The 71853-nt window shown below is 38.2% G+C and overlaps 7 protein-coding genes and 1 pseudogene across 8 annotated transcripts; 5 read left to right on the top strand and 3 right to left on the bottom strand.

Annotated features, from left to right (window-relative positions):
* Positions 1 to 1999: 1999 nt before the first annotated feature.
* Positions 2000 to 3016, bottom strand: LOC121759163 (putative F-box protein At1g33530). Its single transcript, XM_042154668.1, has one exon. The coding sequence runs from the start codon at positions 3014 to 3016 to the stop codon at positions 2000 to 2002; it is 1017 nt and encodes a 338-aa protein (XP_042010602.1).
* A 1255-nt stretch (positions 3017 to 4271) lies between these two features.
* Positions 4272 to 5739, bottom strand: LOC121759162 (F-box protein At3g07870-like). The gene is made up of 2 exons (XM_042154667.1): positions 4945 to 5739; positions 4272 to 4298 (listed from the first exon to the last, which is right to left on the bottom strand). The coding sequence occupies exons 1-2, from the start codon at positions 5737 to 5739 to the stop codon at positions 4272 to 4274; spliced, it is 822 nt and encodes a 273-aa protein (XP_042010601.1).
* Positions 5740 to 30783: 25044 nt separating this feature from the next.
* LOC121759159 (F-box/kelch-repeat protein At3g06240-like) lies at positions 30784 to 31890 on the top strand. The gene has a single exon (XM_042154664.1). The coding sequence runs from the start codon at positions 30784 to 30786 to the stop codon at positions 31888 to 31890; it is 1107 nt and encodes a 368-aa protein (XP_042010598.1).
* Positions 31891 to 34341: 2451 nt separating this feature from the next.
* On the top strand, positions 34342 to 35448 carry LOC121759157 (putative F-box protein At1g33530). Its single transcript, XM_042154662.1, has one exon. The coding sequence runs from the start codon at positions 34342 to 34344 to the stop codon at positions 35446 to 35448; it is 1107 nt and encodes a 368-aa protein (XP_042010596.1).
* Positions 35449 to 37273: 1825 nt separating this feature from the next.
* On the top strand, positions 37274 to 38580 carry LOC121758234 (chlorophyll a-b binding protein 8, chloroplastic-like). The gene is made up of 3 exons (XM_042153656.1): positions 37274 to 37471; positions 37564 to 37625; positions 37912 to 38580. The coding sequence occupies exons 1-3, from the start codon at positions 37331 to 37333 to the stop codon at positions 38525 to 38527; spliced, it is 819 nt and encodes a 272-aa protein (XP_042009590.1). The 5' UTR covers positions 37274 to 37330; the 3' UTR covers positions 38528 to 38580.
* A 13971-nt stretch (positions 38581 to 52551) lies between these two features.
* On the top strand, positions 52552 to 56981 carry LOC121759109 (ATPase family AAA domain-containing protein 3C-like). The gene is made up of 8 exons (XM_042154608.1): positions 52552 to 52982; positions 53073 to 53168; positions 53748 to 53858; positions 54084 to 54393; positions 54977 to 55067; positions 55432 to 55771; positions 56004 to 56152; positions 56326 to 56981. The coding sequence occupies exons 1-8, from the start codon at positions 52698 to 52700 to the stop codon at positions 56822 to 56824; spliced, it is 1881 nt and encodes a 626-aa protein (XP_042010542.1). The 5' UTR covers positions 52552 to 52697; the 3' UTR covers positions 56825 to 56981.
* A 3915-nt stretch (positions 56982 to 60896) lies between these two features.
* Positions 60897 to 63251, top strand: LOC121757950 (neurofilament medium polypeptide-like). Of its 2 annotated transcripts, XM_042153395.1 has the most exons (4): positions 60897 to 61103; positions 61615 to 62612; positions 62698 to 62764; positions 62955 to 63251. In XM_042153395.1, exons 2-4 carry the CDS (start codon positions 61660 to 61662, stop codon positions 63096 to 63098), a joined length of 1164 nt encoding a protein of 387 aa, XP_042009329.1. In that variant the 5' UTR covers positions 60897 to 61103; positions 61615 to 61659; the 3' UTR covers positions 63099 to 63251. The 2 variants fall into 2 exon arrangements, with proteins under 2 accessions (XP_042009329.1, XP_042009330.1); XM_042153396.1 differs by lacking the exon at positions 60897 to 61103 and having other exon boundaries at positions 61131 to 62612.
* A 770-nt stretch (positions 63252 to 64021) lies between these two features.
* Positions 64022 to 67704, bottom strand: LOC121759538 (annotated as a pseudogene).
* Positions 67705 to 71853: the final 4149 nt, after the last annotated feature.

The raw sequence follows: 71853 nt of genomic DNA, 5'->3' as shown, positions 1-71853 counted from the left end.
TTTACCAAATTTTCTCTTCCAGATTATGATGGCGGCAAATATGACCATCTCTGTGTTATGGAGGGTCGGCTACGTTTTTGCGATATTATAGGGAATGATAATACTCTTGTTGTTATTTGGTGGATGGACGACTATGGAGATGATTATACACGGGGTAATGCGTACACCTTCGAAGGACGAACTAGGTATGGACTTGTTTATCCGCTCAAAGTTTTGGCAAATGATGACTTGTTGTTTGCATCGGATTGCACTGCTACGGTATTTATCTACTTCAAAAGCAATGAAGCTCCTTTAGATTCTTCTAAGACTAAATAATTTTCTTGAACGGCCTACATATTATTATTCTAACATTGTTATTTATACACAAGTTTTTTGTCGCTCAAAACTATAGGGATTCATAATGTTCAGACGTTATATTTTTATTAGGCAAAACATATCTATTGTTTCTATTGTTATTTACATACACATTTTTTAAAGCGCAAAGAATGGTTATTGTAAACGACTTAAATCAATCAATTAATTGTTATGACTTGACTTATGCTAACTAAGAATAACAAGATTTACTCACTCCAAATCCGAATATATGTGTGTGCATGGGCAAATCATAAAGCTTGATATATTATGAGTCATTGAATTGACTATGCAAAGAATAAATTCTTCATAATTCCTTCACTAAAAGCAAACCATTAACCGAATCAATCACAGCACAACTAGAATTGTGAGTAAAACCTGATTGAGCTAAGCGGATTCGGAAAAGTGGCTGGCACGCATCGTCGCAGACAGCATATCCCGTGTCTTCATGTCCGAAAGCCAGGCATGGTTTTGGAATATACGATGCCGAAAAGTCACCCCCTTCGATCAGATCGCCCCATGATTTGCAAACAAACTTGCACCTCATAACGCTTTTAATCGTAAGCCTTCCGAGGATGTTGATCCATAATTCTTGCGGTAGAAATTGTCAATAAATCTTTCTTCATTGTTACAAAAAACAGCAGACTAGAGAGAATGAGATGAAGAAAAAACCAATCCTCTGTGATTTGGAAGATGAAATAAATAACAGCATATTTAAACAAAATGAATTCTATAATATCTCAACTAATTGAAACCAATAAAATGCCACTCAATTTGCAAGATAGACCTAAATAAAAGAAACAAACTTTGACTACTTCAATTTACAGTAAATTTCACTATTTTTTAACATAATTCGTAATTGAATAGGGAAAGATGTTAATCTTGTTAAGTAAAATCACTACTTGCTTTCATTTATTAATCTTATTTTATATATCTTATTTATTCTAACCTGCTTTAAATTTATGCGTTCACGGTAATTATGTAAAGGATCCAATTACTTCAAAAGAATTAAAGACCCTTTAGATTATTCTGAGACTAAATACTACTTATTCCATCCATCAAATGTTGTCCACGTTTAACTCGACTCAGGTTTTAAAAAATGTAAACAAAAAGGAGTTGAAAATATTAGTTGAAAGTGAGGTCCACTTACCAGAAACGGAAAAAACAAAGTGGACAATATTTTCTGGACTGACCAAAATGGCAAATGCGGACAACATTAATCTTTAGGACTTGACTACATAGGCCTACATAATAGTACTATTATTCTAAATTTCCGTTTAGATCTTAATCAATCCATTAATCATTAGGACTTGACTTATGCTAACTAATAATCACAAGATTCTGTAATCAAAATTTGAAATTCCTTGAGATACAAAACTTCAAATTTAGCAGATTCCCAACGGAATCAATTATATTTTAACCAAAATCTCATAATCATCGCCTTAGTTAATGGTTACTAATTGTAATGAATTAGGACACAATAAAATGCATGATCCATGACGTGGAAAATGTATAAATAACAAATGATTAAAGAAAGATTAATAATTCTAATAAATATCGAATGAAATACAAAAATTAAAATATAGAAGATTCCTTGAAAAAACAAACTACTTCAAAAATCTATTGAAGTACAATGAATATGTTTTGCCTAATAAAAATTTGATAACCCTGCATTGTCAATACCCATGCTTTTTAGAGAAAGAAAGGTTGGGGTATAAATGGTGATATTGGGAAAATAACAATATAGAGATCGTTGAAGACGACCAAATGTCTCAACACCATCCGTACGTTTGTCGTAGATAAAAAGTCGTTTATCAGTATTTACTGCGAACAACAAGTCACCATTTTCCAAAACTTTGAGAGGCAAAACATAATTCGTGATATTTGGTCGTGCACTTTCACTCATATATGGTTGTTGGTCAAAGGTATATTCCTTTACCCAAGAGTTCGCATCTCCATAGTTGATCATCTTCCAAATAAGAACATGCAAATTATCTGAAATGTCGCATAAACATAGCGAATCCTCCAAAATGAATAGCCTACATCCACCATATCTGCGGTGGCCACCATGATGATCTTTAGGAGGACGAGAAAAACTGATGAAAACCTCGGTTTCAAGATCAAAGCAACACACCACGTCAGGAAAAGATGCCAACCAGTGAAGATTTCCGTTAAAAAACTTAGCATCACCATCAGCAGACTGTCTAGGTGGTTCTACTTTTTCTGCAATGCTTCTTAACAACCCTTCTCCTCCTACCGTGTATATATGACGTGGCCTCCATCGATCGCCTAATAAAATCTTATACTGCCCACTTAATTTACTCACTCCAAATCCGAATACACTGTTGTGTAAGTGCAAATGAGAAAGCTCGATATATTCACGAGTCAATGGATTAACCAGGCAAAGAATAAATTCATCATAACGGCCTTTATCCCACACTAAAATCAAACCATTGACTGAATCAATTGCAACGCAATTAAGATTGTGAGTAAAACCTGGTTGAGCCAAGCGGAATTGGAAAAGTGGCTCACATGCATCGTCACAGACCGCGTATCCCGTGTCTTGATGTCCAAAAGCAAGGCATGTTTTCGGAATGTACGACGTCGAAAAGTCACCCCCTTCTATCAGATCGCTCCATGATTTGCAAACAAACTTGCAACTCATAACGCTTCTAATCGGAAGTCTTCCAAGTATGTTAATCCATATTTCTTGCGGTAGAATTGTCGATAAATCTTTCTTCATTCTTACTACAAAATAGCTGATCAGAATCGATAATATTTCCCGTTTAGACCGTCTCTAATAGTACTATAAAATTTAAAAGGCAATGTTACTGCAAAACCAATCAATATTATAGGAGTAAAACAATCCCAATTATGATTTATTGCATCATAATAGGAGAATGGAGAAAAGAGAAGAGAAATAAAAATACAGAAATAAAAAGCATGGAAAAAACTTACACAGACGCAGACGGCGGTTGAAGAAAAGAAGATGAAATAAATAACCTAATTAATTCTATTAATATTAGGTTAGTTATTGATTATTGATTAGTGGGCTAGCCCATACTACAAGTTTTTTTATTTAAGTAACGTACTATCAAGTTTGAACATAATAAAATAGGTATGATCGGAAAGTTTAAAAGGTAGTTGAGTGAAGAATAATCTTTTGGGTTTGAGTTTAATGTAAATAGTTGGAGTAAAATTACTATTTACCAGTATTATATTTATAATAAAAATAAATTAATTTGAATTTAGTATAAATGGTGAGAGATAAGTGCACAAGATTTACTATATGTTTGGAATTGGACTTTTGTGATTGAATGTATTAGGTGTTGAATAGGTATCAAACCAAGAGCACATCTACGTAAGATGATGATTTTCGAGAATTAAACTTCTCTAATAAAGAGGACGAATATTGGCATGAAAAAGAAAATGAAAATAGCTTTTTAACAATTTATCATCAAAATATATCTTTTAAAATGGGACCTATATATTCCACAACTTTCTTTCACATTTCTAAAACCGTAACGAGTCAAAGTAGGACTATAAATTGTGGACGGAGAGAGTACTAACACAATAGGTCAATGATTCGATCATAATTAAAAATACTCCCTCCGACCCATAAAAATATGGGCAATGGATATGACACGGAAATTAAGACAAAATTGGTAAAGTAAGAGAGATGAGGAGAATGATATGGTAAAGTAAGAGAAATGAAGAGAATGATAGTTAAAGTAGTTTTAGTGGATAGTTGAACCTACATTATTAAATTGATATAGCTTTCCAAAAATGAAATGCACATATTTTTGTGGGACGGACTACAATGAAAAGTGCACATATTTTTATGAGATGGAGGGAGTGTGCTAAATAAAATAATATTAACAACCTATGTTAGAGATTACATTTATCGTCGCATGAGACATTTACTTAACATGATTTACGTCGTTTCCCTTTCAGAACCACAAATTAATCAGTTGATACGAATAGAATTAGAAGAATAGTTTTTTTCAATCATTTGAGTATATCAAATAATTATACTCTTTAACAAATAGAGAGTATGTCAAATGAATTTGAGGATGGGTTTTGATAAAAGAGAGTTTGCTAGTAAGATTTCACTGGGCCTCCTAAAAATGGTAGGATTGGGCCGCCTCAAAAGATTATATTCAAACGGGCCGAAGAATATATGCCACTAACATTTCATAAATAGGATATCACGTGGAAATTGTTTAACCATTCAATTAATAAAGTACAAATGATTTAATAAATTAAAAATATATAATAACCTATTCAAAGAAAATGTAGTTTAAAAATTTAACAAAAACTTAATGACCGAACATCGTCAATCCCCATGCTTCTGAAACTTGGGGTATAGTTAGTAATGTTGGAGTAGTAATAAAAATTGATAGATCGTTGAAGAAAACCATGTGGCACAAGAGCTCTTGTGTTTTTTGAGTAGATAATTAGTCGATTATTACTATGTATTATGAACAACAGGTCCCCATTTGCCAAAACTTTGAGCGGTAAAACCATTTTTGGGGAATGTGGTCGACCAATTTCTCGGATATGTGGTAGTTGATCGAAGGTATATTCTCTTACCCAAGAGCTCACATCTCCATAGTTGTTCATCGTCCAAATAAAAACATGCGAATCCTTAGAACTGTCACATAAACATAGCAAACAATCCAAAACACATAGCCCGAAGAATTCGTTGTATCCATAAGCATCAGCAGGAAGAGAAAACATGGTAGAGAGCTCAGTTTCAAGATCAAAGCAACAAACCACGTGATTCCGCTCAGAGTCAGATGCCAACCAGTGAAGATTTCCGTTAAAAAATGCACCAGACATATGAGTTGGCAGTGAGAATCGAGTTGTTGTTTCTTCTGCTGCAATGCTTCTCCACAACCCTCCTCTTTCTAGAGTGTATACATGATGTGGCCTCCATCGATCACCTGATACAATCTTATATTGACCACTTAATTTGCTCACTCCAAATCCAAATATATAACTACTGCCTACGGGCAAAAGAGGAAGCTCGACATATTTTGAAGTAATTGGATTGCATATCAAAAGATTAAGGTGATATTTATGACCACTGTCCCACACCAAAAGCAAACCGTTGACTGAATCAACCAAATCACGACTACAATTGTAATGAGGCGAGCCGAATTGGAAAAGTGGCTGGCCAGCCTCGTCGCAGATTGCATACCCTGTGTCTCGATTTCCGAAAGCCAGCAATGATTTCGGAGTAGACGACTCAATGTCACCGCCTTCGATCATATCGCCCCATGATTTGCAAACAAACTTGCACCTCATAAAGCTTCTAATCGGAAGTCTTCCAAGGATATCTCTCCATATTTCTTGCGGTAGAATTGTTGAAAAATCTTTCTCCATTATTACCAAAATATCAAATTAGATACGAGAATGAGACGAAGAAAAAACTAATCCTCTTATCTAATTCTCCATCCTGGAGAAGTATAATCCAGCGACATTGCAAATCTTGTACACACAATTAAGGAATTAATGCAGTATATTAATTTAGTAGTAATAAGTTTTTTTAAGGAATAGTTGATTTCTTTTCCTTTTTGAATTTGGAATCGGATCCTTTACATAATATGAGGCATAAATAAGATATAAGATTGATAAAAGAAAAATTAGATATTTTACTTAACAAGATTAACACATTTTCCTATTCAGAATAGGATTAATCTATTATAAATATAATAAGATGGCGTTCGGTTGGAAAAATAAAATAATAATGAGATTCAATATATGATAAGATAAGATAGGTCTTGGACTAAATTAGTATTACTAAATTTTATATTGATGTTTGGTTGAAGAGACTATGTCCAAGACACAATATTAGTTAAAAGTTCTATTAATCAAACTAATATAAAAATTATCATTAATTAAGCTTATTTATTATAAAATTTACAACACAATTTAAATCTATTCATTATCTAATACAGTAAATAAATATTAATTAATATTGAATTAGATTTATATTTGCTTACAAGATTATATCTTGGATAATTTTGTATGATGTTTGGCAAACAAGATTAACCACATTTATCTATTCTTCAAAAAATATTCAAAATAATTAAAATGCATAATTAATTAAAATAAAATTAAAACTAATTAATTTTAAATTATTTTAATTTCATATATTTGGAATTAGTAACTAAAACAAATTACTCCAAATTAAAAAACTAACTTCTGCACCCTAAATCAACATGAATTCTACTCATCCATGGATTCTGCTTGTAAATAAACAAGATCAACATCATTCTATTAAAAATCAGAAATGATTAAAAAGACCTGTAAATCAAATTTTAACAAAATAAATTGCCTCTAATTGTCCAATATATATATAAAATACCGCAAACACAATTAAAAAAAACTTACGAAATTTGCATAGTGACTCAACAAAACAATGGTCCCAAATTGTTCACTGCCGAATGCAACAAAAAAATGCAAAATGTTTGCAAAAAAATGGGTCAAAAAACCAATAAAATCTGTAGAAAAAACGATGATAGAAATAAGCTGCAGAGAGATCAGAAGTTATGAGGCTTGGCGGCGGCGCAGATGAAGAGATTGGCAATGGGAAGGGAGAGTTTTTTTGACGGCGGCGGCGTGAGATTAAAATAGTCGTAGGGTAATGGTATGCGGGGAGATGATAGTCTGGGTCAAAATGGTATTAAGAGGCGGGCTTGCGACTGGACAAACGGCCGACATATTCGACGAATACCTGCACATCGGAGACAGCACTGGGCGCTTGTGCTTGCTCAACTTCTGCAGAGGCGTCCGGGCAGCCTTCAGTGACGAATTTCTCCGGAGGCCAACTACGGAGGATTGTCAGTTCCTCCTCAACCTGCACGAACAAGTGCACGGATTCCCCGGGTTGCATGCACTGGCAATGGAAGAATTGCCCGGTGGCTTGGAGGGGTTCCTACACGAGCGGCCACAAAGGCACCCACCCAACCGTTGTACTCGAGGCCGTTGCCGACTACCGACTTTGGATCTGGCACGCGTACTTCGGGGTCCCTGGCTCGAACAACGACGTAAACGTGCTCCAACAGTCCGACCTCTTTACCGAAGTTTTGGATGGTAAAGCGCCGGCCATCAACTTCGTCGCCAACAACCGGCGGTATAAAATGGGGTACTATCTCGCCGACGGCATCTACCCGAAGTGGCCGACCTTCGTGAAGACGTGCGGCAGGCCAGCGAACCCAAAGCAGGCTCTTTTTGCGCAGAAGCAGGAGGCTGCGCGCAAGGATGTGGAGAGGGCGTTCGGGGTTCTCCAAGCGCGCTTCAACATCATCAAAGCTCCGGCTCGTTCGTGGTTCATGGAGAGCATGGTCGACATCATGTATACGTGCATAATCTTGCACAACATGATTGTCCGAGACGAAGGACCCGATGCCGGAAATTGGTTCGACCCCGAATCCCCCGGAAGCTCAACCGCAAGTAGTCCGCCGCGAAGTGGAGTGCATCCATCTATACAAGAACGGTTGGCTATTCGGACAAGGACACACGACTCTAGCGCCCACACCCAACTCCAAGAGGATCTAATTGAGCACATTTGAGAAAACTTTGGCGGAGAAGATTAAATTATGTCATTTTTATTTTTTTAGAATTTTAATTATGTCTTCGTTTTTTTTAATGTTAAGTTGTAATATTGTTTTAATAAAGTGTGTTTGTTTAAATTGAATTGGGTTTTAAAAAAAATTATAAATTAAATTGAATGAATAGTAATTAAGAGACGGTATAGAGACGGTTAAGAGACGGAGCGTTGCAGGTTCCGTCTCTTAGTTAAGAGATGGAGGAAAAAAGGACAGTGGGGCCCTCAAATAGTGCTCAAATAGTAGTTAAGAGACGGTTTAAGAGACGGTATAGAGACAGCGTTGTGGATGGCCTTATTAGTCATGGCCCGCGATTTTAGGTTGTCTTGCCAACCGAACACAAAATTAATAATACTCCTATGTTGAGATTTAATCTGAACGAGCACTTAATGTATTAGTTTTTTTTTAAAATAATTTATCACCTAAAAATCTCTTTAAATAGAAAATCTAAACCTAGAAGGCTAGAAGGCACTCATAAAATAAATTCGATTATAAAAGATATACTAAGTCATACTCCATATTAGGAAAAACTATTGGAGATCAAATTTATGTTTGAAATTTTGGCCATAGTAATAATAAGAATTTATAAAATTTTGTAATTTTTCAATTCTATATAATAATACTGTTTCTCTTTTCATTAAATTAATTCATTGTCCGTACATAGTTAGTTACATGAGGCTGAAGTGAAACTGGGCTTATTAATTTTTTCCATAAGAATGCCCAAATAATATAATAAATAGGCCCACACAATTTATATAGTTCATTTTTTTTCAGTATCTCAACAAAATAAGAGAACTTTAGTTTCTCTTTCGTTTCTCTCTCAAAACTTACGTATTTAATCGATACAATATGATTTGTTTTGTTAAGCCTTTAACTTTCAAAGTTTTATGTAGCTTGATAATGCTTGTTAGATGATGGGGTGCGTACTAAACAAGCCCAACAGCAATGACGGCCCATCAGCCCAAAGTCCAAGGAAGAGTATGAGTTCGGCATTACCAAAGAGTTCGGCCTCAGCCTACAGCTCGGTAAAAGCCAACCAATCAAGCTCTGCTCTCAGGTCGGCATCAAGCTCTACTCTCAGATCGGCAACCAAAGCAGTTCGGTCTCAGTATTCGACCGAACAAGGAGTTAGTGGACCCATACAGGATTTCCACAACTTCCAACACACCCACTACCACGTGGTGTCAACTCAGGCCACGATCGTAGGCCATGACCTACGCTACATCCACGATCTTAGGCCATGACCTACACGACATCCACGACTTAGGGTGGTGATGCAAGCCACGATCTTAGTTCAATATATAAATAGAACTTAGATCTGATAGACGGGGGTTAAGCTCTCTAGAGATAAAATATCATATAGCAAGTCTGTGTTGTAAGCTGTAATCCCAGATCAAGCAATACAATCTTGCCCTCCCTTCTTCCCGTGGACGTAGATTTACTTCAGTAAATCGAACCACGTAAATTCATTGTGTCGTAGTCTTTATTCTCTACCAGCATTTATTAACATCAGAAATTCGCGGATTCATCACTGGCGCCGTCTGTGGGAACCAGAGAACCAAATTTGTGATAAAGCGAATTTTTGACCCTTTTTCCACCCCAAAAAAAATGCATACCAGATCACACACTACCCGTAATACCGTTCGTGAAAACCATGAGGAAGCTAGTCCAGCCCGCAGGTCCGGAAAACAGCCTCGGGAGACATCTACTTCCAGTTTTCACGATGAAGGAACAAGCCGCTCAAAAGGTCCACACACCGAGTCTTCCCAGCAGCCTGATTTGAATGAGGCTGTCAAGCTGTTCTTGGCTGAGAAGCAGGATGAGTTCTTAGCCTTCCTGCAAAAGAGCCAACAGCCGAAGACGAAAACGGTGGATTCTCCCTCCTCCTCCAGACATGAAAGTCACTACCGCAGTAGTGCCGTGTCTTCCAGGAAGAAGAATCCTCCACCCCGACATGTTCCTGTCCCTCCTCGGTGCCGGAATCACAGGAGATCTCCATCTCCTCCATACCGAAGAGATGTCGGGTTCGCCATGTACGGAGCATTGAAGACTCCGTTCTCGGACGATATCACCCGAACTCCCCTTCCACAGAACTACCGAACTCCGTCGATGACTTATGACGGGTTGGTGGATCCTCATGACTTCCTGGGACGCTATCAGTATAATATGGCGAACCAGGGTCTCAATGAGGTCCATATGTGCAAGCTGTTCCCCGAGCTGCTTATCGGGAACGCGAGAAGGTGGTTCGATAGCCTCCCCCAAGGCAGCATTAGATCTTACCGAGATCTAATGGATGCTTTCCACAGGAGGTTCTTTCAGAAAGCGGAAGCCCGGATCACTTCGGCTCAGCTGCTTTCTATACGTCAAGATCGCGACGAAAAGATCAGCGACTTCATGACGAGATTCCACAAGGAATGCCTACAAGTAGATGATCTCAACGATCTACTTGTCATTTCGGCATTCCAAAATGGAATCCTGCCCGGAGCTCTCTACAGAAAGCTCGTGGAATGCAGTCCGCAAACAGCTCAAGAGATGTGGGACATTGCGGACCAGTTCTCCCGTGCCGATGAGGCAGACCGTCGCAAACGGTCTTTAGACAGCTCATCCCGAGGAGACAGGAGGAAGCCCGATCATAGCGATCAGGGACATCCTCGCCGAACTCCTTTTGGCGATCAGGGACATCCTCGCCGAACTCCTTTTGAAAGGATTCAAAGGACTCCGGTGCAAGACCGATTGGGGCCACGTCTCAATCCTGAGAAGCCGCCCGCTCAGTTCGTACCATTGAACAAGTCAAGAGCGGAAATTTTCGAACTGCATTCCGATATGTTCGAAAAACCAAAGCGGATGACGAAATCGGCCGCGCGCCGACCTCAGGATCAATATTGCTCCTTCCATCAAGACTACGGTCACGATACCGAGGAGTGCCGACATTTGGCTGCAGGTATTGATGCCCTTGTGAAAGCAGGGACGTTAAAAAAATACCAAAGCAAGCAGCCGAAAAAGAACAAAAAGCAGGGAGGTGCGAACTGCGCTCCTCAGGATCCGAAAAGGCAACAGGATCCCGAAGACGATAACGAGCCGCAATATGATGGAGTAATCCTAACTATTGACGCTCTCCCTGCCGGGAAGACTAAATCGTCTCTGAAGTCATAGAGCAGAGGTTTAAAAGCTCGGTCTCCCACCCACAAGCAAACGGACTGAAGCCGTGATTCCGGTTGAGATCGGCATACCCAGTCCCCGAACTCTAAATTTCTCCTCAGAAATGAATGATGACGGACTGAGAGCCGAACTAGATCTGGCCGAAGAAAGAAGAGAATTGGCCTGCATAAAAGCAGCCAAGTACAAGGAGCAAGTAGCCCGGTATTACAACCAAAGGGTGAAGAAGCTGCAATTTCAAGTGGGAGATCTCGTCTTGAGAAACAACGAAGTAAGCCGAGCAGAAAAGCTGGGCAAGCTCGAACCCACATGGGAAGGTCCGTATCGGGTGTCAGAAGTCCTCGGCAAATGGTCTTACAAATTGGCTCACATGTCAGGAGAACAGGTACCCCGAACATGGCACATTTCCAACCTCAAGAAGTTCCATTTGTAAGAGACAGTCCGGTCAGTCAGTCTTGAGTCCTGTTCGGTCAATGTGCTTTCTTTGGTTTGCTTGGTCTTTGTTTGTCTCTGTGCGTTTTGTCTGTGTGTTTTGTCTGTCTCTGTGCGTGTCGTCTCTTACAAATGTTACTGAGGTATCTTGTTCTTCGAAGGCTGATCCCCTTCTTAGAACATATACAAGCCAACGATTGTGAGTCAAAGCTTCTAAAGAGGATACAAGACCACAATTCAGCTTAAACAAGCAGTTCGTCTGAAACGAACTGCAATAAGCCAACGATTGTGAAGTCAAAGCTTCTAAAGAGGATACAAGACCACAATTCAGCTTAAACAAGCAGTTCGTCTGAAACGAACTGCAATAAGCTAACGATTGTGAAGTCCAAGCTTCTAAAGAGGATACAAGACCACAATTCAGCTTAAGAATCAAGCACTTCGTCTGAAACGAACTGCAACAAAAGTCCGATTCACGCGATAAAACTTGCCTGAATTAGGACAAGGGAAAGTCCGATCCACGCGATAAAACTCGCCGAATTAGGACAAGGGAAAGTCCGATCCCCAAATTAGGACAACGGAAAGTCCGATCCAAGCGATAAAACTCGCCAAATTAGGACACAAGCTTAGTCCGGTCAAAGATGTTTATTTCATCAGACCAAAGACGAGTCCGGTCAAAGATGTTTATTTCATCAGACCAAAGACGAGTCCGGTCAAAGATGTTTATTTCATCAGACCAAAGACGAGTCCGGTCAAAGATGTTTATTTCATCAGACCAAAGACGAGTCCGGTCAAAGATGTTTATTTCATCAGACCAAAGACGAGTCCGGTCAAAGATGTTTATTTCATCAGACCAAAGACGAGTCCGGTCAAAGATGTTTATTTCATCAGACCAAAGACGAGTCCGGTCAAAGAAGTTTATTTCATAAGACCAAGGACCAAGTCCGGTCAAAGAAGTTTACTTCATAAGACCGAGGACAAGTACGATGAAATTTTTTCGCTAAGCTGTAAATACACAGTGTTAGAAGCGAAAACAAAATTTCATTTTTCAAATCTTGTTCGGCACACAACTCCGCTACCCTACGAGATGGCGTTACGCTATTACAAAGGACTATTCTACTGTCCAGGGTTGCTAAAGTTGAGCCATCTATTCACAAAATCCTCGTGAAGCTGAGTTCGGGCGTTCCAGGCAGCTGCAGAATAAGCAGGTCGACGAGATGCTCTAATCGACCTGCCACCTCTTCTCTGAGCCCGGGAAGCCCTAGCACCTCGGCGGCGAAGAGTCTCTTCACGAAGCATTTGTTGATCTTGCTCACTCATAATCACAGCTCCTCTACGAACTTCAGTCCGTCCTTGTCTTGACGTTTCCGGCTGTTCCTGAGTTCGTTGCTGACTTGGAGTAAGGTTTTGAGCAAGTGAATCAGGGGTTTGAGCTGGAGTGTGACCATCTGTTGACGGGAAATGCCTAAGGAATCTCTCGATTGAGGGACGCCGGGAAAGAATGATGTCGTACCGAGAAGCCCAGCGCCGCAATGATTTCACGACTTGTTGGCAAGCCGAGCTCTCCAGCGCATTGTTCCTCCGGAGTACATGATATTCCTCCCACAGTTCGTCAACTCGTTCCTGAACTTCAGAGATGGTCATTCCCCCACGCCTGCAGATGAAATCCTCATACGCAGTCCTCTCAGCGACGGCAGTGTTCAGCTCGGCCTCCAGATCCTTCTTTTCGGACTCTAAGTTCTTATTATCGGCCTCCAGCTTCATTGAACGAGCCAAGAGTTCGTCATTCTTCATCTGGTCAGCTATAGCTCTTTTCTCAGCTTCGTCTAAAGCCGAAGAGTACAGCCGCTTCCAGTGAAGTACCTCCAGCTCCTTGAGAGTTAAGAATACAAAGCAGCTACGTCAGTTCGGCATTTCAGCTTACCGAGCAGGTAGTAAACCACAACAGGAGTAAGAGAGTACGAAAGGCTATACGAAGACACAAGAGCAGAAAGAAGATTTTTTTCATTCATAAGAAAAAAAATTTTTCTACACAAGGGCTTCAAGGCCGTTTTACAAGAAGGAAGAAACTAAACTAAGAGAAGGAAGATGAAATCATACTCCGCTAGCTTCGTCTCCGCCTTCTCGGTGAGGTTCAGCTTCCTTCTCCTTGTCTGCTTCAGCTTCAGCCTCGGCCTCCCTGCTCTCCCCAGCCTGCTCGGCGCCACCGTAGCCGATCTGCTGCGCCTCCTGCTCGGCCTGCTCATCGCCGGTCTGCCGCTCATGCTGCTCGGTCTCACCCTCTCCATGGAAAATTGGAGCGGGTGAAACTGACCCTATGGAGGCAAAGATAGCCTCCATGTTCTCATCGCGGTCAGCTCGGCAACTACGAACTTGGTCTGCAGAAAGCAGGACCGAGGACGAAGCAAGCTCCTCAAGCACCGGCAGACTCTGAAGCCGAGCTGCTATCTCTCGGCCGTACAGCGGCAGGATGACTTCGGGACCCTGCTCGGCTTTATCGGTCATCAGTTTCAGCAGATCACCGACAAAGGCTGAAAATTGGTTGCTCAGAAAGAGTTTCTCCGCGAAAGCACGGAGAACCTCCCCTTGGGCAACCACGGCAGCAACATCCCTCCGTTTCGTTTGCTCTCGCTGGATGACGAGCTGGTTTTTGGCAAACTGAGCTTCATCCTGGGCCGAAATCCTAGCAGCTCTGGCCTTCTCAAAGTTGGCCTCAGCCTGTTCGGCCCGATGACAAGCAGCCGCCAACTTCCTCTGCATCTCAGCATAGTCATTGGACGCTTTGGAGAGTTCGACGGCGACGAGCTTGGAGAGCATATCGTTCCTCTGAAAATGGATAAAGAAAAAAGTCAACAAAGGGGCCACAAAAAATACAGGAAAAAAGCAAGGCCAGAAAATCAAGAAGAGAATTCACCTCGGCGAAGTCCGTGGGCCATAAAAACGGCTCACAGATATGTTCCGAAGGAGGCGCCAAGACCACGTCTTTCTCTGGCGCTCTCGGGGGCTTCTGGGCCTTCCCCTTCCCCTTTGCCGAAGTCGACTCCGGCTTCTTCGGATCCGAAGAGGTTTTTTGCCTCTTCGGAGTCCTCTCGGCATCAGACGCCGAGCTGGTGGTTTTCGGCCTCTCCGGCTCCTTGGACTCCGAAGATTTGCGGCTCAGCTTATTCAATATGTTCACTACCGAAAAACAAGGAAACAAGGTTAGTTTTCGCCGCTAAAGCAGTAAGGCATAAAAAAGAAATCCTCACCCTCAGTCTCTTCGTCCGAAGACGAGATATTGAACACGAGGTCGCCCTTGACGAGCTCAGTTTCCGAGTATTGTTTCCTAATCATAGGAATCTTATTGAGCTCGCCCTCGAGCTCGGCCAACGGTTCTAACCGAGGATGGGGAATCACGGACTTCGGCCCTCTCCAAGGAAAGCCCGGAGCCGAAGTCCTATTATAAAAAAAGAAACGGTTTTGCCATTTCGGCCACTTGGTTTTGCAGAAGGCCCTAAAAGGCTGTAAGGGGATCAAGTAAAACCAAGATCCCTTCCTTTTAAACTGGAAAAAATTAAGGATTGCCCGCAGAGACAGATCCTTATCTAGCCTACGGAGTTCGGCAGCAAAAGCCGACAAGTGCCTCCAAGAATTCGGAGTCACCTGACCTAAAGGGAGTTGAAAAAAATCAAGAAGCTCTACAAAAGGTGGGGGAAGAGGGAAACGAAGCCCGCATTCTAAGCAGGCTTCGTAAACGGTGGCATAACCCTCCGGCGGGTCGTTAGCCCTATGATCATCGTCGGGAACCACCGCCTTCCCCCCGGGAAGAAGATATTTTTCGTGTAGAGATATCACGGTGTCCTTACTCAAGACGCTGTGAAAGTATTCTACAGTCTTCTCCCCGGACTCTTTCCGGCTAGAAGACCCCTTGCCCCCTTTCCTACCGCTACCTAACTCCGAAGAAGAAGAAGAAGACATTTTTCTTACTTTTTGAAGGTGAAGAAAGTCTGAAGAAATTCTTGAAAGCGGAGAGAGAATTTTCGCAAAAAAGAGAGAGTGCAGAAGAAGCAGTCGCAAAAGTGCTTCAATGATGAAGAAAGGAGGTATTTATCAGATTCGGCGAAGATTTCAAAATCGTCGCACCGTTTCGAATCCCACCTTTTCAGGATTCAACGGCCGGATTTTACTGTCGCATTTAATGCAGTCACGTGCAAGGCACGTCCCCTGACATCAGCCTCCCCCTTGCCTTTATCCAGAATGCCGAAGTGACTCACTTCGCCGAAGTGATTCACTTCGCCCTTCGGGGGGGGTAGTGATGGGGTGCGTACTAAACAAGCCCAACAGCAATGACGGCCCATCAGCCCAAAGCCCAAGGAAGAGTATGAGTTCGGCATTACCAAAGAGTTCGGCCTCAGCCTACAGCTCGGTAAAAGCCAACCAATCAAGCTCTGCTCTCAGGTCGGCATCAAGCTCTACTCTCAGATCGGCAACCAAAGCAGTTCGGTCTCAGTATTCGACCGAACAAGGAGTTAGTGGACCCATACAGGATTTCCACAACTTCCAACACACCCACTACCACGTGGTGTCAACTCAGGCCACGATCGTAGGCCATGACCTACGCTACATCCACGATCTTAGGCCATGACCTACACGACATCCACGACTTAGGGTGGTGATGCAAGCCACGATCTTAGTTCAATATATAAATAGAACTTAGATCTGATAGACGGGGGTTAAGCTCTCTAGAGATAAAATATCATATAGCAAGTCTGTGTTTGTAAGCTGGTAAACCAGATCAAGCAATACAATCTTGCCCTCCCTTCTTCCCGTGGACGTAGATTTACTTCAGTAAATCGAACCACGTAAATTCATTGTGTCGTAGTCTTTATTCTCTCCCAGCATTTATTAACATCAGAAATTCGCGGATTCATCATTAGACAATCTTTCAATTATGGAAATTGATTAAATAACATTAAAATACAAAATCTAAAATATATAAGAACCCAAAAACTATTACAAAAATTTATTTAAGTAGAATGAATATGTATTTCCTAATAAAAAATTAAGGGCTGAACATTGTCAATACCCATGCTTTTGAGCGAAAGAGAGGTTGGGGTATAAACGGTGATGTTAGAAAAATAACAATGAGTAGATCGTTGAAGAAGACCATATGGCTCAATAGCTTCTGCGGTTTTTGGAGTAGATAAATAGTCGAACATCAGTATAGTATTCACTGTGAACAGCAAGTCACCATTTTCCAAAACGCAAAACATTATTTGGGATATTTGGTTTTTGGTTGAAGGTATATTCCTTTTCCCAAGAATTTGCATCTCCATATTCGTTAAACATGATGTTCTAGAGGAGGGAGAGAAAAACTGGTGAAGAGCTCGGTTTCAAGACCAAAACAACAAACCAAGGGTTCGTTCATAAAACCAGATGTCAACCAGTGAAGATTTCCATTTAAAAACTTAGCATCACCATCAATAGCCACTCTAGGTGTTGCTATTTCGTCGGCAATGCTTCTCCACGACCCTTCTCCTCGTAGAGTGAATATACGACGCGGCCTCCATCGATCACCTAATAAAATTTTATATTGTCCACTTAATTTGCTCACTTCAAATCCAAATATATGCATGTTTGTGAGCATAAGAGGAAGCTCGAAATATTCACGAGTAATTGGATTACTATGAAATAAATATTATAATGATATTTATGGCTTTTAGAGCATCTCCAGCAGCGGACGTCCGGCTCGGACGTCGGCGACGGGCGACCGGACGTCCGCCATTGTGGAAAATAAGGTCGGATACGCCCATGCAGGTAGGACGTCGCACGTCCTCGGATATCCGCGGGACGTCCGAGTCGACGGGCGCCATTGTGGGGGGGGTCGGACGTCCGGTCGGACACTCGGACGTCCATTTTTTTTTTTTTTTTTAACTCTATATATACGTCTCGTTGAACTTCATTTCATTCGCACCACTTGTGTTAACAAGTTTCTCTCTTCTTTTTACTACAAATTTCATTTCTACTTAATGGATAGCAACAAGTGTTGGGGTACAAACCCATCCCACATCGGATGAGTAGGGGAAGTTGGAAGGTGTATATAATTCATGTCCCAACCCAATTAGTTTGAGGCCTTTTGGGAGTGACCCAAAAACAAATCCGTGCGGGCTTGACCCAAAGCGGACAATATCAAACTAATGTTGCAGTCGACGATCCTAACAAGTGGTATCAGAGCCCAGGTGGCTATGGGTTGAGCCTGGATGAGCCCCGGTTAGGGTCGGGCCCTGAAGGACTCGGGTTAGAGTCGGGCCCAGGATGACCCAGGGGCCAGGGCTGGAGTCGGGCCCAGGATGACCCAGGGGCCAGGGCTGGAACGACCCATGTTCGTGTCGACTGCGTTCCCGATGTGGTCTCGGTTTGAGGGGAGGTTTGTTGGGGTACAAACCCATCCCACATCGGATGAGTAGGGGAAGTTGGAAGGTGTATATAATTCCTGTCCAACCCCAATTAGTTTGAGGCCTTTTGGGAGTGACCCATAAACAAATCCGTGCGGGCTTGACCCAAAGCGGACAATATCAAACTAATGTTGCAGTCGACGATCCTAACAACAAGAACTCCCCCGCCACGAGCGAGTCGCATACTCCGACGTTTCCCGCAGATCTGGAGGGAAACGCTAGCGAAAATGCTTTCACGCCAGCAATGTCGGGGATGCAGTCCCAAATGGGTGGGATGGGCGGTATGATGCCCCCGTACTTCAATATGTACAATTGGATGGGTGGTATGGGTGGTATGATGCCCAGGACAGCGGGGATGGGGGGCATGACCCCAAATATGATGGGGATGGGTAGGGATGTCAATGTAGCCCGTAACCCGTGGGCTGGCCCGAATGGCCCGCCAAATTTATAGGGTTAGGGTTGGAAATTTCTAGCCCGATAAAATCAAAACCCGATTAGCCCGCACCCGATTAACCCGCAACCCATTAGGGCCAGACCCGAAAACCCGATGGGCTGGCCCGAAAACCCGATAAAATTTCTATTATTCTATTTTTTTACTCCTAATTCGACATTTCATTTATTAATATTAACTAAAAAAATAACTTTCAATTTTATATTAAATATACAAATTATATATTGAATTTTTATTAATATAATAATTGATAAATAAATTAAAAACTTCAAATTCACAAAAAAAATATTTAAATTTCTAAAACATGCATTAAAATTCTACGAAATATCTCAAATATTAGTATTTGATCATGTTTATGATTGAGTTTAAGCATATATCTCAAATATATCATAATTAAATGTTTTACATTGTATGAATATTAATAATTTTAATCATTATTTATTGGATTGATCGCATGTTAATATTATCGGTAGCAACCCGATTAACCCGCTGGGCTAGCCCGAAACCCGAGCTTTTAGGGTCAGGGCTGAGCTTTTATAACCCGAAAGAAATCACAACCCGATTAGCCCGCACCCGATTGACCCGCAACCCGAGTAGGGTTGGCCCGAAACCCGACGGGCCGGCCCGATTGACATCCCTAGGGATGGGGATGGGGATGGGGGGCATGACCCCAAATATGATGGGGATGGGGGACATGACCCCAAATATGATGGGGATGGGTGGGATTATGCCGGAGATGATGCCGGGAATGATGCCGGCTCCCGTTGGGGGAGGGAGTGGCCAGGGCCATGAACCACCTGCGGAGGATGTCTATCGCCCATTTATCGATACGCAGTCTACTGATTCCCCCTCCAGTATTGTTCTGGAGACTCAGTTCACCCCTTGGAAACATTCTCTTTTGAGGACTTGGGGCTATCTCCGATCAGGGAGACTCCCGCTGATATGGGGACAGCGACAAGGGGGAGGGGCAGGGGCAAGGGTCGGGGCAGGGGCAAGGGCAAGGGGAAAGCCATGGGCTCCTCCTCGCAAACGGTGGCAGAAGAGGTGGATGAGGAGGAGACGGGAAAGAGGACTATCTGGAGCGTGTGGGAAAACGTCGCGCTTGCGAAGTCTTGGGTTTCAGTAGTCGAGGATGCCTACGTCGGTGCTAACCAGCATATTGACAGACTATGGCATCGCGTCGCTGAAGCCTACCTCACACACAAACCGGCTGGGGTGAAGCCTCGCACTCCCGAACAATGCCGGAAACAATGGGATCGGTTGAGGCCTAAGCTTAGTCGATTTGCCGGCCTCTACCAAAACAACCTCCGCCAGGCAACCAGCGGTATGTCCGAGGAGGATGTGAAGAAGCGTGCCTTGTTGCAGTACCCCGACCCAACCTTGAAGTTCAAAGATTTCGACCAGTGGGAGGCCTATCTCGTTGTGAGGGAGTCTCCGAAGTTTTGTGCGGGTGTCGACTCGGGCTGGCCCAAGCGGACGAAGATCAACGCTTCCGGTGAATACAGCAGCAGTGCGGGTTCGCACGAGCTCCCAGAAGCCGATGAAGTGTCCCCGCTTCCTCCACGAGACTCCCGCCGTAAACGTCGCCCGATTGGGCAAAAGGCCGTGCGCAGCTAACGAGTACCTTGGTCCGGACCATGTATAGGTGGCATAGCACGACTGATTCGGTGTACAAAAGGATGTTGAAGGAGGTGATCGATGGCTGTCGGCGCGATTTGGGGATGCCACCCATTGGGGATGATGGCGCCGAGATTAGCGGCGGGGACAACGGGGGCGGCATAGGCGACGAGGAGGACGAGGAGGACGAGTAGTGAGCCGAGTAGGTGGGACTATGTATTTTTTTTCTTTTTTCCCTTTTATTATGTAATTTTTCCTTTTATTATGTAATTTTTCCGTATGTCCGAGTCGGACATCTATGTATTACATAATTTTCCCGTATTCCGTGTCAAAATTATAATTCCGTTAAATAATTGTGATTTATTTTATTGCGGGAAGTCCTAGTGGAAAGAGCGATGGGAAGGGCGGATTATGCAGGGGAAGTCCTAGTGACGTGGCAGTGGGATAGGAAGTTCTAGTGACGTGGCAGGATGTATTTTTGGGAAGTCCTAGTGGATGTCCGAGTGGGACGGGCAACCACTGGAGATGCTCTTATCCCACACCAAAAGCAAACCATTGGCCGAATCAATCACAACACGGTTGTAATTGTGAGTGATATCCGGCTCGGTCTAAGCGGAATCGCAAAAGTGGCTCGCTCGTCTTGTCGCAAACTGCATTACCGATATCTTGATTTCCGAAAACCAGACATGGTTTCGGAGTATACGATGTTGCAAAGTCACCCCCTTCGATCAGAGCACGCCATGGTTGCGGTGGAATTGTCAGCAAATCTTTCTCCATTATTACCAAAATATGATTAGAAACGATAATGAATGAAGAAAAAACTAATCCACTAATTCTATTTATAACTGATTAATTCTATTATGAAAAGGAAAATTTGTTAATCTTGTTAAGCAATTTTCTTTTGTCGATCTTATATCTTATTTATGCCAACCTGCTTTTAATTTCTGTGTTCACAAAGGATCCGATTCCGAATTCAAAAAGGAGAAATCAATTACTTCTTAATAAGGAAATATTTATTACATTAAATTACAACAATAATTTCTTTTTCTTTTGTCAATCTTATATCTTATTTAGATTTATTTTGAAATTTGTGCTTTTTTTTTATTTTGTATGAAGACTTTCATACCCTCCAGCTATTTTAGGTTAAAAATTAATAAAATTCATTTTTTATCTTTAAAAAAAAATTAATCTGTTTAATAATTAATTCAACTAATCATCCTATAATTATGGAATCAAGCACACGCGCATAATCAAACAATATCATACTCTTTTCTAAAAAAAACAAAAAAAACAATATCACACTCTTTTCTTTCTGAAAACTTAACTAACGGCTTATCAATCCATGGGTGAATTTGAAAATAAGCTCTACATCAACACTAATTTGTTATAAAATTAATTCTCAAATAAAATATACTCCCCCAATTGCATAAAAATAGACTAATTTAGTCATTTTGGTGTCCCCTAAAAATAATACACTACAAAATTTGTGTATCCTTATTATTAGTGTCTCAACCAAATTAGGGGGACATAAATGAAAGCGTCAAGCTTTTTTTTGTCCTAAATTATGATTATTTTTTAAAAATTTCTAAACGTTAGTAATTGGGTCTTAATTTTTATGTCTAAAGAGTAAGTTTTTGGAGTGACAATCTCTATATGTTGGGGGAAAATAAAAATTTGATAAATTTCTTGTGAATTAAAATGAAAAAGTGATTTTGGGAAAGTACCGGCAATAAAAACCCGGACGAAGCTTATCTTTTGAGCTCGACTCAAATTAAAACAAAAATACAAAATTACTGAAACTTTTAAATAAAATAAACGAGAACACAAGATATGCATAGCTCGACTCAAATATAAATAAAACTACAAAATTAATTAAACGTCTAAATAAAATAAACGAGAACACAAGATTATGCATAGCGACAGGCTGTCTTGCTCGATCTCCTTTTCATGAAACTGTTATACAAATAATTGGAACAATTTAATCTATTTTTCATAATCTTCGAAAATTATTTTAATTTTAATTGAATTACTGTTTTCCATAAATATACTTTCACGCTAATTAAATCGATTAAACTGTTGTAAACGAGAAAGATAAAGTTAACATGACTTATATCGTTTCCCATAGGATTATTAAGAATATATAGCTCTTTCTTCATCTACTAATAGTCTCCAATCTCATATTTTTTTCTTCATTCAAATTAGTGCGAAGTTATCAATGAAGATCATTAATTATATTTTTATAACATCGAAGGAAGATCTGTTTGCAAATCTACCGGAAGATATTGCGATAATGATTTTGGGAAAATTCCCGATTACAAGCATTATGACGTTCAAGTGTGTTTGTAAATCATGGCGCATTCTGATAGAGGGGGATAAGTTTGTGAAGTCGTATACTCCGAAACCAGGCCTGACTTTCGTTCACCGCGACATGGACATGGGCTACACTGTCCGCGATTTGGCCTTCAAGCCACTTTTCCGATTCGGTTCGCCTTCTCAAAATCAATCATCTATTGCCGACTGTCGCGTTGCAACTTTTTCAAATAATGGCTTGCTTTCGGCGTGGAATCCATGGGCTGAAGTTCTATTTATATGCAATCCAATGACTCGTGAGTGTGTCGAGCTCCCTCCTCTGTCCACGAATGGAAGTATTCAGTATTATGGATTTGGAGTGAGCAAAATAAGTCGACAGTTTAAGATTTTATGCAGTGATGCCAATAGTTCATGTCATGTGTACACTCCAGGACAGGGCACAGGGTTGTGGAGAAGCGTCGCAGCAGAGGCACCAGGCAACGTAGACTGGGTCGTGATTGTACTGTATTTTTTAATGGAAGTCTTCATTGGTTGGCATCTGACTCGGAAAAAAAATTCTTGGTTTGTTGCTTTGATTTGGAAACCGAGCTCTTTACCAGTTTTTCAGTTCCTGGTGATTATAGTGGCAATGTATATGGCAATAATCGGCTATATATTTTTCAGGATAGGCTATATTTATGCGATATTTTAAATTGGCGGCGTGTTATTATTTGGAAGATGAATAACTACGGGGATGCTAATTCTTGGGTGAAGGAATACAGGTTCATCTTACCCAAAGTGTTTCCATATTTGTACGTGCTCCAAGTTCTCGCGAATGGTTACTTGTTATTTGCTGTGTCAGATCGTTTTTCTGTGTCCTCTAATGATCGACTATATATCTACTCCAAAAACACAAAACAAATAGCGAAACCTGCTTCTTTTGTTGGTTCTGACCAAAATTATTCTTCCAACATTAATGTTTATACTCCAAGCTTGATTTCGCTCGCCTCCATGGGGTTTCATAATGTTCAGTCTTTAAATTTATTAGACATATGAATAGTTTGTTGTAATTTGGATGTTGGTATATGATTTTTTTTGTTTTAATAGATTCTTATGTGTTTTTTGTTTATTTACATTATCTTTTCCTTTATAGTTTGCAAACATACTTGCACCTAACATCATCATTATCTTTTAGTGCATATATATACATAATTATTGGGTGATTTGTATACTGTTGTTTTTTCTTTTTATAGATTCTTATGTGCAGGGACGGAACCAGAAAAACAAATTAGCCGGTGCTGGAATTTTATTTAAAAATAAAATATTTAATATAATAATAATATTATTATTAAAAGGTAATTTAATATAATTCAGTATGGTGTTTTGTCCAATTTTAAAAATTAAATCGAACCAAAAAATATAAATATGCAATCAGATTTTGTCATTTTAAAAAACTAATATTTTATTATAATCAAAATACATGTATCAAAAGATGTATTATAATAAAAACTAGTACTGGTAATTTAGTTGTTGTAATTTGTTAGTATCTTTTAATTTGATTTTATCATTTTATGTAATCAAACGAGTTAATCTAATAATTGTTTTGTTAAGTTGTAGAGTATATCGGAGTATAATTGTAAGTGAATCCAATTAATTTTAACGGCACAGTAATTAAATGAAGCCATTTAAGTGGTACAATTATTTAAACAAAATAAATAATAATCTCAATAAATTAAATTAATCAAACCCATTTAAAAAATCCCAATTAACTGGAACCTAATAATTAAACGCGTCGTATCTTCTTCTTCCTCGTTCTGTGAAAACTGTTTTCTTTTGTTTCTTCTTCGCCGATGCAATCCATCAATTTTCAAGTGATTTTATTAATTATTCTTCTCTTTTTTCTCAAATTACAACAAAAATTACATATTTCAATATTAAATATTAAGTTTCTCTCTACAAATCTACAATATAAATGACATCTGAACAGGGGCAGCCGTGGGTAATGGATCCGGTGCCAGCCAAGCCACCGCGTCCTTGCTTATGTGTTTTTAGTTTATTTACATTCTCTTTTTATAATTTGCATATATGTTTATAATTGGAACAATTTAATCTATATTTTCCATAATTTCGGAAAATTAGGCATTAGCTTATTGGGTCATGATTTTGAGGTTAAAAATCATAATAACATTTAATATTTAACTTTGAAAAGATAAATATAATCTATTTCAAAATTAAATCAACTAATCATAGTATAATTATGGAATCAAGCACACGCTCATAATCAAACAATATCATATTCTTTCTTTCTAATAAATAATACTAACAGCTTATCAAAATATTATACTCCTACATGGCTGATTTTGAAAAAAAGCTCTACGTCAACACTCAAATTGTTATATAAATAATCATCTAATAAAACATGATAATCTATATCAGAAACGCATCACTAATCTCACTTGTTTTTTTTTCATATGTAGCTTTTAAATTTCGACTTCATCTATTTAAAAATCAACTAATGTATAATATTAATATCTATTAGTATATATCTCATACATACGTCATTAAATTTGTGCAAGATGATGTTAAGATTGCTTAAAGATATATAGATTTGTTGTAACCTAGATAAATTAGATATATTTTTAAATTAAAAATCAAATCTCAATGCAATCTTATAGATAGAGGACAAGACTTTTTTTATAGAAAATACTACAAATTGTATAATAATAATAACAAAAATACTCCATCCCATAAAAGTACACTTTTATTTCCTTTTTCGTTCATTTCATATAAAAAGTCCATATTGATTTTTGAAAATCTTTTCTTTTTTATTTCTCTAACTTTATGTATGGGTTCGAGCAATTCAGAGTTAGTTCGGGCTTTGAGGGAGTGGGCCTATAAAAGATTGAGCCATATTTCACATATATATAAATAATTTGGACAATTAAATCTATTTTCCGTTATCTACGGAAATGATTTTATTTTAATTGAATTTCTGTTATATATAAGTACACTTTCACGGTAATTAAACGAGCAAATTATATACTGATTACATCGTTTCCCTTTCAGAATAGGATCACTAAAATTTAATATGTTTGTCAATCTACCTGAAGATATTATGATGAAGATATTACGATAGAGATCTTAGGAAGACTCCCGATTCCGAGCATTATGACATGCAAATGCAAGTGTGTTTTTAAATCATGGCGCATTTTGAAAGAGGGGGATAAGTTTGCGAAGTCGTATACTCCGAAATCAGGCCTGACTTTCGTTCACCGCGACATGGACATGGGCTACACGGTCCGCGATGAGGCCTTCAAGCCACTTTTCCGATTCGGTTCGCCTTCTCACAATCAATCATCTACTGTTCGCCGTCGCGCTGTAACTGCTTCAGATAATGGTTTGCTTTCGGTGTGGAATCCATGGACTAAAGTTCTATATATATGCAATCCAATGACTCGTGAGTGTGTCGAGCTCCCTCCTCTATCCACGATTAGAACTATTCGGTATTATGGATTTGAAGTGAGCAAAATAAGTCCGCAATTTAAGATTTTATGCACTGATGCCAATAGTTCATGTCATGTATACACTCCAGGACAAGGCGCGGGGTTGTGGAGAAGCGTCGCAGCAGCCGCACCAGGCAAACGTAGACTGAGTCGTGATTGTACAATATTTTTTAATGGAAGTCTTCATTGGTTGGCATCTGATTCGGAAAAAAAAAATCTTGGTTTGTTGCTTTGATTTGGAAACTGAGCTCGGTACCAGTTTTTCAGTTCCTGGTGATTATAGTGGCAATATCTATGGCAATAATCGGCTATATATTTTGGAGGGTTAGCTACTTTTATGCGATATTGTGAATTGGCGACATTTTATTATTTGGAAGATGAATAACTATGCGGATGAGAATTCTTGGGTGAAGGAATATAGCTTCACATTACCTGAAGTGTATCCACATTTGTACGTGCTCCAAGTTCTTGCGAATGGTGACTTGTTATTTGCAGTATCAGATAATTTTAATATGTTCCCATCTAATGATCAACTATATATCTACTCCAAAAACACATGAGATTTAGTGACTTATGTTGGTTGTGAACAAAGTTATTCATCCAACATTAATGTTTATACCCCAAGCTTAATTTCGCTCACGACTATGGGGTATTTCATAATGTTCAGTCATTAAATTTTTATTAAACATATGAATATGTTGTTGTAATTTGGTGTTTGGTGTACTTTTTTTTTGGTTTAATAAATTCTTATGTGTTTTTTTGTTTATTTGCATTTTCTTTACGTTTATAATTGGCAAACACACTTGACCTCACCTCAACACGTTCTTGTAGTGCATATATACACATAATTGGGACACTTTAATCAATTTTCCAGAATTTTCGAAAATCTGGAATTAGCTTACTGGGTCATGACTTTGTAACAATGTTTACTAAGTTATTTGATTTATACTGTTTTATATATTAGATTAATTATTAAATTTGTAGTAATATATTGGATGAAGACTTTCATTCCCTTTAGTTATAATAAAAGTTAATTTTAACTTCAAAAAGAAAATTTTAATCTAATAAATTTAATTTTTTAACTTGGCCAGTTCGTTCTCCTCCTCACTATCAAGATTCAACTCCTACTCGTCATGATCGTTTTGTAAAAAGTTATTTTGGAATATTATTTTTAACTTAAAAAAATTTTAATCTAATAAATTTAATTTTTAACTTAGCCAGTTCGTTCTCCTCCTCACTATCAAGATTCAACTCCTACTCGTCATGATCGTTTTGTAAAAAATTATTTTGGAAAATTATTTTTAACTTCAAAAAGAAAATTTTAATCTAATAAATTTAATTTTTAACTTAGCCAGTTCGTTCTCCTCCTCACTATGAAGATTCAACTCCTACTCATCATGATCGTTTTGTAAAAAGTTATTTTTGAATATTATTTTTAATTTCAAAAAGAAAATTTTAATCTAATAAATTTAATTTTTAACTTAGCCAGTTTGTTCTCCTCCTCACTATCAAGATTCAACTCCTACTCGTCACGATCGTTTTGTAAAAAATTATTTTTAACTTCGAAAAGAAAATTTTAATCTAATAAATTTAATTTTTAACTTAGCCAGTTCGTTCTCCTCCTCACTATCAAGATTCAACTCCTACTCGTCATGATCGTTTTGTAAAAAAATATTTTGGAATATTATTTTTAACTTCAAAAAGAAAATTTTAATTTAATAAATTTAATTTTTAACTTAGCTAGTTCGTTCTCCTCCTCACTATCAAGATTCAACTCCTACTCGTCATGATCGTTTTGTAAAAAAATTATTTTGGAAAATTATTTAAGTATAATAATGTTAAAGATTTAAATGCTTATTAATCGCACGCTTATTTTGTTATCACACGATACAAAATACATAATTATTTAAGTATAATAACATTCGAGATTTAAATGATAATTAATCCCATACTTAATTTGTTACGCTACGACACAAAACGAGTAAATTGATATACAGAGAAACATATTGTCGCTATAGATAAGTGAGAAATAAAATTGATAATTTGGAACAGATAAACATAACATGATTTATATCGTTTCCCTTTCAAAATAGGATTATTAAAGATATATAGCTCTTTCTTCCCTTGCTAATCGTCTCCAATCTCATAATATATTTTTTTCATCATCCGCATCTAGCTTGTGTGCAGCTATTAATGATGATCACTAATTTTTTTGCAAAGTTGCCCGAAGATATTACGACACAGATCTTCATAAGACTCTCAGTTACGAGCATTATGAGGTGCAAGTGTGTTTGTAAATCGTGGTGTCATTTGCTAGAAGGGGATGAGTTTGCGATGGCGTATACTACGGAACCACGCCTGTCTTTCGTTCACCGAGACATGGACATGAGGTACACTGTCGACGATGATGCCTTCAAGCCACTTTTCAGATTCGGTTTGCCTTCTCACGATGAATCATCTTCTACTAGCTATCGTATTGTAATTGCTTCAGATTATGGCTTGATTTCCGTGTGGGATCCACTGGTTAAAAATATATTTATATGCAATCCAATGACTCGCGAGTATGTCAAGCTCCCTCCTCTATCTACGATTAGGACAAGTACACGTTTTTTTGGATTTGGAGTGAGCAAAATAAGTGGACAGTATAAGATTTTATGCAGTGATGCCAATAGTTCATGTCATGTATACACTCCAGGACAGGACACAAGGTTGTGGAGAAGCGTCGCAGCAGCAGCACCAAACAAACGTAGACTGGCTCGTGATTGTACGGTATTTTTTAATGGAAATTTTCACTGGTTGGCATATGATTCGGAAAAGAAATTCTTGGTTTGTTGCTTTGATTTGGAAACCGAGCTCTTTACCAGTTTTTCAGTTCCTTGGGATTATAGTGGCAATGCCCATGGCAATAATCGGCTATATATTTTTGAGGATAGGCTATATTTATGTGATATTTTAGATTGGCAACACGTTATTATTTGGAAGATGGATAACTACGAGGATCAGAAATCTTGGATAAAGGAATATAGCTTCACCTTACCCGAAGTGTACCCATTTTTGTACATGGTCCAAATTCTCGGGAATGGTGACTTGTTATTTGCAGTATCAGATCGTTTTTCTACGTTCCCATCTACTGATCAACTATATATCTACTCCAAAAACACTAGAGATTTTGTGACATATGTTGGTTCCGAACAACGTTATTCTTCCAACATTGTTGTTTATACCGCAAGCTTTTTCTCGCTCATGTCTATGGGGTTTCGTAATGTTCAGTCTTTAAATTTTTATTGTTGAAACATATGAACACGTTGTTACACTTTGGGTGATTTGTATACTATTTTTTTTTGTTTAATAAAGTCTTATGTGTTTTTAGTTTATTTGCATGATCTTTTTGTTTATAATTTGCAAAGCACCTCAATTCAACCGGTGAGATCTTTTTGTTGGGTTACAAACCTATCTCACATCGGATGAGTGAGAGAAGTTGGAAGGTGTATATAATTCATGTCCAACCCCAATTAGTTTGATGCCTTTTGGGAGTGACCCAAAAATAAATCTGTGCGAACTAACACTTTTAGTGCATAGGAGTGTATAATAATTGGGACACTTCTATCAATTTTCCATAATTTTCGAAAATCAGGGATTAGCTTAGTGGGTCATGATTTTGAGACAATGTTTATGGCATAATAGGATTTAATTACTAAATTTATAGTACACTGCTCCATATGTCCACGCAAAATAATTCTATTTTATTATTTTAGGATGTCTATAAAAAATAGTCATATTTAAAGTTTCTTTCTCATATTATACTCATTTTTTCTCCTTTTACATACTTTACTCACTTTTTCTCTCTATTTCTCTTACTTTACCTATTTTTTTCTCTTTTCTCTCCTACTTTACTAATTTCTCTTTAAAACATGTGTCCCACACAATTGAGACTATTTTTTTTGGACGGAGGGAGTATTTTTTTAGTAATTTCAATAATTTCTTTCGATTATAATAATAATTGTATCATATTGCTACCAAATTTAGTCAACCTACCAAATTATTTAAGTATAATATCATTAAAATATTAAATGATAATAATTCCCACACTAATAAGATTATTTTTTTTGCGTTGTACTATATCTTTAATTTATTTATTTATTTTGCATTCAATATCTTCAATTTTTTTTTTTATTTTGTATTGTACTTCTTCCATGAACTTAGTATTAAATATACGATTAATTTGCTTTGTATATCTTTTAGTACTACTATTATATTGTTTATATCAATGATATTACACCAAAAAAATCAATTACTTCAAGTAATCATCCTAGAATTATTTATGAATTTTAAGTGAGTCATGCTTTGTTCGTAAAATAAAAATTAAAAACAATTTGATTTCATAATTCTAGAGATCAGTAATTTGTAGATTGCCATAATTTAAGAAATTTAAATATCTCCATTCTCCATAATTCCTTTCGATTTTAATAATAATTGTATCAGATGATTCAGATTGTTACAAAATTTCGTCAACCTGCCATTTTCATTTATTACATATTAATTTATTTTATTTATAAAAATGTAAAGGAAAGCCAATAAACCAAATTAAAAGTTATGTTAATCACCCAAAACACCATTGAAACCCAAAAAGGTACGTCCCTCTCTCTGCTCTCATCATTTGCCTCTTTCGATTGCTTTTTTTTCCCACGATTTGCTATGAAGATGGATGTAGGAATTGAATTTGAGAGTTACCGAATTTGGTGTTGAAATTGATTTTTGTGATTGAATGTGTTATATAGGTGTTGTATTTGGTATAAGTGGTAATCCATTTAATCTATTTTCCATTTCTTTAGAAAATCAAGGATTAGCTCATTTTAAATGAATATTTGTTTTAAATATACTCTTTATTATGTAATGTTTTCATCCAAATTTTGAACTACTGCAATTCAGAGTGTCAGATGACGAATGAACTACTGTTGCAAAAGAAAGATTTGTTGACAAATCTACCACGAGAGTTGACTATAGATATCGTTAGAAGACTTCGGACTAGATGCATTATGAGGTGCAAGTTTGTTTGCAAATCATGGCGCAATCTGATAAAAGGCGGTGACTTTGCAACGTCGTATGCATGCATGGCTTTCGTTCATCGTGAGATGGGGTTCGCGATCTGCGATGAGGCCTTTAAGCCACTTTTCCAATTCAGCTTTTGTTCAAATACTACTTGTAACGATCGTTTAGTAGTTGGTTCAGCTAATGGTTTGCTTTTATTCTTGGATGGATGTGATGATGTTCTTTTCGTATGCAATCCAATCACAAGTGAATGTGTCGAGATTCCTCGCCTTCCTGAGCGTAGCTGCATAGCTGGATTTGGAGTGAGCAAAATAAGTGGACAATACAAGATTTTATGTCGTGATCAGGTTAGGTCGTATCATGTATACACTCTAGAAAGAGGAGGAGGGTGTTGGAGAAGAATTGTAGGGCCGAAGTTCTACCCTAGAATGCCTCGGGAAAATGCTGTATTTTTTAATGGAAATCTTCACTGGTTGGCATCTGATTTGAAGGAGAGTCTCTTCGTTTGTTGCTTTGATCTGGAAACCGAGGTCTTTACAAAGTTTTCTCTTCCTCCTCGTGATAATAGTAATGATCCTGATAGAAATTGGCGTCATGTGAGAGGCGACTATGAGCTATTTATTTTGGAGAGTCAGCTGTGTGTATGCGATAGTTTAAAATATCCTGGAATTGTGATCTGGTGGATGAAAAACTACGGGGATACGAATTCTTGGGTAAAGGCATGTAGGATTGACCGACCACAAATCGGTGAAGTTGTTTTCCCGCTCAAAGTATTTGCAAATTGTGACATGTTGTTTACCTTGGATACAGATAATCAACTAGTTATCTACAACCACAACACTGATGAATGCCTTGTGAGCAATTCTTTTCTTGACCGTTCCAACGATCATGTTTACAACATCATCACTTTTATCCCAAGCTTTCTCTCGCTCACAACTATGGGGATTTGCAATGTTAAGTCATTTAGTTTTTATAAGGATCATGTACTTTCATAGGTTTTGGTACTTTATTTCTTGTAAGAGTGGCCTTATATTTTTTAAAAATTTATTTTATTAGATCTTTATGCATGACATTATTAATTTTCTGTTATTTAACATGTCTTTCCTCATATCCTACTTGTGTGTTTTCATAGTATTAGTATTATGGAGAAAAAACTCAACCTTCTCATATTGTGCTTATAATTGATTCACCTAATGATCAATACATAGTCAATTAAAAAATGGCATTGTAAACAAGACAGCTAAAAGATTACAACCCAATATATTTTTCAAGGACAAATGAAGAAAGGGTTTTTAAAAGAATAGGATAGTTAAAGAAGACCATACAATGCAATAACGATTTAATGAAAATAAAATTTTTCACCAAACAATAAGGATTTAATAAAACAAAAGTTTAAAAAGTTATAAGGACCTACTTAAATGTAGAAAGCAGTATAAAAATCTATGAAAAGTGAAAAAAAAAACTGTGAATATATTTTTCCTAGTAAAAAATCATGCCTGAACATTGTGAATCTCCATATATAGTTATGATTATTACCAGTATTGTTTATACCTATAGATTTCCATAATTTTAGAAATTTATCACTGTAGTATTCTCCATAATTCCTTTCGATTATAATAATAATTGTATCAGCTGGTAACCAAATTTTGTCAACCTACAATTTTCATTTATTACATATTATTTTTATTTTATTTATAAAATTTTAAAGCAAAGCCAATATACTTAGAGCAAAAATTTAGTGGTCAAGGCATACCACATGGCAATATGATATGGTATGTCCCACTAATAATACTTCGACAAATGGATTTATAGAAGTCCAACTATATACTTTCATCCTTTTCTAAAAATGGACATTATTATAAAATTTGGAAAGTCCAAAAATTAATACCACCTATATAATGAATACATGTATAACACACTTATATATTTTGTTACCAAATTAGTTGTCAATAAGAATGCAGACGAGTATTTAATATAACAAAATTAAGGTAATTTGCCACCTTTATGTTTAATAGTATAATTATTCATATATGTGCAATGGTAAAATAATATAAAAATGAAACTATATAATTATTCCTAATTTCGCATAGTTAATGTAATGCCACTGAATTTTATTTATAATTTAATTTATAGTTACATTTTTTATTTGTGATTTTTCGCACAGTTAGTGTAATGCTAACTTAAATTTGTTGTTTACTTTATTTCTTGTTTTATATGTATGCAAAAAATTACAAATGATTACCATAACCTTAAACTAAATCGTAAACAAAATTTGTTAGCATTATATTAAACGTATGTAACTATGATTGATTATATAGTTTCATTTTTATACTTATTTTACCATTGTTAAAGACTATATGAATAATTATATTAAATATATAAGTAGCTAATAATAAGAAAATGACATAAAAGTTAATTTTATTATATTAAATTATCATTGACATACCATAAAAAACTCTAAAAATCAAAATATAATAAGTTAATTACTACATATATTTTGTTTATTAAATTATTCTTAGAATTAGAAATATAAAAGGACGAAATAAATTTTGCTAGTTCATAGTGGAAGTATTTTGGTCAAATATAAATGCATTCATTATATTAAATATAAGTACTCTTAATTTTTGGATAGTTTCCGAATTTTATAATAATGTCCATTTTTAGAAAAAGATGAAAGTATTTAGTTGGACTTCTATAAATCCATTTGTCAAAGTATTATTAGTGGGACATACCACGTCGCATTGCCATGTGGTATGCCGTGACCACTAAATTTTTGCTCAATATGCTTAATCACCCAAAACAGTAAAACACCACTATTTGAAACCTTCTCTCTCTGATTCATGTATGTCCCCCTCTCTCTACTCTCAGTATTTGCCTCTTTCGATTGTTTTTTTATTTTATTTTCCACGATTTGCTATGAAGATGAAAGTTGGAATTGAATTTGAGAGAAATCAAATTTGGGACGAAGGGAGTATATTACTTTATAAATTATGTATTAAAACTCGTGTTATCAAAAAATTGTTATTTCTTAAAATTCACATCCGTCAAATATGTGACATGTAATTGGTATATGAGAGAGTATTAAAGATTTGATTTTTGTCACTGAATTTGTTGTGTTCGGCTCTGATTGTATTGATGAATATAAGTAGCTCGATTTTGTTGATTTTTAATTGTTTAATGTGGATTAGTGTAAACGTTGTCAATTATTTAATTTATCGATCTTATTAGTTATTTGCTTTTATGACAAAAAAAAATCTAACCACTTTCACATGTTTTACTCTCTCTACAACTCTATACTCTCTTTAATCTCATTTAATTAACCTATTAAACACAATTTTGTTAAATAGGTATTAATGAAGATAACGAACTTTTTGGAATGGAAATGGAACTTGGGTGTATTAATGAACTTTTTTAAAGGGAAACGGATTGATATTTCGGTAACAACAATGGAAGATATGTTTGCAAATCTACCGGAAGAGTTGGTGAGTGATATCCTGAGAAGACTCTCTATTAGAAGCGTTATGACGTGCAAGTGTGTTTGTAGATCATGGCGTCGTTTGATAAAGGGGGATGAGTTTGCGTCGTCGTACACTTCGAAACCAGGTCTGTCTTTCGTTCATCGGGATGGGAGAGAGTACACGGTGTTCGATGGGGCTTTCAAGCCACTTTTCCGATTCAATTTTCCTAGTTGGAATCTTCACGTTGTAATTGCTTCAGTTAATGGTTTGCTTACGGTGTGGGATCCAGATAAATACGCTATAGAAATGTTCGTATGCAATCCAATAACACGTGAGTATGCTACGCTTCCTCCTCTGATGGGGACATGTTTCTTTTTTGGATTCGGAGTGAGCAAATTAAGTGGACTGTATAAAATTTTATGCGGTGATCAATATGGTTCGTGTCATGTATACACTCTAGGAAGAGGAAGATCAGGACGGGAGTGGAGAAGCACCGCATCAACAGCACCGGGTGTACCTACACTGGGACGTGATTGTGCTAAATTTCTGAATGGAAATCTTCACTGGTTGGTTTCTGATATCGAGAAGAATGACTTGGTTTGCAGCTTTGATATTGAAACTGAGCTCTTCACCAGTTTTTCGTCACCACATGATTATGGTGGCAATCCATATGGCAACAATCATCTATACATTTTGGAGGGTCAGCTATGTTTATGCGATATTTTAAATAGTAATCATGTTGTTATCTGGAAGATGAACAACTATGGGGACGAGAATTCGTGGATAAAAGAATATACGTTCCCCCTACACGTTTCTCCAACATATTTCGATTTTTATCATGGTATTGCTTATAAATTCAAAGTTCTGGCAAATGATGGTCACTGGTTGTTCGCAACGGATGGTAGCTTCGTGTTCGTAGCTCTTAAGCGACTATTTATCAACTCCAAAAACACGGAAGCAAATACTAAACCACTCACCAGTTGTTCTTCCATCATTGCCTCCGATTTTACGTCAAATGTTGCTATATATTCTCCAAGCTTGATTTCGCTCAGAACCATAGGCCTTAGAAATGTCCGGTCATTAAGTTTTAATTAGGCAAAACATGTTAATAGGTTGTTGTATTTTGAAGATTGATGTAATACTTTTACATTTTAAAGGTTGTTATATTTTCTCATTTGGATTTTCTCATTTGCCTACACTTATTGCTCGTTTGGATTTGAAGTGAGCAAATTAACTTGTCAATATATACATGGCAATCAATTTAGGTCATATCATGCATACACTCTAGGAGGAATATCATTTTTTAAAGGTGTGTTTGGATATCATTTTGAGAAAAATCTCCGTGTTTGTTGTTTACATGACCTTTGCGTGTGCCTCATGATTATATTGTGTTTTTTGACATAATTCTTCACTGGTTGGAATATGATTTCGAAAACAATCCATTTGTATGTTGCTTTGACCTTCAAACAGAGCTATTTACTGGTTTTTGTATTCCAAATTATGGTGGCAGCAAATATGGCTATACATTAATCGACATATTTATGCAATATGTTTCGTTTGACAATAATTGAATCATAATAATCGCATAAATAATCAAATATCACAACACTTTATACATATGATGAAAATATGCGCAAGCTACAATAAAATATCAATGTAGCTGCAATGAAATATAGAAGATATGATGAGATAAACATTCTTGGTTGATTTGATATTGAGCACAAATTTAGGTAAATATATTAATATATGGAAATTAAATTATTATGGTAATCTAAATACTCAAAATTTTAACAAGGATTTATAAAGGATTCATCAAAATCCTAAGAGATATATAAAACGACTAAATTGATACGATATAAAGGATTTATCGATGTTATCAATTAATTTTAAGTTAAAAAATTGTCAAACAAAATTTAAATATATACATTATTTTATAAGATTGGATTGGGCCTCATCAAACAAAATTGGGCTGGGCCTGCTTAACAGAAAACATTGTAAAGGACCAAAGGTGTTCGGTTGCCAAAATTAAATCTCATGATTAAATATGTATCATGTTTGGTTCATAACATTGAACCCTACAACTTAGTCCTAGATGAATAGTCTCATGATAATTAGTCATAGCCTCCCCCCTCCAACTAAAATAATCCCACAACCTAATCCTAGATGGATAGACTCATAATATTAGTCATGGCAACCGAACGCCACCGAAGTACATAACTTTAATTCAGAGATAATAAATATTGTATTTTTTCAGAAATAATTTTTGATTTAAAATACTATAACTTTTGGTTGATTTCTGTAAATAAATTGAAATATAATTATAAGTTTTTATTTTTTTTCTTAATTATCCCATGATGGTTAAAATTGAAAGTAATATTGAAAAATTAAATATAACATCATAACAAAACGAAATAATTATTGACAAAATGATGTCATTATATTTTGAGTGTTACATAAAATATATTGATATATTTACTATGGTTTTATTGACATATCGTATTTAATTTGACATATATTATCATCTTGAGTTATTTTAAGTGAAGTATTTCAAGACTAATTAGATAATCATTTCAAGATTAATTGTTTTACGTGAATTGTTTCAAGACAAATTAGAGAATATCAAACTCTTTTCATTTCAACCACAAATTTAAGGAAAAAAAATAGATCAGATGAAAGTATTTCCATTTTCCATACCAATAGACTATAGAGTTTAAACTCGCTCATCATATTCGAAATATTTTTTTAATAATTTGGAGGTGAAATCCAAATAATATCTACTATTATCAAAATCATATGCCAGTTGTGACACTCCCATTTGATACCAAAATCCCAACTCTATCTCATGGCTATAGCAACCACATTTTTTAGGGCCCACAAAAATCTCTGTGCCCATATTTGAGGCTTGAGATGCTTGTGTTTGTGCTACTAAATTCCCTTTGCTTGTAGCTGTTTCTTCATCAATTTCCAATCCCCAAAAATGGCTACACAAGCATTGCTCTCTTCTTCATCCATCTCCACCTCCGCTGAGCTCGCCAGGCAAATCCTCGGCGCAACGCCGCTCCGCTCGTCGAGAAAGGTTTCCTTCCTCGTCAAGGCAGCTTCCACTCCTCCGGTCAAGGTAAGTCAACACGACCACTAACACGAACACGAACACGAACACGATTTTATCAATCACGTCTCACAACTACTTTTCGTACGTCGAATTTTCAGCAAGGAGCTAACCGGCAACTCTGGTTCGCATCCCAACAAAGCCTCTCCTACTTGGATGGAAGGTACGATTTTTAAATTTTCGATATTTTGTGTGAATCGTTGTGCAAAAATTCATATTATAATTACAAAAATTAGAAAAATTATCATCTTGAAATTCCGAATTCCAAAATTAAAATATATAGCTTATACATAAATAAATTATTAAATACTAGTACGGGTCTAATTTACCTTAGACACTACTAATAAAGTATAAATCCATAAACTGTTCCATCATACTATGTTATAATATGATGAATGTTGAGTTGAAGTTACTAATCTAAGGCAAGAACTACTCAATATTTCTTGCAGCCTCCCCGGCGACTACGGGTTCGACCCGTTGGGCCTGTCGGACCCGGAAGGCACCGGAGGGTTCATCGAGCCCAGATGGCTAGCCTACGGCGAGATCATCAACGGGCGTTTCGCCATGCTGGGGGCGGTCGGGTCAATTGCTCCCGAGATCCTCGGCAAGGCCGGCCTGATCCCTCAGGAAACCGCCCTTGCCTGGTTCCAGACGGGAGTGATTCCCCCGGCCGGGACCTACAACTACTGGGCCGACAACTACACCTTGTTCGTCCTGGAGATGGCACTGATGGGGTTCGCGGAGCACAGGAGGTTCCAGGACTGGTACAACCCGGGCTCCATGGGGAAGCAGTACTTCCTGGGGTTGGAGAAGGGGCTTGGGGGGTCAGACAACCCTGCCTACCCTGGCGGCCCCTTCTTCAACCCCTTGGGGTTTGGAAAGGATGAGAAGTCATTGAATGACTTGAAGCTCAAGGAGGTGAAGAATGGAAGGCTAGCCATGCTGGCAATCCTAGGCTACTTTGTCCAGGCTTTGGTCACCGGGGTCGGCCCGTACCAGAACCTCCTGGATCATCTGGCCGACCCGGTGAACAACAATGTCCTCACCAGCCTCAAGTTTCACTAAACTTTGCTATAATTTATTTTGTGAATTGTGAAATGAGACTACTTTTATTTCAATCTTTGTAGCATTATCAATTCCACATATGTAAATCTTGCCATATGACAAGCAGCAAAAGGCTTAATTATGAGTTGAGTTTAAATTCCGATGAAATAAAAATAAACATAAACATGGACACAGACACGGACACGAGCGAATTTAGGGAAAAGTAGGCGGGGCGGTGAAGAAGTCCGGGTTGGGGGTGGGGAGGGTGGCGACGTCGTCGAAGAAGGTGTTGAAGAGGGTGCAGGAGGGATTGGTGAAGTCGGCGGAGTAGTTGAGGTACTCGTCCATGGTTGGGGGGTTTTCGAGGGCTCTTCGTGCTCCGCCTTGGTTGAATTCCGGCCACTCCATCGTGGGCCCACCCGCCGGAAAGAGAGGCAGCAGAGGAGGTTCCACTACATCCTCGTATTTGACACTGTCCGGTGCTGGTGCCGGTGGTGCTGGTAGTGGTCCTAGTGCTGGTGGCGGCGGCGGCGGCGGTGCAGTCTGAGGCTGGTGAAAATAGTAGTGTTAAATTATGAATATACACAGATAAAATTTGGATTGCGAACGAATTCAAACTTTATAGTTTTTCTGACTGATTTTGAAAGTTGCGAAATAGATTGAAATTTAACTAGACTTCATAGTTTTTCTGATAAATTATTCGAAAACATACATAAGAGGTGTAGTACCTCGACCATTAGATGGAGATAGCTAAGCGCCTCATCTCCTAACACATTGGTCCTGCATATACCAAACATGAGGATCATTAGGACTGAGCGATCGGGGATGAGATTCAGTTAACCATTATCGATATCGAAAATGGTATTGATATGTAAATAACCGATTATTTTTTTTTAAAATGGTACTTTTGAAAACTATAAGGGACAATAATTAGTTATATACCATAGTTTGATGTGTAAACTCTAGATAATAAATAGAAAATTTGACTAACGCATATAAAATTGAAATTAAAAAGAAATAAAACTGTACGCAGAACGAGTCAACGAGATACAAAAAGTGGACCATCGAATCTTATCCCGAACGAATCGAGATTAAATAGTAAGAATAAAGTAAAACATCGTTACCCGTTCATGTTAAATGCACTTTGAACGGAAGGTTCATCACCTTGCGGCTGGTTCATTGGTGGCACCATGTCTCTTCTTTCAACTAATAAGTCCAAACAAATAATATTATTAATAATAATAACATAAATTTATTTAATTGATTTTTGGTTTACATCACAAAATTTTAAAAACTGTCACAAGAATACAGTCAATTGAATCTTTGTGGTTTATAATATCGAAAAAAATCATACATAACTAAATAGATCTGAAAAGTTTTCAGGAAAATACTCACACAATATCTGACCAACTACTTAAACGAACTTATGTGATTATTGCACATATACATTTAGTGCACATGTATTTTTGTCTTCTACTTTAATTTGACTAAAAATAGACTGATATTATACACTGCACAAAATTCATGTAAATGTTTTTTACATCAAGATTTTAAAATTGTGTTATACATTGGAAATGGGTGATAATAATAAAAAAGTTGTAATTATTATAAACTTACAATAGTTGGGGGGTAAGAGATCCTTTCTCCAGAGCCTCCTTCCAGTCTTTCCAAGCCGATACTTCTGTAGCAATTTATACAAAATAAAAGAAAATTATTTATTATTTCAAAAGTAAAGTATAAAAAATTGTAATTTTTTATATGTTGCTATGTTAAGTAGCTCAATACAACATTAATTACTTATATCCATCATATAGTTTGAAATCATGATTTGCATTTTGTGCAAAATTGTGTGAAATCATTGTACTCATTAATGTTTTTAATACCACTAAGACTTATGTATTATAGTATGTAATCCAGCTAGAGTGGTAAAAATAAAGATAAGAACATAGAAAATTATAAAAAAATGAGCATATAAAACCTGCAAATGGCTCTTTAGGTGGAAGAGAGTTATCCCTTCAACTCCCATCAAGGCATGGATTAGTTTAGGTGTAGCTCCTGCAAAAAATTAAAACAAATTTCACAACAAAGAAAAAACATTAGCCTTCCAAACTAAATCACCAATCTTCACAAATACATATATTAAAAACAAGTTTTAACAAAAAAAATTATTACACACCAACATTGACATAAATGGAGTGGCGAAGGCGCAATTTTTCCTATTTTCAGAATTTTCAGATTTATGTAGATCGTTGTTCAGAAGTCTCTGAATCACTTTAAATAATATATTCTCAAATAAATTTTAAAAAACAGTCACTATCACATAAAAGTAGAGAGCAAAGTAAAATTACTATAAAAGCTTCATTTCCAATTTTCCTCTTTTACAAAACCCTTGTCAAAATCTAAATCACTTAAAAATATTTTCGAATTTTTATAAAACACACGCTTTTCCCAATCTTTTTTCCTGCTTACTAAATAGAAAGCAAGATAAAGATCTGAATTTCCAATTTTTTTTAAAAAAAACATACCTTCTACCAGTCTTTTTTCCTGATCACTAAACAGAAAGTAAGAGAGAGGAAAAAAAAATAAAAATTACTATTCGCGCCACCCAGTTCATCAACAGCCTTGACGAACTGGTCGTGCAGCTCGACCGTCCACCGCATCCGCGGCCTCGGGTACAAGAGCTGGAAGATGCTAGGGTCCGCCGCGGCCGCCTCCTCCTCCTGCGGGGGTTTCTCCTCCGGCGGCGCCTCCTCGGCCGGCTCCTGGCGCCGCTCCTCGCTCTCGGCGCTCACGGCCCCGACTGCAGCCTCGTTCGCTTCCCCATCGCCACCGCTTCCGACCTCCAACCAAGAGGAGGCACCGGACTCACTTTTTCTTGGAGCCATTGGACAGATCAGGAGAGGGAGAGAGAGAGATGAGTGAGTGAGTGAAATGAGTGAGTGAGTGTTACGAGCTCGACGGAAGCGCGAGTCACAGAGGAGCACAATAACGTAGACTTGGCCGAGCCATATCTGAATCGGCCTTCGGCAGCAACAGAGACCGAAGAGGGGACACCACCCATTGGAGAAGTGGAGGATCAGACAAAGGAAGCCATTGGAGAACTGGAGGAACAGGCAGAAGAAGTCGCCAATCAGGCCTCGGAGAGGAAGTTGAGGCCAAGACGGGAAATCAAGCGACCGGGACGCTACCAAGGCTTCGTCGCCAAGTAGCGATCCAGGTGCTCGACGAAAGGCGCGAATGAGCTGCTGGGACGTGCCTTAGTTTATTTTTGAAGATTTCTTTTTTATTTTATTTCCTTTTTTTATTGTTCTTTTTTCTCCTTTTTTTCGAATTGTTTTGAGTCGAGCGTTTTATAAGCTCCGTTGGGTTTTCTTTGTTGGTTCTTTCCCGACGTATAGGATTAGGTCGAACCAACCCTAGGGTTTTAGTAGTATAAATATGGCTTATTCGTTGATTGCAATTAATAAATGAAGAATTATCTTGCCCACCTTACTTGTGCAACAATCTAAAATTCCTAAATACTGCCGACGGAAGGAGCTTTCCGCGCCAGTCTCAAGATCAGCCGCCGATCCCAACGTCCGGGACGCCGGTATTTGGTGTGTTGCGTACGTAAACCGCAAGGTTTTCTCCGTTAAGAGAAGGGTGTTCTTAACAAACTGGTGCTTTCACATGGAACTCATCGATACAGTGGAGGAAGTTCAGCGATCTCCGCCGGTTCTGACCGGGGGGAACGCACAGGAACTGGTCCTTGGTTCAATGCGACGGCCACCGTTGGGGAGTCGCCGTGACGGAGGAGAATCTGCCCGCCCACCGCCCAGGGGGGATCCGTCTGAAGCGGGTCGCCAGGGGACCGGTTCGGGTGGGGTTGACCCGATCACTCAAGGTTTCGATCGGATCATGGCACGTTTTGATCAATTGGAGGTTAGGGTGGACAATCTGGAGTTGCCACGATCCAGGGATACGGATTTCGCGGATGTGGAATTGGATGGGGATGATCGGGAATACGCAGAATATAGAGAGTTTGAGGGTGGACAACGAGTACCGAACCCTCGCCAACGCCAATTAGGGTTCGGTGACAGGAGAGGCGGAAGGGGAGGCCGCCGGGGCAGCCTCACCCGTCGGGATGATGCATGGAGAAGAGCCGATTGGCAACATGATGGGGCATTCGACGATAGAGTCGTCCCATATCAGCCTCGCCGGATATCTAGTTGGGATCCACCAGGGGCACGTCAACGGGGTGGGCGTGATCAGCGACGTCGCGAGTCATGTTGGGATCCCCCATTGGCCAGGGAAAGGGCCCAGTACACGTATGGTCAGGAGGCGCATCAGGGAGTAAAGATGCGCGCACCTCATTTCGATGGATCAGACGCCTCAAACTGGATTTCGAGAGTAGAGTATTACTTTGATCATATTATGATGCCGGAAGAGAATCGTCTTCACTATGCAGTGATGCTCTTTGACCCTCCGGCTGCTGAGTGGATTTTTAATTACAGAAACAACAATCGTTTTGTCACGTGGCCAGAGTTTTTGGAGGATGTCCGCCACAGGTTTGATCCGCAGAGCTTCAGGAATTATATTGGTCCTTTGTCCAAATTGGTGCAGACAGGATCCGTTGCGGAGTATCACGACACCTTTGAAAAGTATTTAAATCGGGTCGAAGGAGTACCGGATTACATATTAATTCCCGTATTCATCGAGGGCCTTAAAATGCCCATTCAAGAGAAAGTAGAGCTACAACAGCCGCAATCGTTGGCCGAGGCCATGGCGCTTGCCTTGCGTTTGGCCGCAAATCAAGAACAGAGATACCAACAGACTTCGTCGCAGAAGCGGCAATGGCCTACTAAAGAGACTCGTCAGCCGACGCTACCTTCCTCTGCAACGGCTGGCAGCTCCTCTCAGGTGCATAAATCGAGCCAGCAGCCCCCGGAGCAGGATCGCCCTCGCGTTACTCCGATCCGGGTGTCTAATGCGGAGAAATCGGAGCGTTCGCGCAAGGGATTATGTTGGCATTGCCCGGAGAAGTACACGCCCGGCCATGTCTGTACGACCAGATTGTTGTGCTATGTAGGGGATGATGACGGGGAGGAATCGGGACACGGACATGCTGAACTGCCGCAAGATGAGGAATTAATTACAGAAGATATCTCTCATTTGCATTCTCTTACGGGAGGAAATCGCTCGGTTCCTTTCCAAGTCATAGGGGAACTCGGGATCACAGAGGTGCGAATTTTGATAGATACAGGGAGCACGCACAACTTCCTCCACTCCCGCTTCGCAGAGAATCTCCAGCTGCAGTTATCGCGTACTCGCCCCTTCCGGGTGTACGTGGGGAATGGCGCTTCACTCATTTGTTCCCACATCTCTAGGCGGACGAAATTGACAATACAGGGGACGGACTTTTTGACGGATTTGCACATCCTCGATGTTCATGGCTGGGATGTGATACTCGGCATGGATTGGCTGGAGTCGCTAGGCCGGATAGCTGCTGACTTTGTCGGAAAAACGTTGGAGTTCAACCAAGGTAACAAGTCAGTAATAATACAGGGTCGCAGGCCGGGGCCACAGCAGATTTCGCTGCATTCCTTGGTCCAGCTGGCGTCGTTTTCGTCACACCACGAATTCTATGAAATCGTCGCCTTGGACCCTACCGATGGAACGTCTTCCGGGTCAGCCGCTGAACAAGAATTTCCCACGAATCTGCCAGCGAAGTGTCGCCGGGTTCTTGAGACCCATAAGAGCGTATTTGATCTACCTATCGGTATGCCTCCGCATAGGCAATTCGATCACAGAATCCATCTAATACCAGGCACGAAGCCGGTCAATGTTAGGCCGTACCGTTACCCGTACTTCCAGAAGAATGAAATTGAGCGGCAAGTCAAGGAAATGTTGTCTCAGGGCATAATTCAACGGAGTCAGAGTCCTTTCTCATCTCCGGTGCTTTTGATTCGGAAAAAGGATGGCACTTTTCGCTTCTGCATTGACTACCGCGCCCTGAATGTAGCGACGGTTCTGGACCAATTTCCGATTCCAACCGCGGATGAACTGTTTGATGAATTGGGAAAGGCTAAATTTTTCACCAAACTCGACTTGCGCTCAGGATACCATCAGATCCGAATGCACGAGACAGATATTTTTAAAACGGCTTTCCGGACCCATGACGGTCATTTCGAGTTCTTGGTAATGCCATTCGGCTTGACGAACGCCCCGTCTACCTTTCAGGCAGCGATGAACATGATTTTTCAGCCTCTTCTGCGACGAAGCGTCATTGTTTTCTTTGATGACATATTGGTGTACAGCCCTACTTTGGATTCACATTGCGAGCACTTGTCAGAGGTGCTATCACTCCTTAGCGCCAATCAATTTTTTGTTAAATTGTCTAAATGTTCGTTTTGCTGCACTACTGTTGAGTACCTGGGTCACTTGATTGCAGATGGATCGTTGAAAGTTGACCCACGAAAAATAGAGGCAATGACAAATTGGCCATGTCCCCGGACCGTGAAACAACTCCGTGGGTTCTTGGGTTTAACCGGGTACTATAGGCGATTTGTCGCCAACTACGCCGTGATCGCATCGCCATTAACTGATCTACTTAAGAAGGAGTCATTTGCGTGGTCACAAACGGCAACGGACGCCTTTGAAACTCTGAAATCAGCTATGTCGTCAACTCCAGTGTTACGTCTGCCCGATTTCACCAAGACTTTCTACGTCGAAACAGATGCCTCCGACACAGGGATAGGAGCAGTATTAATTCAGGAGGGACACCCCATAGCCTATTTCAGCCGAAAGTTGGGCCCGCGCCGTCGAGTCGCCTCGACGTACCATAAAGAACTATATGCAATTGTGGAAGCCGTTCAAAAATGGCGCCAGTATTTGTTGGGCAGAGAGTTTGTAATCCGCAGCGATCAGAAGAGCTTAAAGGAGTTACTGCAACAAGTGGTCCAAACCCCGGACCAACAACTTTACGTACGGAAGTTAATGGGTTACAAATTCCGAATTGAATACAAGAAGGGGGCATTAAATAGGGCAGCAGATGCCCTGTCTAGGAGGGAGGACACGGATCCCCCTCGTCAGACAGAGAACTCGGGGGACGATCGAGAGGCTGAGCAGGCTGCCCAGGTGGTCGACGCGGAGTGTTTAACCGCTGTCGCGCACCCGATCCCGAAGCTGCTGGAGGCCATACGTAGAGAAACGGAATCTCAGCCTGACTTGGTGGAGCTCACGGCGCAGATCAGATCGGGCACGGCACCCCCTCAGTTTGCCTTCGCCGACGGATTGATATATTTTAACAGACGGATCTTGATCAGCCACGAGTCAAGTTTGAAAAGGTTGTTGTTGGAGGAGCATCATAGCACGCCAGTGGCGGGTCACCCTGGGCACGAGCGTACTTTTCGGTTATTAGCGGCAGGATTTTACTGGCCTAGGATGAGAAAGGATGTTCGTGAGTTTGTGGATGCATGTGTGATTTGTCAATCCACCAAGTATTCGACGCAGAAACCCGCTGGACTTCTGCAACCGTTGCCGGTGCCTTCTCAGGTATGGGACGATGTCTCAATGGACTTCATCACGGGCCTACCCCAGTCACGAGGGTACACCACTATTATGGTGGTGATTGATAGACTTTCAAAGTATGCACACTTCGCGGCCCTGCCCACTCGTTTCGATGCATTGAGGGTGGCCCACCTTTTCGTAAATACTGTGGTGCGCCATCACGGCTTCCCGAAGACCTTGGTGTCGGATAGGGACTCGGTGTTCCTCAACGCGGTATGGGAGGAAATACTTCGCCTTAGCGGTACCAAATTGAACTTTACGACGGCATATCACCCTCAATCGGATGGCCAAACCGAGAGTCGCAACAAGGGGTTGGAGCAGTACCTCCGGGCTTTCACGTCGGATCGACCATCGACGTGGTCGAATTTCTTACCATGGGCCGAGCTAGCGCTAAATTGTTTCCACCACGCAGGCTTAGGCACCTCTCCTTTCAGAGCGTTGTATGGCCGAGAACCACCGTTATTGGTGGCATCCTTACCCTCGGCGAAGACCCCACCTAGCGTGGCCGAATTGATCAAAGACCGGGGACAGCTGCTGGTTGAGCTGCGAGCAAATCTGACCCGCGCACAGCAGCGGATGACCGCGTCGGCCAATAAACATCGACGCCACGTCGAGTTCGAAGAGGGTGATTTTGTGTGGCTGAAATTACAGCCGTATCGGCAACACTCGGTGGCGAAACCCATATCTGCTAAGCTCGCTAAGCGTTTTTACGGTCCTTTTGAGGTGGTGAAGAGAATAGGCCCCGTGGCATATAAACTGCGATTGCCAGAGGGGAGTCGCATTCACGATGTATTCCATGTGAGTCTCCTGCGGGCATTCGTGAAGGACGATCCGATCGTTCCTCTGCCAGAGACGTTCATCGGGAACAGACCCGTAGCCCACCCAGTGGCTATCTTGGATTCGAAGATTCTGTGGCACAAGGGCGCAGCAGTGGAGCATGTTTTAGTTCGTTGGTCGGACGGGTCGGACTCCCCGTCTTGGGAGCCACTGGCCGATTTGTTAACACGTCACCCTACCCTCTCCCTTGAGGACAAGGAAGTTTCTAAGGAAGGGGGAGTTGTTACGAGCTCGACGGAAGCGCGAGTCACAGAGGAGCACAATAACGTAGACTTGGCCGAGCCATATCTGAATCGGCCTTCGGCAGCAACAGAGACCGAAGAGGGGACACCACCCATTGGAGAAGTGGAGGATCAGACAAAGGAAGCCATTGGAGAACTGGAGGAACAGGCAGAAGAAGTCGCCAATCAGGCCTCGGAGAGGAAGTTGAGGCCAAGACGGGAAATCAAGCGACCGGGACGCTACCAAGGCTTCGTCGCCAAGTAGCGATCCAGGTGCTCGACGAAAGGCGCGAATGAGCTGCTGGGACGTGCCTTAGTTTATTTTTGAAGATTTCTTTTTTATTTTATTTCCTTTTTTTATTGTTCTTTTTTCTCCTTTTTTTCGAATTGTTTTGAGTCGAGCGTTTTATAAGCTCCGTTGGGTTTTCTTTGTTGGTTCTTTCCCGACGTATAGGATTAGGTCGAACCAACCCTAGGGTTTTAGTAGTATAAATATGGCTTATTCGTTGATTGCAATTAATAAATGAAGAATTATCTTGCCCACCTTACTTGTGCAACAATCTAAAATTCCTAAATACTGCCGACGGAAGGAGCTTTCCGCGCCAGTCTCAAGATCAGCCGCCGATCCCAACGTCCGGGACGCCGGTATTTGGTGTGTTGCGTACGTAAACCGCAAGGTTTTCTCCGTTAAGAGAAGGGTGTTCTTAACAGTGAGTATGGTTTATATGTGTGTGGGAGCGTAAATGCGTTTTGGTGAGAGACGTGCATGCGGCCATATACGGTGACTAGGTTGCCGTGAGGGCTTTGTAGCTGAGATTGTCTCTTTCCTACACACATTTTTTTTACCTTGGTTTAAACTCTCACTGAAATTTCAATTGGGGATCATCTCCTCATTAATAATCACCTTTTGTGAGAGAGCTCATCCCACATTTTCAACTTAGTTGTATTTCATTGAATTTACATTGTGTGTGTAGGATTGTGTAGGATTGCATTAATGTTCTTGGCATTTTATATTTTGAATCAATATTGTATTGTATAGTCAAATGCAAAATAGTTCTAATGATCAGCGACACGAGTTTTAATGCAAAACTAGTAAATTAAGGAAAAAATGGTGGTCCATATGATTAAAGTTGGAAAATGACTAATTTTTATGGGCGAATCAAAGTTAAAATTATTATTTTTGGACGGGTGAATATATCCGTAAGACCTTAATTGTCTCTCCTATTTCACTCTAATAGAGTGCAATTTCTACTTGATTTTCGATTGTGAAAAAAAAATATTTTACTATAAATTGTGGTTTGTCTAGTTAATTTTTGAAATTACTCCTAATTAATTTAAGATGTCAAATTATATGTACATATACTACATACATGTATGCATAGGTTTTTTCAAATTAAATGTTACATATATATGTGTTTACTTTTTCTCTCCGGCAAAGCCTTGAATTCCGTTTAAAAATTAGCTTGTCAAGCCAATATAACGGCTTCAGACAGTTATCCTTAATTTGGAACTTTCTTCTGACTTTAATCTGCTTATGTAAACATTATTTTTAAGATATTTATTGAGTAAATAAAATTTATTATACCACTCCCAATGAACTGATGAAGTCCACTTCTATAGCTCTCCATTTTCAAATACAGCATTGCAAACTAAAAGTAAAAATATTTTAATTGAATATGATGGATTTCAATTGATAGTTTTGAACTTAAACCAAAGCAAAAGAAATTTAAATAGTTGAAAAATGTAATTGAAATATATGAATGAGAAACAAAAAAAAATTGGATGAGAAGATGGGAAGGTTGTCATTAATTCAAATTTCCTTAATGCTATCAAACACACAAATGTAACAGCTCACACCAATCTGTATTAACCCATCACTTTTTATAACAAAAAGTAATAAATTCTTCACCCAAAATTTGTTTTTAGCGCACATATAGTCATACTACACCGTATATATACTACTAATTGTAAAAAAATATTTTACCAATTTAAATGCATTTTGAATATACTAGTATTTTGGTATAATATTGATAAAACCGATGAAGAGTTAATTTGTATTCGACAAAAATGTGAATTTTACGTACTATTTTGGAGGGTCGAAAAATGTCCAAAAACGACACATAAAGATTGTCGGACAGAGGGAGTACCATTTTGAGATATCAACAAATGCGGCGTATCATTGTAGTCACTCTTGATTGGTGAACTTGTCCTTATTTTAAGGTATCCCCGCATTTTATGGTCCGATAAATTTACACATCCGAATGCACCGAGCATCCATCTAAATTAATTCCATTTTTAAAGTTCACACATTTTGAAATAGGATCTATTAACTCTAACTAGATTTTTTAATTTTTGATTAAATTTATTAATTCATTTATAATCAATAAAAATTCGATTTAGTATAACCATGGTCTGTATGTGAATGGAAAAAAAGTGATTAATGAATGAAACGAAAATCATACATTGTTTGAAGAGCTTAATTTGATCTAATAAGAGTATAGTACTATTTTTGTTTATGTATTTGAAAAACATAAAATTTGTTTAAAGATTATACTATAAGTACTTAAAGTTTCTCAGCAGTAATTGATGTTTCTAATTCTAGGCCCAAATTTCATGTAATTATAAGAGTATACATAAAGAACGTTTAACCAATAGGCAATAGCTATCGTAATTGTAATTAACATTAGTTTTGCATGTTGTAAATTTGTAGCACTAATAAATTTGGGACTACTGCAGCAATAGGATTGCCTATTTTCCCAAAATAAACAAATAGATAAAAACAAAACCCCAAAAATAATTTAGTTATTACGAAGTAACGGAATACTTAATTTATAGTTTTTGTGTTGGTGAGGAAAAGTGTAGATATTTCAATTAAGAAGCAAGATAACATAGGTATGAATATACAATTATAGTGGTACGAGGTTTTCTATAAAACTGGAAAAAAAGAGAGAAAAAAATTATATTGCTACATGTACTTTGCACCAAAGTTAATTAATGAAAATATTTTTGTCGGAAAATCAGTTTGTAAATTCCATTTGTTGGTAGTCATGAGTATTTACAGTTTGGTTTATTTATTTGATAAAATGACTATGAAAATATTATCATAAAAAAATCAATCGGTAAATTCCATTTTTTGATAATAAGGATTCACAGTTTAGTTTATTTGATAAAATGATGATTTCACCACTCAAACATAGCTGACTTTAAAATTTTTGTTGAAGAAAGTAATATGAGTACTTCCAAATAGAACAACAATTTTGTTGCACTAGTATTGTGTCATGTGTGCCAATTTATTTCTTTTTTCCTTCTTCTTCTAACTTTTTAATTGAGGACAAGGGAGAGGAGAGGAGATATGATCGAGTTAATAAAAACAAAGTGTTAGTTGTCAAATAATTTTTTATGGTTTGAATTTAATTTTATGGAGTACTCGGTATTTTACAAGGTAAATATACAATTTAACATAAAATTTTTAGCAACAAATTCGAGATCTAATTTTCTCAAAAATGTCTCGACGATCTCCAAATTTTTAAAAAATACTCAATCCATCCAATAAAAATACATGCATTTGAAATGACACGTGAATTAATACACAAAAGTTATAGAAGGTGAAGGGTAGTTAAAGTTGTGTTAGTGGATAATTGGACTCACAGTATTAATAATATTTAATAAATTTTAATGGTGGCTCATAGTGGTATAAGTTGTAAATAAATTGAATTATATAAATAATGAGTTCAGGATAACTTTCTATCAATGAAAATGCACAAATTTTTTATGGGATGTACGAAAATAGATTGTGCACATATTTTTATGACACAATACTCTATAAAATAAAGACCCAACACGTTAGAAAATTATGACAATAAATTTTTTTTCTCCACTAAAATAGTTGAACGAAGAAGCCAAATTAATACCAATACACCATTGTATTTGTGACATCTAATTAAGAGGTAGGATGCCCATGGCTTTTTTGGAAATTCCTATTTATTTATATTGGAATCGGAAATGAGTGAATTAGAATTGAAATTTCGTGGAATTAAATTACACTTCAATTCCAAATTCTTTGTTTAGTAGAATGAAAATTGATATTGAAAAATTGTGCGCGCACACACAATACATACATTGCACAATCATTAAATACATACATTGGACACACACGCACGCACATACATAACCGACTGTATACACACATTACACCACTCACAATACACACACTACATGCAATATGTGTATGTGTAATGAGTGTGCATGTGTGCAACATGTGTGTGCGCGCGCGCGCAGAGTGTGCGAATGTGTGTGTGCAGTCAGTGTGTGTGTGTATGTGTGTGTAATTTTATAAGTATTTGGAATTCTACTACTTTTTATATGGAATTCAAATGGTGGAATTGGATGGTTTTTCAATTCCAAATCTAAATATTTTTATGATACCAAACAATGGATTTGAAATTGAAGGCTCAAATTCTAATTCCACACTCACAATTTTGTGTGCCAAACGGAGTCTAAGTATAATATCTTGATGGAAATGAATGAGTAATTAGTTTAGGATTCGAAGCATATTAATCTTAAAAGGTACCACCTTTTTTTGGTTATTGTAGTATATTTCATGATTTTTATTTAAATTTTACCAATGTAAATTTATTATTTTATAATTAATTAGTTTAGGATTTGAAGAATATTAATCTTAAAATTATTTATTATAGTACTATATTCCATGATTTTTCAATTATATTTGACTAATGTAAATTTATTGTTCATAGGAGTACATGATTAGAGAATTTGGGGTGGCAGTTTTTGACTGAACATGAAAACACGACCTAACGCACATGAAATTAAATGGGTTAGTTTCAAGTCTTATCTTATTTATGTTATTATTGGATCGACCCTATAAAAACATGATAATTGCAAGTTGGGTGATTCAGATAACCCGTTAGTAATTGATATCGTTAGTATTATTTTATTAGAATTAAAATTGGGTTATTATTTTTCCCACTCTTCACACGCCGCCTCCCTTACAATCCTTCCCTTAATTGACACGACCCACGTTCTCGTCGGGTCATATCTCATTCGCAAACAAGCTTGAATCATTTCATGTCCTTACTCTTTATTGTGTGATTATTATTTTGTGTTTGTGCCGTTATATGTTATCTCAACTTCATGCCGTCAATCCAAATAAGATTGTGTTGCTAATGGGTTCAAATTAGTTTGGAGTTTGAATATACCTGGTCAAATTCATGCTCAGGGGCTAAAGACTTCCATAACAAATCATGCTTGGATTTGACGTGACGAATTGGATGATAACAATTCAACCTGCATAATTTACCAATCCTATTCATAATACCACCAATTATCAATTACTACCTCATTCATCCAGTCACACTGTAATTAATTAATATAAAATTCTAATGTTTCAATTTAATAAAACTTGTGTCAAAAAGGGTTTAACCAAATCTCTTTTCATTTCGCCTCTCTCTTAAACCCCTTCCTTCCAAATTTCTACCAGAAAATCAATGTCAACTTCTTCCTGATTTCACAGAATTAATCAATCACAGAGTCGATTGCTTCTGTTTTGAGCTCAATTGAACTAATCAATGGCTGCTTCGCGACTCTCGTCGCTCGCTACGGCGGTCGCCATGGCTGCGTCCTGTACTGCCGCCGCCAATAACCTCTCCTACGCCGATTCGCCGTTCCGATTCTATCCATTTTCTTCTTCCTCGCCGGAACCGGAGGCTCCGCCGAAGGACAGTTCAGTTCAGGGCGAGGCTCCTCAACCTGCACCAGCCGTTGAAGTCTCCAAGGACAGTTTTGACCCGGAAGCGCTGGAGAGGGGTGCAAAGGCGCTTAGAGAAATTAACAATTCTCCTCACGCCAAACAGGTTATTATTTGAGTTTTTGCTTTTTTTTTGCTGTCATTTCTGTTGTGGAATGCGGTTATTTTTACAGATTTGATGTTTTTTGGGGTGAAGGTTTTTGAGATTATGAGGAAGCAGGAGCAGACGCGGCTGGCGGAGTTGGATGCAGAGAAGGCTAATTTTGAGGCTATTCAAGCTCATGCTGATATTGTGAGTGCCAGTTAGTTTTTTTAGTTGATTTGAAATTGCTCCTTCAGTCGATATTTCATATTTGGGATGTTGAAAATTCAGTGTTTTACATATGAAAAGTGAACTTAAGAAAGTTGAATTAGTGATTTTTTATCTCATCTTGAACGAAATAGAAGTGTGGTAATGGCCCCAAGCTCAATTTTTCATTTCGATGTTATTTTCCTTCTATGTTATGAGGATAATGGAGTTAATAGCTTCAGAGTTCAGATCGTTGTTTTTGTGCAATGTATGAAAAAAAGGGATGTGGATATCAACTTATGTTTTTGTGCAATGTAGGAAAATGCATGCGGTTGTTCCTTGTGCACGCAGAGATTCTAATCGAATCGTACTGCTTATTCTTGAAAGTGTTCCTTGACATAGTTTTGTCAACTGTTGAGCATACTACATAGGATCCAAGTTAAAATTTGTTTTCCATGATCAACCAGAACTATGCCATCCTTTTGGTCTTGATTCTCGAACCTTGTTAATATACCTGATTGCGAAGCTAGTTTTGTTGCTTTATCTAGTATGTCTTGACCTAAATGAAGACTTCAACTACAGGAAAAGCAGCGGAAATGGGCTGAAGACCAAAGGAATCTGTATCAACAGCAGGCGCAGGGTAAAGCACAAATGATGAGATATGAAGATGAATTGACTCGCAAGAGAATGCAGGTATGAACAATCTCTGTTTTGTTTGATGAATGTGATGGAGATTTATAAAACTGAAAGGAGCATTTCACTCAAACGAACTGCATATTGGACTTGTATATCTGTAACTGTGGCCATTAATCTCATTCATGGCGTGAACCCATAATTGCAGACTGAATGTAATATGAAAAGAAATGATTTTTTTGCACTAATCTAAGCAGTTGAACTTATTATCTGCCATGACTTCAGACAGACCATGAAGCACAAAGGCGCCATAATGTTGAATTAGTTCAGATGCAAGAGGAGTCATCCTTAAGAAAAGAACAAGCAAGGCGAGCTACTGAAGAACAGATTCAAGCTCAGCAAAGACAGACTGAGAAAGAGAGAGCTGAGATAGAGCGGGAAACAATAAGAGTGAAGGCAATGGCTGAAGCAGAAGGACGTGCTCATGAAGCAAAATTGACTGAAGAACATAATAGGAGGATGCTTTTGGAGAGAATAAATGGTGAAAGAGACAAGTGGCTTGCTGCAATAAACACAACTTTCAGTCATATTGAAGGTTTGAATCCTCCTTAATGCCTGGATTGCAGTTTTATCACCGTGGTTTTGTTCTTTAGGCATTTCCTTTGCACAATTTTATCACACCCTTTAGTTGAGAATTCAAATTTCCCTTGAAAGCTAATATTTCAATATACTGTTTTCTTGGTTGCACCTGTTATTTGCCCCACTCTGCATTTTTCCATCTCTCTTTCAGCACAAGATATTCTTTTAATGTCTTTCTTCCACGAACATGCAATTATGTTTTTCCATGTTAATCATCGGTTAACAGATACTCTGAATATGCAAAAACGGATTATGAGGTTCTATCATGCATGTTAGGGGCTACTTTGCTCTAAGAAAGTTTGCACGGTCTTATTCTCAAGCAGTAATTTAACTTGCATAATTATCAATGTTCAATACTTGGAGCATTCCTGTGCCAGGTAATTATGAGGATTCTATTATGCATGTTAGGGGTTACTTTGGTTGTGCTATTTAGTGGCTGAAGTTTCTTCTCTGAATTTCTTTCTACGGTTGCTGCAATACTAGTAGTATTCCTGTCAATTTTTTCGCAGAAACTCTCTTTAATATATTTATTTATGCAGGGGGATTTAGGGTTCTGTTGACTGACAGAAGTAGGTTGGTCATGACTGTTGGAGGAGCTACTGCCTTAGCTGCTGGAGTTTATACCACTAGGTGTGGTCAGCAATTCCTTTTTGTTTATACTTCAATTTTAAATAGAACTGATTTGCTTACTGTATGGCTGTGCTGAACTTTCGGCAAATGTCAATGATAATTCATTCGCATCAAATCTACAGAACCTATGTGTCTTTTATGTGAGATTTGTACTGATTATTGCATGTATTAGATGAAGGAGAGTTTTGTTTTCTGCTACCCATACCTAATTTAGAGAAGGTCTTCCGTTTCGCAGAAATACAATACTCTTATCCTAGATCATGTTAAAATATGCACATTATAGTTTTGGGTTATGCTCGAGTGCAAAAGCCCTAATACTTTTCAGTAAGTGACACTTCACCTCTCAATACTATTTTGATCGCAGGGAAGGAGCGAGAGTAATGTGGGGATATGTCAATAGGATTCTTGGCCAGCCATCTCTAATTCGGGAATCATCTCTGGCAAAATATCCATGGTCTGGAGTAGGTTCTCGAGTAGCCAATAAGGTGCTTAGATACAGTACTGCAGCCGGGGCAGCAGCTGCTCAAAGTAAATCTGCTCTTGGAGATGTTGTCTTGCATCCTTCACTGCAGAAAAGAATAGAGCATCTTGCTCGGGCTACATCAAACACGAAAATCCATCAGGCACCATTCCGGAACATGCTCTTTTACGGGCCTCCTGGTACTGGCAAAACCATGGTTGCAAGGGAAATAGCTAGAAGATCGGTACAGTATTTTCCTTAGCATTCAATAGCTCGTGCTTTTGTCTTACAGATATCTTGAAAAGTTTGTTATACCTCAAACTTGTATAATCATAACTAGCAGAAATCCATTTTCTTGTGATCAATCCCTACCCCTGACGTCCCTTATCTTATCTGTACGAGAAGGGAATGTGACAGAATTGTTATTCTCCATTCTAGTAGGTTTTTATTGAAAGATTTGAGATTTATTTTCTCAGGGCTTGGATTATGCCATGATGACTGGAGGAGATGTTGCACCGCTGGGTCCCCAAGCTGTTACCAAAATACACGAGATATTTGATTGGGCAAAAAAGTCTAAGAGGGGTTTACTCCTGTTTATCGACGAGGCTGATGCTTTCCTGTGCGAGTAAGTATTTGTTGAATAAACGAATTAGATATATCGATCTAATTGATTAAGAACGTGGCTTGTTTTTCAAGGTTGTGAAATTTCTCGATGCTCATTGACTGGATAAGGCTCATATGTTTCGTGTTTCTATATGTTCGTATTCCTTCATTAACTTTAATTTTTATTCTTCCAAGGCGTAACAACACGCACATGAGTGAAGCTCAGCGAAGTGCACTGAACGCCCTGCTCTTCCGAACTGGAGACCAATCAAGAGATATCGTTCTCGTTCTTGCCACAAACAGGCCAGGGGATCTTGACAGCGCTGTCACAGATCGCATTGATGAAGTTATCGAGTTCCCACTTCCCCGAGAGGACGAGCGCTTCAAATTGCTGAAGCTCTACCTGACAAAGTATCTGACTGGCGAAGGCGACAAGGAATCGAGATGGGGCAGCTTCATTAAGAATACGCCACAGAAGATAACCGTAAAAGATATATCAGATGATGTACTGCGAGAAGCTGCCAGAAGGACGGAAGGCTTCTCTGGCCGCGAGATTGCGAAACTGATGGCGAGCGTTCAAGCAGCCGTGTACGGGAGACCCGACTGCGTGCTCGACTCCGCTCTGTTCCGTGAGATCGTGGAGTATAAAGTCGCGGAGCATCACCAGCGGATAAAACTTGCAGCTGAAGCTTGAAGGGTTATGATTAGCAAAAGTTGCATTGATTTTGTAAGTCCTCTGTTTTTTTTTTATAATAATACCCTGTTTTTTATTCATTCAAGAACATATTGCGATACTACAATGTTATGTAATTTGAATTTTTACAAAAGAATTGATACCAAATAAACACTAATATGTAATATCTCATACAACTACAAAAATAAACTAAATAGAAAAAAATAAAGTAGAGCTAACATATTTCAATGATACTATCTCCCTTTCCTCCACTTGATAATCTAAAACCCATCAAATTCCACCGCCGCCTACTCCTCCAATGCCGCCTCCTCCTCCTCCTCCAATGCCGCCACCCCCTCCGCCGCCATCACCGCCCCCTCCACCGCCGCCCCCTCCGCCGCCATCACCCCCTCCTCCACCGCCGCCCCATCCCCCATGTCCACCGCCGCCACCCCAACCGCCGCCGAAGATTCCTCCCCAAAATCCTCCACCACCGTCATTTCCTCCTCCGTCGCCTGTGCCACCGTGGTCGCCATGATCACCGTGGCCGCCATGATCGCCATGGCTACCGGCTTCTACATCGCCATCATTATCAGCCCCATCTCCGCCGTCGCCATCTTCTCCACCTCCACCGTCTCCACCGCCACCGCCGTCGCCGTCGCCGTCTATATCCATTTGACAAGCACACACGATAATCCTGCCGACAACGGCAGCGAAAATAAAAACGGCACCAACAACTATAAAAATAGTAAAACCGGTTTCAAGTGCCATAATATATATAGTTTTGGGGTGAATGTGAGATTTTGTGAACATCCAATTAACTTATATATATATATAGTTTTGTAATGGCTAAATTGAAATTATGTTGGTTAATTACTTGTTTTGACCACTAACATGAGTATGAAATGTCTTAACTTCGTAGCTTCTTCGAACCTTCTTCTCCCTTTCTTCATCTTTTGATTCTTTCATGTTTGTGGTTTTCAGATAATCAAATTTCGGCCAGATTGAATCCAGTGTGACCTGCCGGAATATCCAAAACGATGTTGTCTCTATCTAAGGTGGCATATCGAAATATTTAACTAGACCGAAACGCGTTGTTTCACCAAAAATGCAATAAAAATACAAATTACATATACAAATTTCACCAAATTAATCTTCAAAACAACACTAATTTTGAATTACCATTTTAACACTAATTATATCATGTTAGTTTCATGTTATTCCGATTTTGTCACGACACTTGATCGTGACTATACACTAAAATTAATGTATTTTACATCATAGTTTATGGTAAAGATCTAAAATAGCCTATTTGGTGTGTGTGTTTTTGGCTATTAGCACTTAAATAAAACAAATACAAAATAATTTTGAATGCGTAACTATATTGTAATACTTCTTCCTATCTAATATCGGCACGGAATTGAATTGAAAAGTCAAGCCTAAAGGTGGGCAATTCAAATGAGGAAAGACGGTCAACTCAACAAGACATCTTGTTTGTTCATTTTAGACAGTATTTGACTTGGACTTGTTGTATGAGGTGAATAATATTTTTGTATTATTTGTTGATGTGCAAAATTCTATGGTGTTTCAGTTTGAATTTGTGATTGTGATTGTGATGTTGAGTAAACCATACACCATTTTTATTGGGCCAATGCCCAATAATAAAATAGTCGTGGTCTATACCAAAGCCCAATAAGAAAATAGTCATGGGCCTCTAGCCCCTGGCAAGCAAAAGGAATTATATAAGAATAACAATTATATTAGTATTATTTTTTCAATTTTCAAATCCACGCATTATTAAGAAAAATAAAATCTGTATGATAATGAAAGAAAAAGATTTGGCCTTTTTGATTTGTGTATCTTAGTAATAGTGACAAATGACAAACCGTCTATTCCAAGCAAAACAAAATGTTTGATGCTATCTATTATTATGAGTTTTTTTTATTGTGATACACTGCGTGTATATTTTTGAATTTTTGTTCCATTCTAATTTGTATACCAATTTATCATGTAAATTGATTAACTATTGATTTGTTTTGATTTTATAGTTTAATATAGTTTACAAACAAATTTTAAAAATGGTATACAAATCTAGATATTGGAATAAATTTATAGAAGAAACTAATATGTGAATAAATAAAAAAAGAAAGCCAATAGCGTTGCTACTGTGCTGCACTGCTGGCTACCAGCGGAGCCTCGATATCAACAAGACACGACTGCTCTACGGTCAATACATCTCCTTATTTTTTTTATATTATATAATTATTTGTAGCACTCTCAAATAAAAAATTCTAAATCACCCATTGCATTTGCATCTTCAACCAGTGCATCTAATCACCACCGCCACCGCCACCGCCACCGCCTCCACCATCACCATCACCACCGCCCTCGAAACAATCACCAAAATCGGGGATCTCGCGTCTCTTCCGAGAGGGCTTCTTGTGAGCACAAGCAAATATGAAGATGGACATCACTGAGATGGAGACTATGAGCATCAACACCAACACCCAACCCTAAAAAACATCATTTACCAAATTCATACCCTCTCTCACACCTCTAATTCTACCCATTTTATCACTACTCAATTAATGTATATTGTCAAGTATATCAATAATGTAATATATATATATATATATATATATATATATATATATATATATATATATATATATATATATATATATATATATATATATATAGTTGAAGTGATCTTTGATAACTGATTATTAATTATTTTGAATTAGCTGGTTAATATGCCCCAGTTGAATTTCTATTAACAAAATTAATCAAGACCATCCGAAATTTAAAGGAAAATCTGTGCAAGTGCTTCTCCAATATCTATAATCATTGTTGCTTATTAGTAATACGGAATTCCAAAATAAAATAACTAAAAAGTGCAAAACAAACCTTTTGTCACGATTATCTTCTATAATATTATTATTATTATTATTATTATTATTATTATTATTATTATTATTATTATTATTACCACACTACCACTACCACTACTACTATCACCACTACTACTACTAGTGTTTATAGTATGATCCAATCGTATTGATAAGTTGTGCACGAAAGAACATATTCGTAGTTGAATTGTGATTTAATGGTTGGATAATCGGTTGATACTTGTTTACAATTAGCTATCTTTGATTAATTTCACGTTGACCGACAATTCTTCTTTAATACTACCACTACCACACTACCACTACCACTACTACTACTAATTCAATCATATTGATAAGTTGTGCACGAAAGAACATATACGTAGTTGAATTGTGATTTGATGGTTGGATAATCGGTTGATACTTGTTTACAATTAGCTATCTTTGATTAATTTCACGTTGACTGGCAATTCTTCTTTATTTTTGAGAGGATGATTTGATTATGTATAGAGAAGAACTTTCAAATCATTTAATCAATAAGCTAACTGAATAAGCTATATTTTAAGGATTTTGAGGGCATGAAACCTTCAACCTAGTTTCTTGAATTAGTATTACTAAGCCAGGGATTAAGTTCCCAGGAATTTTCTTTTCACCATATTTAATTAAATCATTTCCTTTTCATTTCATTTGAAAATATACTTTAATGTGAAAAATGAAAAAAAAAACATGATTTGACATTTGTAGGATATTGTAGCTACCATGGATGAATAAATAAACTTAATTCAAATTAATTTATTACTCGTAGTACTGTTTAATTAGATAAATTAATTAAGTTTAAACATGTTCGGTCATTTATTTTTAAAAACTTAAATCTATGTTATCCTCAAAATTATTTTTTAAATTATTTTTTAATCTATGTTATCCTCAAAAATAATTTTTAAATTATTAGTGAAGGATATTTCATTTTTTCTAATACTACATGTCACACGCATACTATTCTTTCATACATTATTTGCATGTAAATATGAACTTTAAACTATTTTCTGGAAAATCAGAAAATCTTTTAGTTCATGTCATAAAATAGCATAAAAATTTATGAATAAAAAATCAGGAAAGGTTGAAAATTAATATATGTACTCCACATCAATTAATAAAACCATAAATCGGTATTCTTTGACTAGAAGTGAAAAACCCTAATTTTAAAATTTGCCAGAATGATTTTAATTTTTACACACTGTAAAAATACCCCTTTTTTCTAGCTGGAATTCCTACGCCGCCGGCAACAACTTCTCATTTTCACAGCAATTTAACATTTACAAATCCATGAAATTTTATTTTTCCGCGTGAATTTGCGTAACTCTATATGTTCAATTTCACCGTTAAAATTGCAAATGCCGTGGCGATTCTGATTTTTGGTAGACATTTATTTTAATCATTTTGTTTCATTTCATCAAAATAAGTTCTGATTGTTGCATCTTTTTAGTAGCATTTGGCTGTTGGAATGGATTAATGTGACATGCCACTGTTTCATTCATGTTTTGCTGCTTAAATTGCTGCATTTAGGCTGAATCAGAGAGTTAAAAATCTGTATTTAGTTAGTGTGTTTTGAGTTTTGAGTTTTGAAAGTTTACTATTTTAGTCTTCAAAGCTTTCCAAATTTGGGGAAATTATAGCTTTAGTTGTTTCTCTTTATTTGTTTTCTCTGTTTTAATGTTTCTATACATCAGTTTCCAAAATGATCTTGATTATTGCATACATTTCATTTTACTCTTAAAAACGTCGAAAATAGCCTTTTTCTCCCCCTTGAGGTTGAGTTCTATTGCTGCGTGGTTGAAGAATTTGCTGCTGTTAAACTAGATCATTGCTTTGTGAAGGTGTTTGATGGATTAATTGTATGTCTAATTGCTGTAATATCGTAATGCACAGAGCTGTGATCGTGTAAGGGCGGAAGGAGGTGGTGTTTCGGTTGAAATGGATTGGTCGGAGAGTCACTTGTGCATAAAATGCGATAAAGGTGGGAATGTGCTGCTTTGCAATGAAAACGGCTGTCCTTTGGCTGTTCATGAAGGGTGTTTGGGCGGTCCGGCTAGGTTAGATGATGCCGGGCGCTTCTATTGCCCCTATTGTGTGTACAAGCAAGCTGTTGCAGAGACGCGCAAAGCTAGAGAATTTTCTCGGGCGAAAAAGAAGGCTTTGTTGATCTTTATGGATGGCAGTGAAAAGGGTATGCGAGAAAATAAGACGTGTGAAGAGAATGGGCGAAATCAGTCGAATCTGAATAATGGATCATGTGAGGATGGTAAAAGTGAAAAGGCTATGCGAGAAAATAAGACGTGTGAAGACAATAAGCGAAATCAGTCGGATGTGAATAATGGATTATGTGAGGATGGTAAAAGTAAGGCTAACAATGACGGGGTTATTGATCAACCTCGTGAAGAGGAAAAGGTCGAAGAAGATTCTGAATCTTCTGGTGGCTCTGAAGATGAGGATCGTTCGCTTGAGAAGAATTGGGGAAATGGCGATATAGCTGTGGGAGAGAAACAGATTCGGGAAGAGGAACGTGAAGCTTCTGTGGAAGAGGAAAATGCTGAGGAAGAGGAACGGGAAGCTTCTGATGAAGAAGAAAATACTCAGGAGAAGGATTTTGGAACTTCGTTATCTTCCACCAATGAAGACTCCACACTCACTGGGCGAGCAAGAGCTACGAGAGCACCAAAAAGGATCAAGCTTGTGGACAAAGAGTCCGAAGCTATTTCAGTTCTGCAAAGTAAATTTAGCGATAAGAAGAAGTACGCATCTCCAACTTCGACTCCTGCCAAGAAATCTGCTAGGAATTCATCTTCGGCTATGGGAACGAGAAAAGTAGTTATAAAATTTAGTTCTGCTAGGAGGTTGAGCAACTCTGAAATACAATCCAAAAAATCGTAAGATTATATAAACTATGTTCGAAATCTGCCTTTTCTTGTATATGCGTTCTTACTGATAGGCACTAATCACTTGCTGAGGTAGCGACGCATCTGGCAGAAGGAAACGTAGTAGACTGATGTGGACGGAGGAAGAAGAAGAAGCACTCAGGGTAAATGTTGATTCTTGAAATGCTGTTAAAAGCTTCTTTCGTTTTTATTTAACGGTTATATCATAAAATCTGCTAACGAAACCTTACCTTACGCCTTCGTGTTCAAATATTACTATTCTACATTGACATTCGTTGGACTTTGGCTTTGGAACCGGTTGAGTGATTCGGTTAACGATTTCTGTTGCTGTAGGAAGGAGTGGAAGAATATCAGGTTGGAGTGAACATCCCTTGGAAGAAAATCTTGGAAGAGAGCGAAAAGTTCGACCCGACTCGGACCCCGGCTGATCTTAAGGATAAATGGAGGACTCAGAAGTTTGTGCAGTTTGGCTGCTAGGAGGATGATGGTGAAGGTATATAGACAGCATTTTTTGGTTGCTCTGGTTAGCTGTCTAATTTTGTCTATAAAGAGTGAAATTGCTGATTAACTCTTTACTTTGAACGAATTTGTCTATTTCATCATGAGTTAAATTGATGATCAATTGCGTAATTATGTTCGGTTTTCTTGTTAATTTAGAAAATAGAGATATCTTTTTACATGTGTTTTTATTTGATGAAGTTTCTTAAAATTCGATATGGGATGAAATTTTTATAGTAATCCCTCCGTCCCAACTTAATTGTCACTCTTGGAGTGGACATGGTTATTAAGAAATGTAAAGAAAGTTGGTTGGAAAAGTTAGTGGACTGTGAGACCTATTTTTTATATTACTTTTATAATAAAATGTAAATAGAGTGAGTTAGTGAAATGTGGGTCCAACTTACCATTTATGGTAAAAATAAAATGTGATAATTTAGTTGGGACGGACCGAAATATAAAAGAGTGACAATTAAGTTGGGACAGATGGAGTAATTAATAAAACATCAAATAAATAATTGGCGATTTTACATAAAATGTGAAATAAATCCCCACAATGTTAAAAAAAATTATCAACAAAAAACGATGGAATTTTTGTGCCACGCGTGGGCAAATATTTGACGAAGTCTAATGAAACTTTTTGTATCATTTATCTAGACTTCGAACCTTTTTGTAGTATTATCATTTATCTAATCCTCGAACTTTGTAGTAATATGAAACAACGTGAAATATTTTGTATGAAAAGTAATTTCTTAGGGCCATCATAAAATTCAACCAAGACCTCATTTCACATTAAGATTTAAGACAAAACCACCATTTTTTAGTACGATGCTTCTCTTGATGTTTGAAATAAACTTGAGATTAAGGCTGCATCTCCATAATATATTAGATAAAAGGGAAAGGCATCAATGAAATTAACGTTTATTTTAATGTTTTAAATTATTATATCACCATTTAGATATAAGGGAAAAACTAATGAAAGTTCTTAAATCTCAGCTGTTATGTACATCAAGATTAGATTATACCCATAAAGCTGAGAACTCATTCTCCACCTCTGTCCCATTGCTTCATCGGACCGGCGATTTCTAGATCACACTACCACTGGGAATCAGGGCGTCTTTGATCACAGTGACGATCCCACTCTTGATGAAGTATCCGTCCGTCTCCCTCGCTGCTTCTTGAACATCGTCACTGTTTATAATCTGCCATATCTCGAAGAACATATTTTAGAACTGAGATGAGCAAAAGGTTTCAAATGTATATAAGTTTGCACCTTCACGTTTTCTCCAATCCGGGCATTTTTGTCGATGACGGCTCTCTTGATGTGAGTGTTTTTACCAATGCCGATAGGTACTGCGCCCTTGGCTGCCAGAAACCTTCTGTCTGCGTCCGTCTATAATGCAGAGGAAGTAAAACGTGTCATACGCTCCGAATTCAAGGATAGGAAAAGATCAGAACGTTACATTTTAACTTGTAAGGGGAGAATTTACCTCGTAATAATCTGCACCCATCAACAAGGAGTCCTCTATGATTGCACCCTCAGCTATGCATGACCGAAGTCCAACCACAGAATGATGGATTTTGCAGTTCTGCACGGAATAAGATCACGATAAAATGGGATCATCTGGCACACTAATAGATGTTGTTCGCTATTTTTTTATACAGAAGACTAGCATAAACAGCTATACTTATTTTTGACAGAAGGTTAGATGGTGCGAATATATTAACCTTCTCTATTATACTAGGCCAGTTTGCAGATTACTCACCTTGATCACACAACCTTCACCAATGACACTATCTGTGACATCAGCATCCAGCATCTTAGAAGGAGGCAGATATCGAGGTTGGGTGTAGATGGGAGCAGATCGATCATAGAAGCTGCATAAGATAATTGAAGAATGAAGAATATAAGGGTATTGCAATAATACATCGTGTTGGTTATCTGGTAAACAACAATAAGTAGAAAGGGGTTCGTGATAAGAACAAACACCTACCTAAAATCGGGCACTGGCTTTTTAGTAATCCCTAGATTGGCATTGTAGAAAGCTTCAATGGTACCAATGTCTTCCCAGTAGCCATCAAACAAGTAAGCTTGGACCTTTATAGGAAATTTAACTGTTAGATCCTATTTCTCAAAATTGCTAAGAGTAGAAAGTGATAGTGTTATGTAAAGTTCACTGATAAATCCACAATCACATTAAAGGAGAAGATAGTGCCAGAAAACATCATGACCTTTATATATATCCGATTAATTACTTTGCAAAACCACTGTACTAAAGTAGAGAAGAACTAAAGTAAAGTTCAGAACCATACTCTTAATCCCATGGCAGTGGCTCCAGGGATAACTTCACTACCAAAATCATTGGCTGCGGGGAAGTCATCTCTGAGAAGATTTATCATCACTTCTTTGCTAACAACGTATATTCCCATACTTGCAATGTAAGGCATCTCCTTGCTCTCTTATCATCAAGACCCAATATGGTAGTATCAACCTTCAAAAATGGAACCACGGAAAAAGCAAACTTAAAAATCGGTCCATTTTAGCTATTCAAAATGCTCGAGTGTATTTGCCCAAAAATCCACCTTCATAGATTTTAACTGTTCTCCCTTTGGTTTCTCAGCAAATTCGGTGATGCGCCCTTCTTCATCAATCTTCATCAGTCCAAATGATGTGGCGCGCTTTTCATCCATAGGCAAAGCAGCAACAGTAATGTCAGCATCTGTCTCTCTGTGAGCCTGAATAAACCTCTCATAATCCATTCTGTATAGATGATCTCCAGCAAGAATCAGGAACTCAAGAACATTGTGCTCGTCAAACAACCACAAATATTGCCTCACAGCATCTGCAGTACCCTAAAGAAGAACAAACTTTATGTATCACCGGTTTTAAACAAAAAAAGAACAATTGGGTCTAAAAGATATCAAGCATCGACTAAAAATCTGGAACATAATATGCATAACATTTGATAGAAACAAATGCAGCTGAAAAACTTGTACTCGCTAGATGTAAAGAGTAAAATTTTTGTGCATGATATATGTTCATCACAGTGAACATTGAGAATGCAGGTAATAAGTACCTGGAACCAATTGGGGTTTTCTGGACTTTGCTGAGCTGCAAGAACCTCAACAAAACCTTCATTTTTGTATCCTCCCATGTTGCTTGCATATGCCCTCGAAAGATGGCGATTGAGGGAAGCAGAATTGAATTGAGTGAGGACATAGATCTTGGATATATTACTGTTCAAGCAATTGCTAACAGGAATATCAATCAACCGGTAATTTGCTCCAAGAGGAACGGCTGGTTTTGCCCTCTTCTTTGTTAGAGGATACAGCCTAGTTCCAGCTCCACCTCCCAGAATGATTCCCAAGACACTCTACAGAAGGACCAGAATACGTTATTAACCACTCTGTTTATACGATAACTACATTCTAGTTTCCAAGCCACAAGATAAAACATTAATTGTCCAAACAGAAATCAGTTGAATTGGATATCCTAAAAATACTTTAATCCATTCACAATACTTTAGCATTTTTGAACTGTGTTAACAAGAAAGCACAAAATTAACAGGCTGATTGGTCTTCAGATGACTTTCTCCCCGGAAGCTGTCTCAATACTTCCCAGCGTAGAAACTGGAGAACCTTACTGATCTAATCCATGGAAGTAACACTGCATATGCTTGATTCAAGTGTAAATGAATAGTATAATGGGGAATCAAATTATTAATTTTGTGAGTCAAACTTCATTTGCACGTGTGTATTGGCCTGACTAACTGTGACATTACCTCAAATTTAAGAATACATTAGCAGATAACAGAGAATTTCACCAAACTGTATTTTCAATAAACAAATGTAAGACTCCTTGCTTGCTCAAATCAATCGAGCAGCCTAAAGACAAAACACGTGGGGCAAATCTCCCCTGGTTTAAAGCTACATATACATTCTAAATGTTTGTTGTTTATCAAGAGAGCGAATCGCGGATCTGCACAAAGCACTAATATAACTTCGAATTAAAGCAAAGGTTTCATAGCTACACAAAACAGTATGCTCAGATCTCAAAACACGTACCTTCACTAACTTTTAGGCAAAAAAGAAGCACACTATATTGCAAAAATATAACGATTTCACACACAATCATAAACGAATTGGAAAAAAAATCCTTCGAATTTATGCGCGGAAAGACGAATTGATCAATCGATATAGCTAGGCGCAGTTGGTTTCCATACAATCAGAACTAAGGAGAGCGAAAATGGAGAACAAAAAAAAAATACTCTGCTTGCGTCAGGATCAAGGCAAGTCTGCGAATTCTGAGAGTCGGAAACCGCCTTCGGAGATACAATCACCGGTCTCCGTCGCTCCATTTCGCCTCTCCGCCGCATTCGGAGCTTTGACGTGATTTTCTCCCCGGCCACGTTAGACCCCGCAAACGACAGCCTCTTAAACGACGTTGAATTGACACTCTCCGAGTGGTGAGGTGCTGCAATTTTGCTAGGAGTCGATTGGTAGACTGCTTCGGCTGCCATTGCCACGCAAAGCTCTATCACACTTTGTGTGTGTTTGTGTGTGTGAGAGACAGAGAGAGCTGAAATGAGATGATCAGAGTGGTGAGTTTTTATAGTAACATCACGAGATACAATGAAAGATTGAAAGGGAATGTTCACTGCTTAGTGATGCTTAAATTACTAATATGCCCTTGATGTTTTGTCAATTTATTTTCGTTGTTTTGTAGTATTTTTTTGGATAGCAAGTCTACTCAAACAATCATGTGAATATGTCTTGGTCAAATATTTCTCATTTTATATGAAAATAATCTTATTTTTTTGTTAAAGACATGAAGATAGTGAATATAGATAAATGGTAGATGTTTTTTTTATACTTTTCTCATAAGAATTCATATTTTCCTTTTCAGTTCCCAATAAAAATGTTACATTTCTCTTTATAAAATAAAGCAAATCATCATTAATATAAAGTATTAATTCTTTTCTTTATTTATTAATATATTCAATTACGCATTTTCTGTTTAACACAACAAACAAATTTTTTTAAATGTCAATAAGCTGACAATTTCTTTGTGGTGAAATATAAATACGGAGTTTAGTAATAAATCCAAGGTGAATCGTTAAAATAATTATAAAATTTAATAAAATTTTGATCTTAACACTCATCGCTATTATCAATTTCTTGATATTTTTTATTATTTTTTAAAATGAGTAGTGATAAATGTACGTAATTATTAAAACAAACTCAATTTAATCAAAATTGATTGTAATAGGAGTTTTAAATTATGCATTATCGAGGGGACACCACACATGATACGGAGGGTAAATTGGTAAAGTGAGCGTTATTTTTGTGTCCCATATTTGGCAGGTCAATTAACCAATTCCCCATATAAATAAATCAAAGAAAATTGAAGTTGTCACAGGTGGCATGTGAAAATATCTGTGACGATAATGATTTTGCACCGTTGCTTATATTTTCTAATTTCTTAATTACTTTTTCTACTGTGTCACTAAATAATTGTCGAGATATATTTCTAGTATCGATTGATTTGAATACCGAAGAGTGATGTTTGTGGAATAGAATTTTTCTATTATATTTATTATTTGAATAAACAAGATTATTAGGTTAATAAGTTAAGAAATAATAAAGTAGATAAAATAATTAAATACAATTAAAGAGAGACTAAAATATAATAAATTAAGTAAATTAAATAGAGTAATTATGGACCTCTTAGTAACATATAAACGAACCCCTTGTTTCTATGGCCTAATGATCTTCTGCACTTTATTAATTGTCTTTTATTATCCTTTTATAGTGAAATATATTTCATTGATAAATTCGTTGGTAACCGAAAATCGTGAAGTTAAATTACTTCTTTTAATTAGTGTAGTTTGATAATTAGATCATCAAGGTCAGGAAAAAAAAAGTCCCCTAATTATACATGCATTTGTGATTTGTTCCAACCATTGCGTTTGGTAATAAAGTGACAAAACCAAATCTATTACATATATTAAGGTTTATTTGGTCGTCGTCACTCGTCAACTACTCCAAACAATTTTGCCCCCTCCATATTATCCTTTTAATAATTCGGAAATAGAATAAAAAATAGTTTTGGTAGTAGAAAATATTTTATATAAATATTAGTATCAAATAAAACTAAAAACTATATGAATTACAATAAAAAATTACTCCTGCAAATTCTCAAACCGTATTGTTTTGAAAACAAAATAAAAGAGCCTCTCATACAATAATTAACAAAATATTTTCATTAAAATCAAATCAATCCGCAACAAGCTCCACCACCACCTCTCCCTACATTACCAATTTTGATTCCACTCTACAATAATTAACCGACAAAGAGATTGTTAATTTATCAATTAATTTTATAAAAAAATATGTCATAAAATTGAAGAAATATTAGTTCTATTTAATTAAGAAAATAACATACCTTCTCATTAGGTAGAACAAAAACTCCATCTTCAATATTCCTATAGATTGTTTCTGCAGTTCTGATAAATGCCTACAGAACATAATAATAAAACTCAGTTATTAATATTATAATTTATATAAATAGAGAGTAATTAATTAGTTATTATATGATGATGTATTATATATACCTGATTCACATTTAGAGTTGTTTTGGCAGAAACCTCCATGAATTGCAAGCCATTCATCATAGCAAAGTGCTTTACCTTCTTCAATACTCACAACTCTCATGTGATCAAGCTCACATTTGCTACCTATCAACATTATACTTGTTTTTGTATCTACATATTTTCTAAGGCCATCCACAATGTGGCGGACGAGCTCCGCGGACGAAGCGCTGACGATAGGGCATCGTCCGCCCATTGTGGGAGGCGCGGACGATAGCGCGGACGATGCAATGCGTTTTTTTTTATTTTATTTTTTAAATTCGAAATTTGTCTATTTAAACCTCGATATTCATTCCATTTTTCATACGAACATTTCTCGCATTAGTTCTCTCATCTCTCCAAATGTCACAAGCCAAAATGAACCACGACAACGACCGGAGTTCCTCGGAGGACGGTAGTCCGACCTTGACTCGAGCCTTAAATGCAGCCGTGCACGACGCAATGGCGGAATGCTTAGCCATAATTCTACGCGAGGAGGCGGAGGCGGCAGCGGCGGCGGCGGCGGCGGAGCAGATCCCCAGGCCTATTCGACGTCGGAAGTATGTCCGACGCGATCACGCCGCAGCTCACGAACGTCTATTTGCAGACTATTTTGCCGAGCAACCATGGTGGGGCTCGACTGTTTTCCGCTGTTGGTTTAGAATGTCTCGTTACCTTTTTCTCAGCATTGTCCAGACGTTGCAGTCACGCGATGAATACTTCCAGTATCGAGAAGATGGCATCGGCAGACCTGGGCTTACGCCGTTGCAAAAGTGCACAGTTGCACTCCGGCACTTGGCCTACGGCACCAGTGCTGACATGTTCGACGAGTACCTTCGAGGATACAACAGGCCGCGAGTGCCTGAAGAGATTTTGTAGGGGAGTTGTCGAGGCATACAACGACACATATTTGCGAAAGCCGACGGCTTTAGATTGCCAGGGCCTAATGAGAATGCACGAGACGGCGCACGGCTTTCTTGGGATGCTAGGGAGCATCGACTGTATGCACTGGGAGAGGAATAATTGTCCGGCGGCGTGGAGAGGCCAATTTACTAGTGGATACAAGGGCAGCCACCCAACGATGATCCTCGAAGCCGTCGCTGACTATCGGCTCTGGATCTGGCATGCTTACTTTGGTGTAGCTAGGTCGAACAACGACATCAACGTCCTCCACTCATCCACCCTTTTCACCGAGCAATGCAACGCAACGGCAGACCATCGAGTTCACTGCCAACAGGCGCCAATACCACATGGGGTAAAACTTGGCCGATGACATATACCCACGATGGTCTGTTTTTCTAAAGACGATCAGCTGCCCAATTGGTGATAAGAGAGTTTTCTTTGCGCAAAAGCAGGAGGCGGACATTTTGTGTGCTCCAATCACGGTGGTCAATAGTGAAAGGGTTAGGACGTCTCTGGTTCAAGGAAATCCTCGCCGATGTCATGTATGCGCGCATAATCTTGCACAACATGATAGTCGAACATGAAGGTGGGAGCATCACCAATTGGACCGATGACGAAATTGCATCCAGCTCCTCCAGCACGGCGACCGCGCCCCCGCTCGAGGATTACCGACGGGCTTCAATGAGGTTCTATCTAGACATGCCTCAATGCGCAACCAACACGACCATGCGCAGCTCATGAACGACATGATTGAAGAAGTGTAGGCCCGTAACCGTCGTCGCTGAGTTTGCGTATTTTTTTGTAATCCGTATTGTAATGTATTAATTTTATAAATGAAAAGAAGGTTTTTTCCAATTTTTGTAGTTATTTAAATATTCAAATAGAAGAAAATGCTTAGGGCGACCCTTAGGGCATCCCACTGCAGGTGGAAGGGCAGGAGGATAAAATGCTGATGTGGCGATGCATAGGGCGGACTTTAGGGCTCGCCTTAGGACGCCCCATTGTGGATGTCCTAAGATCTTCCAACCAAGTAGGAATGTGGTTAAAAGTTTCCCTCATGAAAAATGAAATATAAATTAATGATATCTCAATCATGAAATCAAATAGTACTACTCTAGCTATTATGTAATTGATCAAGGATCTTCAGTTTGGAGTGCCGACAAATAATTATAGCAACTTGGACTCTCAAGTCTGAGCAGTTGCTA

This window comes from Salvia splendens, chromosome 12 (assembly GCF_004379255.2).
Source record: "Salvia splendens isolate huo1 chromosome 12, SspV2, whole genome shotgun sequence".
Classification (NCBI taxonomy): domain Eukaryota; kingdom Viridiplantae; phylum Streptophyta; class Magnoliopsida; order Lamiales; family Lamiaceae; genus Salvia; species Salvia splendens.
The sequence above is the reverse complement of the archived record's forward strand: the minus strand, read 5'-3'. Positions and strand labels throughout refer to the sequence as shown.

Excerpts from the sequence above, each read along its gene's own strand:
- LOC121759163 (XM_042154668.1), bottom strand. The coding sequence starts at position 3,016 with ATGAGTTGCAAGTTTGTTTGCAAATCATGGAGCGATCTGATAGAAGGG.
- LOC121759162 (XM_042154667.1), bottom strand. The coding sequence starts at position 5,739 with ATGGAGAAAGATTTTTCAACAATTCTACCGCAAGAAATATGGAGAGAT. Across the intron at positions 4,299-4,944 it reads ATGGAGATGTGAGCTCTTGG|GGAAACGACGTAAATCATGT; the intron begins GTAAGAGAATAT and ends TGGTTCTGAAAG.
- LOC121759159 (XM_042154664.1), top strand. The coding sequence starts at position 30,784 with ATGACGAATGAACTACTGTTGCAAAAGAAAGATTTGTTGACAAATCTA.
- LOC121759157 (XM_042154662.1), top strand. The coding sequence starts at position 34,342 with ATGGAAGATATGTTTGCAAATCTACCGGAAGAGTTGGTGAGTGATATC.
- LOC121758234 (XM_042153656.1), top strand. The coding sequence starts at position 37,331 with ATGGCTACACAAGCATTGCTCTCTTCTTCATCCATCTCCACCTCCGCT. Across the intron at positions 37,472-37,563 it reads CTTCCACTCCTCCGGTCAAG|CAAGGAGCTAACCGGCAACT; the intron begins GTAAGTCAACAC and ends TCGAATTTTCAG. Across the intron at positions 37,626-37,911 it reads CTCTCCTACTTGGATGGAAG|CCTCCCCGGCGACTACGGGT; the intron begins GTACGATTTTTA and ends TATTTCTTGCAG.
- LOC121759109 (XM_042154608.1), top strand. The coding sequence starts at position 52,698 with ATGGCTGCTTCGCGACTCTCGTCGCTCGCTACGGCGGTCGCCATGGCT. Across the intron at positions 52,983-53,072 it reads ATTCTCCTCACGCCAAACAG|GTTTTTGAGATTATGAGGAA; the intron begins GTTATTATTTGA and ends TTTGGGGTGAAG. Across the intron at positions 56,153-56,325 it reads GCTGATGCTTTCCTGTGCGA|GCGTAACAACACGCACATGA; the intron begins GTAAGTATTTGT and ends TATTCTTCCAAG.
- LOC121757950 (XM_042153395.1), top strand. The coding sequence starts at position 61,660 with ATGGATTGGTCGGAGAGTCACTTGTGCATAAAATGCGATAAAGGTGGG. Across the intron at positions 62,613-62,697 it reads GAAATACAATCCAAAAAATC|CGACGCATCTGGCAGAAGGA; the intron begins GTAAGATTATAT and ends TTGCTGAGGTAG. Across the intron at positions 62,765-62,954 it reads AAGAAGAAGAAGCACTCAGG|GAAGGAGTGGAAGAATATCA; the intron begins GTAAATGTTGAT and ends CTGTTGCTGTAG.